At 43.2% G+C, this 68,634-nt stretch overlaps 1 protein-coding gene across 1 annotated transcript; it reads left to right on the top strand.

The window, feature by feature from the left end:
• Positions 1-8,490: 8,490 nt before the first annotated feature.
• TBX19 (T-box transcription factor 19) lies at positions 8,491-38,344 on the top strand. Its single transcript, XM_058540124.1, has 8 exons — positions 8,491-8,693; positions 20,640-20,904; positions 22,354-22,488; positions 25,665-25,726; positions 27,118-27,179; positions 31,455-31,643; positions 33,669-33,804; positions 36,990-38,344. The coding sequence occupies exons 1-8, from the start codon at positions 8,491-8,493 to the stop codon at positions 37,270-37,272; spliced, it is 1,335 nt and encodes a 444-aa protein (XP_058396107.1). The 3' UTR covers positions 37,273-38,344.
• The last annotated feature ends 30,290 nt before the right edge of the window (positions 38,345-68,634 follow it).

The following is a 68,634-nucleotide window of genomic DNA, read 5'->3' as shown; positions in this document are numbered from 1 at the left end:
TAAATATAACCCATTCATAGGATGGAATAAGTTGCAAACATGAAAATAACAATGTAAAAAATTATTTGATGATATGGGAAAATATTCTTTATACACTGTTAAAAATAATCAATCTTATTTGTGTCTTATTTACTCATATGGTTAAAAACTTACAAGAAAAAAACAGCATTGACTTGTCCTTCTCCCCAGAGGCAGTCGCCTTCTTTCTTTTTGCTGTTACTTCTGCCATTTATCTCCAGATTTCTAAACATTATATTTATACTGCTCTTTCTTGATTTTTCAATTTTAGACATTATATACTATCTTCCTATCATAGAAGATGACAATTAGCCCCCTTTTCCCCAAAATACAAGCTTCCCCTTCTCTCCTCATTCTAATATCATGATTTTTGGTTAAATCAATATTTAATATTTACGTTTTTACAACTGTGTTTCCAGTTGAGCTGTCATATACTGTGATTACATTTTCTTTCTTGGAAAACTTGTTTTTATCTCTTTTAGTTCATAGTTGCTTCAGTTTATTTCATTTGTTTTTCTTGCTTATTTGTTTTTAATGTACTTTGGCAGGTGGAATTTGAAGATGGCTCCCAAGATTTCTGTCCCCTGGTGGACATGCCCTGTATAATCCCCTCCTCTTGAGTGTTGGCAGGACCTCAAATATGATGGGATATCACTCCTGTGGTTGTGGTAATTATATGGGAAAAAGGACTTTGCAGATGTAATTAAGATTCCTAATTAGTTGATTTTAAGTTAATATAAGTGAGATCATCTTGGGTGGATCTGACCTAATCGGGGGAGTCCTTAAAAGGGAAAAGAAGCAGTAGCAGATGGTCTCCTGCTGGCCAGGAGGAAGAAAGCAAACAGTCAAGTTCTGAACTGCTAACGGCGAGGGGTGGCCTCTAGGAGCTGAGGGCCTCAGTCCTACAACCAGAAGGAATAGAATTCTGCCAACAAACTGAATGAGGTTGGAAAAAGAACACAAGCCTCAGAAGAAATCACAGCTGACATCTTAATTGCAGACATATGAGAGCCAGAGCAGGGAACGTAGCAATGCTGTAGCTGGACTTCTGACCCATGGAAACTATGAGATAAGAAATGTATGTTGTTTTAAGTTGCTAAATTGGTGGTAATTTGTTAGGCAGCAATAGAAATGTACCTATTACTATTTGACTACGAACTGTCTATCAAAGCTATAAATGTCTCTTGATAAAGTCGTACACATCAGGTAGTTGATCAACTTTCTTTTTAAAAGAGATGCCCCTCCTTCAGCCTTCCAGGCTCACACTTCTATCTGGGCTGGTTGCTCTCCAGGTTGCTGCATAGTTATAGGGTGGGGCCTATAGCTGGTCTTGGGGCCCATTTGTATGATGCTCAGAGACGTCTGGGAGCTGACCCTGGTTCTAGTTCCACAGTGCAGAGTTGAGAAATGTACTTGGACCAGGCTTTGTTAGTATGGAGATGCCAAGGGCATTAAAGGAGGATTCTGTATTCATAGTGAGCGTATGGCACTGGACTATGCCTGGTGACAGTACATTCTATTGTAATATTGCAAAACTTCAAAAGCTTTGAGGTTCCTGGTTCCCCGGAGGTAGTTCCTGACATGTTTTCAGACAGACATGTGTAGTTCTGCTCTAAATTTACATGTATAAGTGGGAGCATTTAGGCTTAGAGCAGATCTGATGGGATCCTCACTCACTCAGACTCATTGCCAACAACTACATCTACTGGTGGGACTTTTTGAGACACAGAAGTTTACACTCTGTTTGCTGTGGGGAATGTTGCTGATCTCTCTGCTCTACGTGCTCACTTCCTTCTGTACTGTTAGGTAAAGAAACCTTCTTTGATTTACCCAAATAGTCTCAGTTTCTGGTCTCTTCATAAATCGTAGCCTACCATGGACATTTGTCTGTACAGTGGTCACACAGTTGTCATTCTAGGGGCTTTCCTTCACTTTTCTCCTGTGCTGGCTCCCCTGTTTCCAAGGTTTTATGTTTTGATCTCTTTTCTCGGTTTATTCTTTTGTTTTGCTTAAGGACATTCTCTAGTAACTTCTGAGAAAGAGTGCATGGTAGGTAAAATTTTTGATTCCTTGTAAGTCTGAAAATGTCTTCATTCTAGTCTCACATTGGATAGTTTGGATGGATATAGAATTCTTGATTAATAATAATTTTCCATCACAATTGTGAGGACATTACTTAATTTTCTTATAGTTTTCCAGTTGTTATTGTGAAGGCTGATGGCATAATTTATGATTTTTTGTGTATGACTTGTTTTTTTCTCTGGGAGGTTTTTATGATTTTTCTCTTCATCACCAGTGTTTAAAATTTCATGATGGTGTATGTATCTTGGAGTAGATCTTTTTTTATTCATTGTACTGGGCCCTCAATAGACTTTTCAATCTGGAAACTTGTGTTCTTCAATTCTGGGAACTTTTCCTGTATTATTTCTTAGAGAATTTATGCCCCTTTATTTTCTCTGTTCTTTCTTTTTGGAACTGTTTGTCATTTTATTTTACTATCTTAGAGATTTCATTAACTCTATCTTCCAAGCTCTTATTGAATTTTAAATTCATGGTTTGATGTTTTTAATTTCCAAGAACTCTATTTTGTCCTCCAATTCTTCCCTCCCTCCCTCCCTTTTTCTCTTTCTTTCTTTCTACGTTTGTTTCTTTCCTTCTTTTCTCTTTCTTTGTTTCTTTCCTTCTTTCTTATAGTGTCCTTGTCTTATTTCATGAATGCATTATTTTCTCTTATGTTTAAATAGATAATAGTTGTAGTTTTCTTTTGTTATCTTCTGCTTCCTGCATGGTGTCTCTTGCCTCAGAATTCCTTTTTTAATTTTTTTTTTTGCTTTGGTCTCTGACTTCCATGTCTGATGTCTGATGATCCCTTACTGTATGATCATATTTAAGGGTGAGGCACATAAATGCCAGTGAAATGCCTTTGTGCGTGAGCAGGGATTTACAAATGTTGGCTTTCCTCATTTGATTGGGGTTAGTGGCAATGGGAAATGGGTCATTTCACTGAGGAATCGTCAAGTCTATTACCTAAGGAGTTTGTCTTAATCCTCTGTTTTCAGTATGGTCTGCACCTCTGCCCCCATCAGTGATTGCGTCTCTGAGTATAAATCCTCTCAGATATCCTCTCTTCAGAAGTCAGTCTCTTGTTTTCTGCTGCAATAGGGGAGGGACAATTGCCTGGCTGAAGGGTGGGGATCTCAAAAGTTAACTGTTTCTTATATAGAATTTCAAGGTATATTCCTATTTGGTCCTCGCCAGAACTACCCACCCCTCTTTCAGAGGTCTAGGATGCATCTAACCCCTGAGACACTTCAGAGTTCTGTGGCACAAATTGGCTTGCTTCTTCCTCTGAAGCTTAGATTTCAACTTGCTCTGATCTGCCCCATCAGTTACTATTCAGCCAACAGATGTGTCAGTTTCCACAATTTTGTTGCTGTCGTTTATCTGCTGCTGTCTCCTCTCCTGTGGTCTTCAACTTTGTGGGTGCATATTTTATATTACCTTAGTGCCATTTTAGAGGGGTTTGGTGGGGGGCAGATACAAAACCATGTGTTCAGTCTGCCATGCCCAATCAGAAGCATTTTCAAATCCCATTTCTTTTTTCCTTTTTACTTTTGGGAGGAAGATCAGCCCTGTGCCAACATCTGCCAATCCTCCTCTTTTTTTTTGCTGAGGAAGACAGGCCCTGGGCTAACATCCGTGCCCATCTTCCTCCACTTTATATGGGACACCGCCACAGCATGGCTTGCCACGTGGTGTGTCACTGCGCACCTGGGATCTGAACTGGCGAACCCCAGGCCGCCGCAGTGAAGCGTGCGCACTTAACCGCTTGTGCCACCAGGCTGGCCCTCAAATCCCATTTCTTTAAAGGAAAAAGTACGCATATATTTTTAAATAAAAAATATCTATGCCAAACTTGTTAGCAGAGGTCATCTCCGGGTGTTGAGGTCATGGATAGTTTTTTTCTTGCTTATATTTTCCACAATTATCTGCAGTAAGATACTTAGTAACTAGAAAACAATTATCCAAGTAACACAATATTATATAGATATATCAGTCAAAGCATTTTATATTATTGATATTAGTTTAGAATCCAACAATTAGGTGAAACATATGAAAATTCTCTTTTTTCAGATAAAACAAAGGTTGAATATCAGTAATTTCATATGGTTCAATCTGAAACATCTAATATATACAGACCTCAGAGGTCACGTAGCCTGGAAAGTGGAGTCATTGTCTAGACAGGCCAGACTCAAAGTAAGAGAGTATAAACCATTTTTTTCTTGCAGGTGACACTCTTTTGGGGTTTGCCACACAGCCATCACTTGTGCTGTTCTCTAAGAGCCGTTCTTTCCTGGGCCAACTGGTGGAAGAGGTTCATGTGCTAACCTAGTTGTCAGGAGCACACTATTTTGGATATAACTGATAAGAAAAACAGTATTATTTCTTTCTTTTCTCTCTTTTGGTGCTTCCAAAACATTTCACCCATCTCTGTATTGGAATTCCCTGGGCATATGCCTTTTTCTGCTCCTAGGTTGTTAAACCATTTGAAGGCAGAGATCGTCATCTCACTGGTATTTATGGACTGTTTGTGGAAACATTGTTCATTGTATCACACAGTGTTTTCCTTATAAAGATTCATGGGAGAAATTTCTCACAGGCAAATGCCTTGTTTTTATCTTTGGGAGACAATGTAATGTATGCCAGATTGTATTCCTCCTCTTTGCATTGGCTGCTAGGAAGCTCAGAGCCACATTTGTGCCATAGTTCTAAGCAGTGCCTTCTTGAAATCTCCTCTTAGATGTCTCGTGGTCTTTGTATTGTCTCATGGTCTTTTTGCTGCTGTAACAAAGTACCACAAACTTAGTGGCTTAAAACAACACAAATTTCTCTTATAGTTCTAGAAGTCTGAAGTTTTAAATCAGTTTCACTGGGCTAAAATCCAGGTATTGGTAGGCATTCCTTCTGGAGGCTCTAGGTGAGAATCCATTTCCTTGCCTTTCCAACTTCTGGAAGGTGCTTGCATTCCTTGGTTTGTGACCCCTTCCTCTGTTTTCAAAGCCAGCAGTGTAGGATCTTCTCTCCTTGTGACCTCTGCATCTGTCTTATATCTTCTCTCTCTGACTTGGATCCCTTTGCCTCCTTCTTATAAAGACCCTTTTGATTACATTGGGCCTGCCCTGATAATCCAGGATAATCTCCCCATCTCATGATCCTTAATTTAGTCACATCTGCGAACTCCGTCCCCCTCCCTTAATAGATTTTAGTTTTCAGAGCAGTTTTAGGTTCATTGCAAAATTAAGCAGAAAGTACAGAGATTTCCCATATACTTTCTACCCCCACGCATGCATAGCCTCCGCCACTATCACATCCTGCACCACAGTAGTGCATTTGTTACAATCGATGAACCTACATTAACACATCAGTACCACTCAAAGTCCCTAGTTCACATTAGGGTTCATTCTGGGTGTTGTACTTTCTGTAGATTTGGACAAATGTATCATGACATGTATCCATCATTATAATATCATATAGAATATTTTCACTGCCCTAAAATTCCTCTGTATTCTGCCTGTTCATCCCTCTTTCTTCCCAACTCCTGGCAACCACTGCTTTTTTTACTGTCTCCATGGTTTTGCCTTTTCCAGAATGTCATATAGTTGGAATCATACATTATGTAACCTTTTCAGATTGGCTTCTTTCACTTAGTAATATGCATTTAGGCTTCCTCCATGTCTTTTCATGGCTTGATAGCTCATTTCCTTTTAGTGCTAAATAATAGTCCATTGTCTGGATGTGCCACAGTTACTTTATCCACTCACCTACTGAAGGACAGCTTGGTTGCTTCCAAGTTTTGGCAATTTTGAATAAAGCTGCTATAAACATCCATGCTCAGGTTTTAGTGTGGACATAAGTTTTCAGCTCCTGTGGCTAAATACCAAGGAATACTATTGCTGGATTGTAATGGTAAGAGTATGTTTAGTTTTGTAAGAAACAGCCAAACTGTCTTTCAAAAGTGGCTCTACCATTTTGCATCCACCAGCAATGAAAGAGAGTTCCCGTTGTTTCGCATCCTCGCCTATGTTTGGTGTTGTCGGTGTTTTGGATTTTGGTCTTTCTCATGGGTGTGTAGTGGTATCTCATTATTGGTTTAATTTGTATTTCCCTGGTGACATATGATGTTGAGCAGCAGAGTCCCTTTTTACCATGTGAGATAACGTATTCATAGGTTCTGGGGATTAGGGCATGGACATCTTTTGGGGGGCCATTATTCCGCCTATCACAATCTTCTCAACATAAAGTCTATAAAAATAGAAATTTTGATTCTTCTAACTAAAGCTGTACCTCTGCAAACCCATCTCCCCGCAGCTTTCCGCATCTCAGTAAATGGCTCTGCAGTCTACTAATTGTTCACCTCAGACACTTGCTTCCTTGCTCCCCCTCACCCCCACATCCAGTCCCTCATGTCATTCTGTCTTATCTACTTCTAGATGGATCTAGAATCCATTAATGTTTCTTTGTGGCCACTGCCACCACCCTAGGCTGAGCCACCACTATCTCGTGCCTGAACCACTGTAACAGCCTCCTAATTTGTCTCTTTACTTTGATTCTTGCCTTTTACTAGTCTATCTCTACAAATCAGCCAGATTTTTTAAAAAAACAAAGCAAATTATACTATTTTCCTGCTTAATACCCTCCAACAGTTTCCTGTCTCACGTTGAATAGAATCCAGTTCCTTACTAGAGCTTACACTGCCCCTCTCAAAGCACATCTCACTCTGCTCTCTCTTTCCCACCACATTCTGGCCACACTGGCCTCCTGTAGTTCCCCAGCTGGTCCACATGCTTTTCACATGTGCTTCCTCTGCCTGGAACTCTTCCCCCTACTCCTCCCCGACTAAATCCTTGTTATCTTTTTGTTCTCAGTCGAAATGTCTCCTCCTTGGAGGAGGCTTTCCGTACAACCCCATCTAATTAGGATCCTCCCCCCCCCACTTTGCACACATTTACCTCTACTGCCTCACCCTTTTACATAGTCTTCATAGACTCATCACTATTGAGAATTACTTAGTTGTTGTTTGCTTTACATTACTCATCTTCTCTATCAGGTTGTTAATTCCGTGAAGGCACAGGCCGTTTCTGTCTCCTTCGTCACTGGATGTGATGCTTCATCAGCATTTGGTACTTAGGCACTGAGTGTGTTTTGTGTATCGTCCTTACTCTGACTTTATCTTATTTATTTGCTTTTATTTTGATCTTCTTACTTTCTGTTGTAGCAAGAGAAAAACTCATAAGTTCCGGGATCTACTCAGGGTTGTGGAGGTCGAGCTACCTCTATCCTTTCCCTCCCCTTTCCCAATTTATACTGTGTGTAAAGGAACGTTTTTACCAGTAGTGTCTTCCCAGGGAATGTGGGGATTCACCCCGAAGTGCCAGATGGGCCGTGGACTGTCTAAAGGGAAAGCCAGAATGCCTTTCTGGACACAGGATCAAAATTGCTCTGTGTAATGATGTAAAAAGCTTATTTTCACTCACTGGGGGCAGAGTGCTTCCTTAGAGAGATTAATATGATGCTAAGTGATTTTTTCTCTCTCTCTGGCTAGGGCTGGAGATAAGAGAAGTTTAAGCTCCGGATTCTAGGGACGCAGGACAAGGTTCAGAGCTCTTCTGTCTGTGGGAGGCGAACAGGTTGTGGGTATGTGTAGGGTCCCTCAGGAGCGAGATGACCACTAGGGGACACCCTGGGAGAAGGAGGTCCTTGGCCCTTTTCTCTCCTGATCTCTGACCCTTGAGTGGGTGGCACACAGAGCATCTTCCTCCATTCTGTGGTATGGTTGTCGTACTCCTTGGCACATTGCCTTTGGCCTTTCATATATGCTATTCTATCCAGCGCTAGCAGATAACCAAGGGCTTTAGGTTCTCAGCTGCGTCAGGAAAGCCTGAGTGGGCATCAAGTTGGTCGATTCTCCCAGGACCTCTTTCCCTATAGGTGCCACATGCCATGATTTATACACAAACATGATTTGCCTGATTGTTGCAGTCTGGGCCTGGAACAATTTTAATTAATGGGAAAATGGTCCTCAATACACCGATTAGACCTCTTCAGGTACAACAAGATAAAAGCCTGATAATTTGGATGGAGTACTCTTCTTAAACGTCTACTCTATGCACAGCAGCCAATGGGAAAGCCAGGCTCTCTCCACCTGATCCAATGAGTAATTAAGAGAGGGCTTTTTCTTTCCCACCTCTCCCCTCTGCCCTCCCCCGCCCAAACTAAAGCTTAACAGGTTGGTGGTATAATTTGGAGACTTTAAGGGGTGTCATGCTCGGAGCTTAGGCAACAGCCAGGGCATGTTCTCTCCAGCTCCTCAGGCACTCTCCAGCTGGGTTTGAAAAGCAGGCAAGGGAGAGGAGGAAGGAGGTGGAAACAGGCAAGTAGGTAACATTTCTCAGTGAAGTTTGAGAGGGGCCTATGGCCATGAGTGAGCTGAGCACTCAGAAGACCAGTGATGGCACTGTTTCTCGCCTGCTCAACGTGGTGGAAAGTGAACTTCAGGCAGGAAGGGAAAAAGGCGACCCTACGGAGAAGCAACTTCAGATCATCCTGGAGGATGCACCGCTCTGGCAGAGATTCAAGGAAGTCACGAATGAAATGATCGTGACCAAGAATGGCAGGTGAGTTTATCTGTGGCCCTGTTGGGCTGGCAGGGCTTGGCAAGGGAGGTGAGACCCCTTGAATATTGAAGAGGCTGCCACTCTTGGCTCAGAGGCAGCGGGGTCTGATTAAACATGCTCATGAGAAGGACAGTCTCACACGGCTTTCCCCCAGCCAACTTAATTAATTTCTCTGAGATCGTCAGAGGAGTGGAGGATGATGCCACCTGTCTTGCATGCATTTTAAATGGAGAAATTCTGGGAAATTACTATAAAGAGGGGCATGCCCCATGAGTTTGGGAAATGTGCTCAAAAGTTAGAACATAATATTCATTTTTGACTAACAGCATATCCTAGAGCAGACCTGAGCCCCATCTCCATTTAAGGTGAAAGGCAACTTTATTTGGAAGCTGGATGGTTTCCTCTTCAGGATGGCAGACTTGCCAGAAATTTCAGACTGGTTGAAGATTGGGTGCAAAAGGGCTAATTTAATCTATTGCCTCTCCCTGAATCTGCTTCCTCGTGTGTTTGCGGTGAGTGCTCATTCGAGATTGTATGTGTGTGATGATGTGAGAGCTGTTGCAGTAATAGTTAGTGAAACCATAATATATGCCTGAGAGAAGAGAGGATGCCTTCTTTTTTCTCATTGCAGCAAATTAGGGATTAATTGAAACTGATCTCTGTTGGTGTTTCTTGGGTTCTGTTAAGTCTAGTCCGCTAAGGAGCTGTCAAGGTAATATTAGAAGCTTTCTCTTAGTAGAGGGGACACAAATATTTTGAAAGAAGATTTTACTGCTCCTTGCTTGGCCAGACTGGCTCCCAGCACTCAGTTATGCTCACTGATCTTTTGGTTCACATGGTCACAAAAGTACAAAACTTTGACAGGCACTTTCATTAGGGTTAGTTTGGGCAGGACTGTAACTGTAGCCCTTGAGAAATTCTGCTCTCTGCTGGGGCAGGTCGAGGCCAGCTGAACTGGTGGCAGGCTTGGGCCCTTGTGCAAAATACTTCCTTTCCTGTTGTTTGTCTCGCCTTCCATTTTTGAATGAAATGCACAGTGTAGAAAATGAACCATTCCTTGCCTATCTGGGAGAATTATGAGCTTGAGTGCTGTTGCATGGCATTAAAGTGCTTTGTAAGTGAAAGCTGTACCAGAAATAAGGGCATTGGAATAAATTCTGATTATTACTAGTAGCAGGAATATCAACCTTGCTTGATATTTGTACTTTCTCTCTCTAAATGGGTCCCATAGTTATTTTATATATAGGATTTATTACTTTTAATATTTGTAATTGTAGTTATACCTGTTCCTACTCTTGATCTGTATTTACACATTGTTTTTGGTAGAAAGAGGTATAAAACATGTTTTTAATTTCATAGAATCACCCCAAATTCCTAATTGGATTTACTTTCTTTCCTTTCAAAGATGAGAGATGATGCAATTGTAAAAATTTTATGATGTCTGATAATAGGTAGAAGTTTCTGTTTATTATTCTTTGTACTTACTGAAAGTAGTTACACTAATGCTGAGCCTCATGCTATCTTTCTGGCTGTCAAAGTGGCCATATATGAAAGCAAAGTAAGTACAGTAACTAAGTAAAAATATAGTTCATCTATTTCGATAAGGAATAAATAAAAGTTTCTGAAACCATAGTAAATTCAGTTTAATAATATGTCATCTTAGCATGTACTTTTACAATTTAAAAAAAGCTTTCTCTTGTCTTTTTGCACCTATATAACTTTTTCTCCATATTTAAAATTTAAAACTCTTCACAATTTTAAAATCATTTAATATTAATTATGTGAAAACTATTCCTGATAGAAAAAGTCTAATTTTGGTCAACTTGGTTCTTCTTATCCGAGGAGGCCTTGCTGCCATTCCCTCCTCTAGTGAACTGCATCCTTTCTCAGATTCTCTTCAAGTCTTTGAATCCCTTATGGTGAAGATTTTGCCAGGAGATAGAAAGTTCCCTTTATACTTCAGATAAAGAAGGGAGGACAAATCTCTAAGAAATTGATGTGGTTCATAATGAATGGGCTTGGTCTGGAATTACTCTCAATCTCTTAGTTTCACAGATTAAATTGTTAGCAACACTCTACTGTTCTGGATATAGACACATCTTTCTTGTTTCGTCATCGTCTTTACTCTCCTCTTCATCTCTCTTTTTCTCCTAACCATCTATTCCTGTAGGTCTCCTTTTCACCCATTTTTCTCTAGCCACAGACCCATCGTGTCTCCTCCAGGTACCCTATCCCTGCTTTTCATACCAACTCCTGAGCCCGACGCAGGAGGGTTTGTGGCCCTTCTCTGTGGAGAGGAACGTTCTGGTATTTGATACCAGTCCTAGCCCTCTTCATCCACATTACATGCCTGCCCCTGTAGGCAGTTCACTTTTAGCCTTTTCTAAAAGCTTCATGGGGTCATCAGATAGCTCTCGTACACTTGAGGTCTCATTGTTCTGTGTAATAGCAAGTTTTGAAATAGCATAGGGTGGGCTGCCGAAAGAGTTAAAAGACTCATTTTCGAAAGGAGACCTACTTTTGTGTGTATAAATAGGAGGCTTGTCTCTGATATTGATCAGAAGTAGTAAAGAGAGAGGATTTTCCCTGAAAAACACTGAATTATCCCCAGAAACTGGGATCCTGGGATGGCCTCATTCCTCCTTCCTTCCATCCCCCACTCCTCTCGCTCTCTCCCCCTACTCTTCCTCCCTGCTTCAATACTTCCTTTCCCCTTCCTCCTCCTTTTCTTCCTCCCCTCTTTTTCATTTAGAACTTTTAGTTATTCATATTCAGTAGTCTTTCAGGCATAACAATAACAATTATAATTCCTAGAGCTCATTTGAGTCATCTCTGGTGCACCAGTTTGGGAGTTTTTCCTTTCATCTCCATCCTTTAAGCTAAGAACTTATATTACAGCTTGCAGAAAAAAATTGATTTCAGGCTTCAGAGGCAAATAAATGAAATCTCTTGCACCTCCTGTTTTCTTTACTGTAACATCTTCACCTTACGGGAAAATGCTATATTCCATGTGTATTTCCATGCAGTTAAATAATTTTGACTTAATTCTGATTAAATTTGCCTTGAGCAGGTTTTAAGAAATTGGAAGCATTTCTGATGTAACTGGTGCATCCGTTTGTTTTCATAAAATAAGTGTCGGGAATCATTAAATTGAATTAGCCAATTATTAAGGGATGCTGGTGCAGTGAGCTGATGCCTGTAATTTCCAGTGAGGGCTATGCGAGAGGGGGAAAATTGTGGTTGCACATCAATCAAATAAATTTCCATGTCCCTGTAGCCCACGGAGTTTTTTCTCTGAACTTTATGATCACAGTTTATTGGGATCTTCTGTATTTGCATAATCTGCCTCTACCCAGGCCACCTTGGTTCCCTGCTGCTATTCTTACGGCTGCTCACCTGCGCACAAGCGTCAACACCCACGTGCCATACACACACACACACACACTCCAAAAGCTCTGATGAGTAGTTGATGAATATCATAGTTCTGTGGGGAGATGGAGGAAGGAGTTCACCAGTGAAACTTCCTGGACTTTGCTTTAACCGTCTCTGCTGTTCCCCCATCTACAAAATCTGCCCGCTTTTTTCCAGCAAACCTCACTCCTCCCCTCCCTCAGCGGCACTGGTCTCAAGATCCCCCGTCAGGGAAATAAAACTGAAAAACTCGCCTTATACCAAAGCAACGTAGAGTTCACGGGCGGAGCCCGACCTCCTCAAGCCTGGTTTTGGGGACTGTACCTTCACCCTGCCGCATTTGCCTCTCTCTCTGAGTTAGGGACTGATTTACATATTTCTCAGCTCTTCTGAGACTCATGAGTGTGGCCCATAGACAGATAACTATCCCTAGATAATGCATCCCGCTGGTCATGGTGAGGTGGGGGGAGCTGACCTTGACTTAAAGGCAGGGTGAGTTCCAGTTCCAGTTACAAGACTTCTGGCAAGTTGACTGACGGACATTTATTCCTCACTGGCAAAATGGAGATTAAAAAGTACATGGCATCTCTTAGTTCATCTGTCTAGTGATAAAAACAAAAATAATTATAAGATTCTTGGCAAGTGAAGTACTAAAGAGAATAGAGTGATAAACTGTTCTACCACTTTTCAGAGGGGTCCTTCTAGGATCCAGGACGTTATGGCTTTCTTACTGTTTTTAACAGCTTTATTGTGATATAATTGGCTTACCATACAATTCATCCATTTAAAGTGTGCAATTCATTGGTTTTTAGTATATTCAGAGTTGTGCATCTATCGCCACAAACAATTTTAGATAATTTTCCTTATCCCCCAAAGAAACCCTGCATCCCTTAGCCATCACCCACTAGTCCCCCATCCTCCCCAGCCCTGGCAATCACTAATCTGCTTACTATCTCTCTAGATTTGCCTACTTTGGAAATTTTTTTTTTTTTTTGTGAGGAAGATCAGCCCTGAGCTAACATCCATGCTGAATCCTCCTCTTTTTTGCTGAGGAAGACCGGCTCTGAGCTAACATCTATTGCCAGTCCTCTTCCTCCTTTTTTTTTTTTCCCCCCAAAGCCCCAGTAGATAGTTGTATGTCATTATTGCACATCCTTCTAGTTGCTGTATGTGGGACGCGGCCTCAGCATGGCTGGAGAAGCGGTGCATCGGTGCGTGCCCGGGATCCGAACCCGGGCCACCAGTAGCAGAGCACGCGCACTTAACCGCTAAGCCACGGGGCCGGCCCTGGAAATTTCATATGAATGGAATCATGCAATATGTGGTCCTTTCTTTCACTTAGCATAATGTATTCAAGGTTCGACCATGTTATAGCATTTTTATTGCCAAATAATATTCCATTGTATATGTATACCCCCTTTTGTTTACCCATTTGTTAGTTGATGGACATGTGGGTTGTTTCCACTTTCTGGCTATTATGAATAATGCCACTGTGAACATTTGTGTTCAACTTTTTGTGTGGATGTGTGTTTTCAATTCTCTTCCATGTGTACTTAGGAATAAAATTGCTGGATCTTATGGTAAAGATCTGTATTTAACTGGTTGAGGAACTGCCAGATTGTTTTCCAGAGTGGCTCCATTATTCTACACTCCCACCAGCAATATATAAGGGTTCCAATTTCTCCACATCCTCACCAACGCTTGTTATTGTCACTTTTTTATTACAGCCTTCCTAGTGAATGTGAAATGGCATCTCACTGAAGTTTTGATTTGCATTTCCCTGATGTTGAGCATCTTTTCAGGTGATTATAGTTTCTTTAGAACATCAAGCATAGTTCCTGAATATTGCATGAGAGAAGAAAAGCCTTAGTTTCTTATTCTGGAGTTAACGGTCATGCTACATTCTTTGTGAGACCTAGCATGAGACAGTTGAGAGAGAGAGGAGCATACTCTAACCTACTAGTGGAAATAAAAATTGGAACTTTTTCTTCATTTGGCCTCAGCCACACTGGCCTTCTTTTTCTTCAGTAGCCCTCGATAGTCCAGGTCTCTCTGAACCTCAGGGCCCTTGTACTTGCTATTACTTTTGTGTGTAGGTGTGTTTACATAACTCACTGCTGGCGTTTGCATGACTCATTTCTTTATATCTTAGCTTAAATGTCACCCCTGGACCTCCCTAAGGTCTGGCGTCACTCCCTCTGTGACGTCACCCATTTTAGTTCCTTTGTGGCACTCTTATAATCTAAATTATCTTATACGTTTAAAAAAAACCTGTTGCCCTTTTTGTTGCCTGACTTCTCTGTTAGAATGCAAGCTTCATGGGTCTGCAATTTTTTGCCACTGAATCCCCACCTACAACAGTTTCTGGCATCGAGTAGGCGCTCAAAAATCATTTGTTAAATGAGTAGATAAATCTCATATTAGGTATTAAGATTTGGGAAAATATTGCAGGGACTTTTCCTTTCATTGTGGCCCAATCATATTTACTTTCTAGAAGAACTGAAAAGGAGAGAGGAGAAATAAAAGGTGTGTAGAATGTAATAAAAGAGAAGGCAGTGGGGCAGAGTAGAAAGAGTGTGGGCTTGTGCTTCCTGAGTCCCACTTTCCTCATCTGTAAAATGGGCATAATAACACTGACCTCCCTGGGGTGAAGTGAGTCTTAAAGGAGATGTATATATGTTAAGTCCTAGTTGCAGAATAATATTCAGTATATGTTTACTATTATCATTTGAAAAACTATGTTGCATTAAATCATCTCTCAAATCTTTTTTTTTTTTGTGAGGAAGATCAGCCCTGAGCTAACATCCATGCTAATCCTCCTCTTTTTGCTGAGGAAGACCGGCTCTGAGCTAACATCTATTGCCAATCCTCCTCCTTTTTTTTCCCCCAAAGCCCTACAAGATAGTTGTATGTCACAGTTGCACATCCTTCTAGTTGCTGTATGTGGGATGCGGCCTCAGCATGGCTGGAGAAGCGGTGTGTCGGTGCGCGCCCAGGATCTGAACCCCGGGCCGCCAGTAGCGGAGTGTGCGCACTTAACCGCTAAGCCACGGGGCCGGCCCCATCTCTTAAATCTTAAGTCAGAATTATATGAAACTTCCTAACATTTCACACCATGAAGGTAACAGCTCTGCTCTTGTGAGTAGTTGTGTCGTTACTCTGGCGGTTTAGTGCAAGGGGAAGATATGTTATATGAGCTTGCTTCCCCCTGCCCCCCCTCTTTTTTTTTACTTTTACATGTACTATGTATTCCTATTGAGAAAACTTTTGGTACTTTTAAACTTTAGTGTGTGAAATGACAATTATACACATTTCATTCCTGTGTTTTCTTTTGAAAAAATAAAATAAACTTTAGCAGTTCAGAAAAAGCCCTGGACCATCTCTCTGTGTACCTCATATAAACAAACCAGGCTCCTGGCTGTCAGGATGATCCTGTCTGACCCCTAAGGTCGTTTCTGATGCCCACTTTTGTGATTCTTTGCAAATGATATTTGTGCTTTCAGGGGGCTTCTGTTTTCTACAGTTGGCCAATACTGTTAAAATAATTGAAAACATTAAGATATATTGTGAAAAGGAATAGTTTAGTCTGATATGAAGAGAGAAGAATAGATAAAAATCCTTCTATTGAAGAAAGAATGAAAGAGTATGCATTTAAAGATGACATAGGCAGCCTCCCAGGGGAGAATCATCATTTTCATTAACATGAAAATATACTCATGTCATTAAGGGAGGGGAGAGAGGAGGTAAGTAATGCAATACTTAGGCAAGACCTGGATTTGGGATGCATCATCTGATGCTTTTTTTCCTCTATAAATTTCATTTAATTCATACCCTTGTCCTAACCTCCTATTTAAATTAATATTCTCTCCTTGAGCCCACCAAGACAGGGGAAGGGAGAGAGAGTTCTACTGCGAGTCAAGGGAAGGAGGAAGCCATCAGGATTAGCCATTTCCCACAGCTAACCCCAAAGCCTAGGATCCCTGAGCAAATGATTGTGATTCAGCTGGAGAATAAAAATTGAAGTGGTATTAAAGTTATTAATTTACTATTTTTTGAGAAATAATTAATGTATCATCAAATTCACCTTTGTAAGTATACAACTCAGTGGCTTTTAGAATATTCACAAAGTTGTGCAACAGTCATGACTATCTAATTCTAGAACATTTTCATCACCCCCATAAAGAAACCCTATAGCCATTAGTGTAGGGGAGGAAGAAGTTTACCTCTACCCTTCTAGGTTCTTCTGGGAGGTCTAAGAATTAAATTGACATGAGACAATAATAGGAGAAAATCAAACAAAGTTTAATAACATGTATACGTGGGAGAAACCTAGGAAAACTGAGTAAGTCACCAAAATGGCCAAAACCACCACCTTAAATACCATCTTTATTTTATTTTATTTTATTTTTTGCAGTTACTCAACAAATGTTTATTGAGCCCCAGCTATACTTGGCATCATAGTAGGCTCTGGAGAATCAAAGATAAAGATACAGCCTCTGACTCCAAAGAGCTTGTAGAAATAATGCAAACAATCACATTAAAACAGATAATTGCAATAGAAAGTTATTAATATTTTAATAGGGACACACGTAGTGGAGGGAGGAAGGTTTTGGCAAAAGATGAGGCTGTATCCACTGTGGAGGGGAATGTCTTGTATGCCACACAACACAGCTTCCACTTCATCCTATAGGCTAGTATTTCACACATTCACAGCCGTTAATTATGTGCCTTGACAGGAGTGTTTCTGGTCCAAAAAGCTTTGGAAATACAGTGTACTATACAACCCTCTTGGAAAATCACTATATATCACATATTAATGAGTTTTATAAACCTTTGCTGTAGAGAAACTTTTTAATTTTAGGAACTTTAAACAGGTAGATGTCTGGGTCCCCCACCCTAGCTATTCTGATGTAATTGGTCTGAGGGTGTGCCTGCCTATCAGTAGCTTAAAAATTTCTCCAGGTGATTCTAATGTGTGTAAGCAAGTTTGAAAACCATCAACCAGTATGCCTAACTAGTGGTTTCCAAAGTGTGTTCACAGAACCATCATCATCATCACTACCTGAAACTTGTTAAAAATGCAAATTCTCAAGGGGCCGGCCCGGTGGCGCAAGCGGTTAAGTGCGCGCGCTCCGCTGCGGCGGCCCGGGGCTCGCTGGTTCGGATCCCGGGCGCGCACCGACGCACTGCTTGGTAAGCCATGCTGTGGCGGCGTCCCATATAAAGTGGAGGAAGATGGGCACGGATGTTAGCCCAGGGCCGTCTTCCTCAGCAAAAAAAATAGGAGGATTGGCGGATGTTAGCTCAGGGCTGATCTCCTCACAAAAAAAAAAAAAAAAAAAAGCAAATTCTCAAACCTTACCAGACCTACTGAATCAGAAACTCTGGCGGGGGGCCCAGCAGTCTGTGTCCTTCAGGTGATTCTATGCATGTAAAGGCCGAGCACCACTGGCCTGAGTGGTGCTCAGCCCTGGTGGCCAATTATAATCATCTGGGGGCTTTAGAAAACAGAACAGTGGCTGGGCCCTATCCTAAACCTATTAAATCTGAATCTCTTGCAGTGGGACCTGGGCATAAGCATTTTTACTAGCTCCCCAGGTGATTCTCATGTGGAGCCAGGATTGAGAAGGGATAGCAGGTACTGCTTACATCAGCTGTATCTAAAGAAATAAAAACTTGAATTTTAAGGCTGATACAATTTTGTCATTCTTCCCCCTAAGGACACATACCTCCAAGAATAAGAAAACATTAGTGGCTCTGCTACTTTTTAGCATGTGACCTGGGGTAAATTGTCTTGAGCCTCAGGCTTCATCTATAAAACAGGCATAATAATACCTTCCCAGAGCTTTTTGCAAAGTTATTGTGCTTTGAGAATCAGGTATGGGTGTAACTAATCAAACCAGTTATTCTCCACTTATTTGTTGGGGTTAAATACCATCTTTAGCTAAAGACAGAAGAGGGTGTTGGGAGTAGTGGTTTGGGATTTTAAAGCGGAGGAAGGTAATTCACATGGAAATGGGAAAGCAACTGTTTACTAAACAAATGTTTGCCCTGCCTTGCAGAGACAATGGGGCATGGAGAGGACTTTGATCAGAGGGGCCTTGCTAGGTTCCTCCCTGTCCACCACACCTAGTTCATAGTATACTATAGTTATCTATGGTGGTAGCTCCTTCCTGAAACGGGCCTTTCATCTTAAATTCTCTTAGGCAGCTAGGGGGAAAGTCAAAGTTTCTTCCTGAGTCTTTTCTTTCTTAAAAATCATAAGCTCCAGGTAATCAAGCCAAAGAGACACATTTTAGGGTGACAAATTCTGCTCTGGTACAGCAGTCACTCCCTATTCTACCTAGACTCCTTATTTCCAGAGGGAAAAGCAGAGGGGTGTGGTTCCTGTCAGCCAGGCAGGAGGGAGGGCGAGTTGATGTCCTTTGTGTTTTCAGCTTCCAGAATCACTGCCCCAAGGTAAGATTCTAGAGCAGAAGGAGAACTGGGCCAGCTGAAGGGCTTGGATATAATGACAATATAGCCAACACGTGCAGAGCACTCACGAGGGGCCAGGCATTTGAAGGAGCACTGTGCATGAATTAGCTCACTGAGTTCTTGCAACAACTTGCTGAGGCTGGGTGGTGAGGTGAGGAAACTGGAGCTCAGAGAGTTTAAGGAAGGCAGCCTATGGCCGTCTATTCAGGAAGAGTGGGCGTGGAAACCAGGCAAACCGAACCAGAACCTACACTCCAAATCAGTCTTCTACATGGCCTCTCAAGGCTGCTATCTATTGAATACTTAACTGAGTGCCATACCAGGGATGTGGATGTTGATAGATGTAATGATAAAATTCCGCAGGCTCTTTGTATTCTGCCATGAGGATATTAGAAGTGGTCTCTAAGGCAGGGCGTTTAGAAAGGGGGTGGAGGCTGACAACAGACCCCCCACTATTCATCCTCAGTTGGACGACTAAGTTGGAAGAGGAGCCAGCAAAGGAGTAGGAAAGGAAATATCAAGGAGGTGGGTGAGCCAAGGGAAAAAAATCCTATCTATGTCCACAGAGCTCAGGAAGCCCATGTGATTTAAACTCAGGAGACTAGGGAGCCTGGATGGCCGAAGTCCAGCTCTAGATCCATCTCTCGTCACCTGTCGGTCAGTTCCTTCACTTTGCATATGAAACAATTCCCGTTCTACCTCACCTCAAGGGTGGGCACCTCTGGACACAGTAGGATGCCCTTGGTGACCCTCCAGGTTCTCATCTGTGCCCATCCTGCCTTTAATATTCCCACTCCTGGCATCCTTGGACCCTCCTCTTAGCTGTGGGCACATTCCAGTTTCCGCTTTTCATTTTCCTCCCAGCCTCATCAGAAGTACCAGTCCTTAGAGTGACTCCTCCCCACTCCCTTGTTTATCTCCTTATTGTCTTAAAAGCTAAAGATACTCTAGTGCTGTACTTCTTAAGCTTTAACGTTCCTATGACTCACCTGGGGATTTTGTAAAAGCACCGATTCTGATTACGTGGGTCTGGAGTGAGGTCTGAGCTTCTGTGTTTCTAATACACTTCTAGCTGATGCTGCTTGTTCGTGGACGACTTTGAGTAGCAAGGGCATAGACTCGAGATTGTTAGCTTTTCAATTTGGGGACTTGGATTTTAAAAGAGGTACTGACAAATAAGACAGCATTTGGGGCAATCAGGTGATGGAGGGTGTGTGTCCGGAAACCAAGTCTTTTGAGGAAATATTGGAGAGACTTAGAAGGTTTGGTGAAGGAAAAATAAACTAAAGGGAAGCAGAAGCCAGGTGAGGTAGCTTCTCCAAATATTTGTGCCAGTTAACTTGCTAGTATTGTTCTCGAGGGTGGAAGAAGGACCAATGAATCCAGACTAGCGTGTCTCAAAGTGTGTTCCTTGAACACAAACTTTCACAAAATGCTCAGTGAAAAGATGGTTCCACTGTTATGCAAGTTCAGAGTGTGCACAACCCCACAGCTGCTCAGAGGTTCATGGTGCACACTGGTGGGTACATCAAGGGCTCTGAGACGTCCTGCAGGAAAGGAACTGCTGTAACTTTGTGTAGTCCAGGGTTCCCCTCACTTATTTTACTATGAAACCATGTTTTCCCTATCAATGCTATTGCTATTATTCAGAACTCATGTTCTTGTGAGAACTGCTTTGTGGCATTCGTGTGAGAATCTGACGTAAGCCAGGAGGAAATCTTTGAAGAAAGCTCTCTGTGAGAAGGTGGCATTTGATTATACACCTGGGGCTTCGGGTTCTTCGTCTGTCAAATGACTAGGTCAGTGGTTTTCAGATTTTAAAACGGAGCACAGCAATTTAAAGTAAAACCCCAATATAAAATGCATTTATAAGAAGTGGCTCTGTGGAATTGGGCTGCAGGCCTGGCCCCTTTTTATTGGGCCTCCCCGCCCTCTGCACGGGCATTCTCTGCACCCCTGAGGCGCTCCATGGAAGGCTCTTCGGAGTGGAAAGATCGCTGGACAAGGGGATGGTCCCTAACATCCCTCCTGTGGCTCAATTTCTGCCTTTTCTTATAGACGGATGTTCCCTGTCCTAAAGATTAGTGTCTCCGGGCTGGACCCCAATGCCATGTACTCCCTCCTGCTGGACTTTGTCCCCACGGACAGTCACCGCTGGAAGTACGTCAATGGAGAATGGGTGCCCGCGGGCAAGCCAGAAGTCTCCAGCCACAGCTGCGTCTACATCCACCCCGACTCCCCCAACTTTGGGGCCCACTGGATGAAAGCGCCCATCTCCTTCAGCAAAGTGAAGCTGACCAACAAGCTCAACGGAGGTGGGCAGGTAAGATGGGTCGCCTGGCCACTCTGCCGTCCCACAACACCAATCAAGAAATATCAAGGGTGCATTTAGGCAATTAGAGGGGTCCTCACTGATCAGTCACATGGCCACCCAGCCGCCCCACAACACCAATCAAGAAATATCAAGGGTGCATTTAGGCAATTAGAGGGGTCCTCACCGCCTCTTCTCGCACAGAAGCCAATTATTCCCCAGAGTCCAAATGTAAACAGGAATAAACAGCTCTTAATTGGTGCTTTCAGTTTTTAATGGACTTCCTGATGTTAAGAGAGAGTGAGAGCCAGTAGTTTACTTAATCATCAGGCCCTTGCAGAGTTTGTCTGGTGTGTGGGGCTTTCTACCCAGCCCGAGAGGGAGACGCTTGTGGGCACTGAGGCTGTGTTAGTCCCTCTCCCCTTTTTTGGTGTAAGTGGCATGTTGGCAATAGACAAATACTTTAATAAAAAGCTGCTTCTAAATGAAATAATTGCTACCTCCACTTGGGCATTATGATAATTATCAATAGAATATTGAATCAGCTTTGGGTTTTCAGAAAAAAAATCCAAACAAACCTTAAATAAGGAAGGTTTTATTTAAGGTCTCCAATTAGAGTAAACAAGATTTGGGGGCTTTTCCTCTTTTGTTTTCTCTGGTAGGATTGTGAATACTAGTGTACCGTGTAAGGTTGTTATTTGCTATACAAAATGTAGACTGTTTTGGGGGATTAGAGACATAGCTTGGAGGAAAAGGTCTCATACCCCCTATCCTCCCATATTTCTCTTTGGTCAGCCTCTTAGCCCTCAGACTTCCCACCCTTCTCTGACCTCTCTGTGCGTAGCCAGCTGGGATGTCGGAGGTCATGTCTTAGGACGGGGACTTAATCCACCCGAGTCTTTGTGATGTTCAGAAGGTTCCAGTTCTTTATTAAAACAGGAAATTGAAAAGTAAACTACTGTTGCCTCCCAGATATCACAACGGTGACTTTTAATAAACCTTTGATGTGAATCACCAAGAGTGGATTATATGTAACCAGTGGATGTCAGATGTCATTGTTTTTCAGGTAGTCACTGTGGAACACAGCCATTGTCAGTATTTTGAGATATTAGGATTCACAATACAAAGAAAAGCAATATGTTTTAAAAAATCCACATTGTTGTGCTGAAAAGAGGGAGAGAAAAAAGGGAAACCAGGATTTTGGCAGAAAACTGAACACTCTTTAGAACAACTCCTCCCTGGCATAAGCTCCGATGTTATGCTCCTGGGAGCTTCTGAAAAAATCCCCCCACCCAGTTCTCAGAGAGGTGGTGGCGACTCAGCTGACCCAGGATTCGAAGTGTGTGGCCCTTACTGGGTGGGTGCTGAGCCGGGGACTAACCAAGGTGCCGGCTCATCTATCACCTGTGACGCACCAGGCTGTGCATGTCTCCTCTTTCTCTTCTTCTTCCGCCTCGGCAGATAATGTTAAATTCTCTGCATAAATATGAACCCAAGGTGCACATAGTGCGTGTTGGAGGTGCCCACCGAATGGTGATGAACTGCTCCTTCCCTGAGACCCAGTTCATAGCTGTGACTGCCTATCAGAACGAGGAGGTGAGTGCGTGTGTGTAAATGCCACTGGGCGAGCGTGGTGGGTGGGGTGGGGGCTTTTATGGCCATGCCCAAGCTTGGGGGAAAGGTAGGTTTTCCAGGATTCAGGTCTACTCAGCAGCGAGGAAGTTGGACAGTAGGGTAGCCGCTTTCTGCTCCCTCTTGCCTGTCTGCCACAGGCCCACCCACGCTTCCTCTCCTGGCGCCAATAAGGAAGGTTGTGCCTTGGAGTAAAACCAACAGAAACCAGTCTGCTTCAGGGCCTGGTGTGCACTTGGCCTGCACAGCGGGGTGTCTCTCCTGCTCTGGAGGCAAGTCTGTGGGACTTGATCCCAATGTGTACCTCTTTTGGGTCTGTGTGATGCTCTCTGTCCTGTTAGTTTTTCTGAGCACACTTGCGCCACTCTGGCAGTTAGAGCTGAGTAGCCGGGGTCTGGCCTCTGTGACCTGGTTGGGAGCGGGACATTTGGGTCCCTTCATGTAGTCTAGGGGTTCCTAGGCCTGTTGGTCATCAGAAGCTCCTGGGGGGAGGGTTGGATTCTTTTGTTTTAGTTTATTTTTTTGTGAGCGAGATCAGCCCTGAGCTAACATCCATGCCAATCCTCCTCTTTTTTTTTTTTTGCTGAGGAAGACTGGCCCTGGGTTAACATCCGTGCCCATCTTCCTCCACTTTACATGGGACGCCGCCACAGCATGGCCTGACAAGTGGTGTATCAGTGCGCGCCCAGGATCTGAACCCGGGCCACCAGCAGTGGAGTGCGTGCACTTAACCGCTACAGGGCCGGCCCTGGATTCTTTTTGATTGAACTTATTTTTAAAATTTAAAGATAATACATGTTTATTAAAAAAACCCACATAATAAACAAATAGTACAGAAGTGTGTACAGTGAAAATGAAAAATAAAGATGTACTCCTTCCCTCCTGCCTTTTGAATTCTACTCCCTGGGAACACTACAAATTACAGCTGCAAGTGTGCTTTTTTCTACATATATATTCTGTGCATATATAAATATATATAAGAATATAGATTTCTTCACATAAATTGGCTCATATTGTGTATATTAGTCTGAAAATTTCCTTTCTTCCTATTTCACGGTGTATTATGGATATCGTTCTATGTAATTAGGTTCAGGCGTCTCTCCTTTTCTGAAATGCCTGCAGAGGATATACTGCATTTCAGACAATCAGCTCCCCACTGATGGACATTTAGGTGGTTTCCAGCTGTTTTATATTCTCTTATAAATAATAGTGCAAAGAATATCCCAGAACATCTACTGTTGTTTCTTGCATGGTAAACATCTAGAAATGGAATTGTTCTGTCCAGGACAGTATGTTTAGAATCGAGACAGATATCGTCAATTGCCTCCCTCCAAAGGGCGTATCCATTTACACCATTCTCAACACTGGCTATTACCAACCTTTTTCAGATTTCATAATCTGATAGGTGAAAAAAAAGATATCTTGTTGTTGCTTTAATCTGCATTTCTTTATTTGGAAGATTTAAAAGATTCTGAGCTCCTACCCAGCCAACTGAGTCAGAATCTCTGGGGACAGTGCCCAGAATCTGTCATTTTTCAAGTCCCCCTAAAGGATTCTGATGAGCATCCAGGTCTGGAACCCACTGCCTTATGCTTCCAGGGGAAATTGAGTTGCAAATTTAACTCACATCGCAGATGTGCAGAGAAATGTAATTTCTTTTCTATAGGTAATCTGGCCTCTTGGCTGAGCCCCTCTAGCAGGCCAGTGGGAACAGAAATTAACTAAATATCTGAACGTTTAAACAGGCCCTCAGATGGTGCTCAGTCTTTGCAGGCTAGAAACACTTCCTTTCTCAGATAGCCCTCCCTCCCCTGCTTCTCTCTCTAGGATGGAGGCTGGGTCTATGAGGGGAGGTTGTGGCTTTTGCAACTCTCGACAGTGGGATGAGTTTGGGACCTTTCCTAGCCTGCCCTGGTCTCCAGGGCAATGCCCTTGTCCACTTACGTGCTGCCTGTTCTCTTAGTCCATGGTCACCAGGACTTGTCATCTAGTTGCCATGCCCAGTGGTGTTCAGAAGCTTTCCCTGGGCGCTTCCCTCTGAACTGCCAGCCTGGCTAAGGCCCCCTCTAGCAAGCTACCCAGCCTGATGCTGTATTTCCAGTCTTGAATATGCCCCAAGGGACTCAAGCTCAGGAAAACCTAACCTCAGAGCCTCCCTTTGCTGGACGCTCCCTGACAAGAGAGTGAGCATGGAGGTGGGTGAGGGAGCCAAAAGCTCCCTCGTGCCCACTGCTAGCTGCACTGTGCACCTTGACCCCTCCAGGTTTAAGCCAAGAGGAAGACCAGGTCGTGTAGATCTGAGTCCACAGCTCTCCTCCCTCTTCCTCTTGATTTCTTCCTATAGTTCCTGGGTTACAAAGGCTTTTATTTTATTTTTCCTCCTTCCACCAGAGAGCAGCAAGTCTCAGGCCTTTGCTGATGTAAACATTCTTTTTTTTTTTTTTTTTTTTTTGGTGAGGAAGATTAGCCCTGAGCTAATATCTGTTGCCAAACCTCCTCTTTTCGCTGAGGAAGATCGGCCCTGAGCTAACATCCATGCCCAAATTCCTCTATTTTATATGTGGGACACCTACCACAGCATGGCTTGATAAGCAGCACATAGGTCTGCGCCCAAGATCCGAACCCGTGAACTCTGGGCTGCCAAAGTGGAGCACGTGAAGTTAACCACTACGCCACTAGGCCGGCCCCATAAACATTCTTTTTGATATTTATTTATTTAGCAAATATTTGTTGCATATTACTACAGGCTGGATGTTGTTCTACACGCTGGGAATACTGCAGTGAATGTATTAGATGTGGGCTCTGTCCTCAAGGCACTTACATGGCAGTGGGGAGAGACGAAAACCAAATATATGTCACATATATATTATACGTATGGGCTCATTTCTAATGCTCTTCCCTTTCTTTGCTCACTTTTCACTGCATTCGTCATTTTCACCACATGCCACAATAAAATGCTCCTTGTCAGAGAGTGCAATAGTGATTTCATGCAGAAGTAAGCAAAGAAACATGGAGCGGGAGAAAAAAAGAGGGAGGGGAGGTATTCTGACTTGACGGAAATTCACAGGTGAAGATAAAGGGTCCCGTCTGTCCGTGTGTGTTCCGCTCTCACTAACACCTCTTGTCTTTGTACACGTAAGATCACAGCTCTCAAGATCAAGTACAACCCTTTTGCCAAAGCCTTCTTAGATGCCAAGGAAAGGTGAGTAGAGAAATTTCGGTAAAATCTCATGAATGCCTTCTGCAAATGTGAAAATGTTGGTCATCTGGAAAGGAAATGGACTAGAGGCTCTTGCATTACCGTTGATAGAAATACATTGTGAATATCCAATTCAATATTCAACAAAATCAGCAAACTCATAAGTGTTTGTCCCTTAAGGATCAAATAGGGATCCAGGAGAACCTCCAACTGGCAATGTTTTGTCAGCTCTGTTTTACTATAGATTCTTGAAAGCAGCCCAGCCACATTAAAAACAATTAAGTGATTTAGATTAATAATAATTTATTCTGTCCTTCCTCGAATTATTTCTGAGTAGTATGGTGTCAATAAATTTGTTTTTTTTTTAAAACTACATTTAGCCTAGGAAAGGTGAGTGATTCATACAAGTAATTCGTAAAGATGGGAGGGTCATACCTTTCAAATCTGAGAGAAGAGAAGTCAGAGACTTCAGGGAGTGTGAATGAGAATTCTACCACTTTGGGCCAGGGACTTTATGTCTCTGTATTTTTCCATTCAATTCTAGAAAAAAGTAAAAGAATAATGAAACTTATCCTTGACTTCTATCAACAAGGCGCAGAGTATAAATATGATTTCCATTGAAGTGTTCAGATTTTTTGCCTGTGTTTCAAATCATTTCAATACCTCCTAAAACTATCTAACCTTTTCTTTTCATCTTAAAGACTCTGGATTAATGGACAGATGTTTATAATAATGTGTCAGAGTGTCTGTCCTGTCAATATCTGACTTAATTTTGATGATGTAGAAGACATACTTAAAACTTTTTCGGATAACTAAAGGCCGAAAGAAAATCTGATGTGTGAGATGACAGGATCCAGATTCAAAATGATAGTAGCGTGGTATAAGAAGAATTTAAGACTTTGAGTAAGAGGTCCTGACTCTGAGTCCCAGCTTTGCCATTTCCTGGCTGTTTGATCTTGCATAAATTGGTTTACTCCCTGAGACCCACTTTGTTAATCTGCAAAATTGGTGTTGTAATCATTGGTGGATCTAGTATATCACAGATGTGACTGTGCCCTGAAGTCCTATGCAAATCTTAGCTGTTGTTATCAGTGCTTGAATTTTGTCAGGCAGGAGCAATGACTACAAATCAGTACGATCAAACTAATAGGGATCGCTGTAAATGTGGTAAATAGGAGTAACCATAAAATTGCAATTCAAAGAGCAATTGCACAAGTAGATCAAGTGCCCCAGAGGAAGGAGAATGGGGCAAAGATAGTAGCTTCAAGAAAAAAGGTGTTTGATTTTCCTATTCCAAGAAACATATTGCTCTCCAAAGAGAATCGTGGCTGTGCTTTATGCTGGACTCATATGGTAAGCTGGACGGCTGTGACATACTTTCGTTATTCTTTCAGGAACCACCTAAAAGACGTTCCGGACGCTGTCGCTGAGAGCCAGCATGTAGCCTATTCTCACTGTGAGTTGGGTGAACCTTGGGTGATGCTGGGGCGTCTAGGAGCAATCTCCCACCACCCTCAGACTTTTTCCCTGTCCTGACTGCTTACGGCCTATTCCAAAGCTCCTATCCAGACTCAGCAGGTTATTTTCTCCCACTCAAAACAAGTTTATGCCCTTTCCAGAATTCCCAGAGAGAACCAGTGTTCCTAAGGGCTTAAACAAATCTTAGGCAGGAGATAAGAGTGGAAAAGATGAATTTCTTAGACTCTAGTTTCATGTCAGTGAGGCTAGGAGCTCTCAAAAGTGCGTCCTGGGTGTATCTCCTGCCTTTACGCTCACCACTCTTGTCTCTGTTCTGGATTTCCCCTGTTCCTAGTATTTGCTAATTTTCCAGTTGGGCACCACGGCAATGCCTCAGGCAGACAGTAGCCTTGCGTGTGAGGAAGAGTCTGCATTTGTTGATTGGAAAGCTGCAGGGAGAGTTGGAGTGACACATCTGGGATTTCCCAGGTAGCACAGGCTGTTCCTGACAGGGTGCCACCCTCCCTATGTCTCAGATCATAGAGGAGGCTGCGTCGTGGAGCAAGTCCCCTAAAGCTGCGGCAGTAAGTAAGCCAGAGTCAGTGACATCAGAGTGGACGAGCTACCCTGGTGTCTGAGACAGTCTTTAATTTGGATTATGTGGTTCGGGAAGATCCCTTCTGCAGTTTTCCAGCTATGGAATTCTTTACTCCCTCCTTCCCCTAAACCTTAATGCATCTTCCATTGCAGAAATGGCAGGATACCCACATGAAGAGAAGCAGCTCTCAGAAAAGCGTTTTTTTTAAGTGACCTGAAATAAAAAGCCTTTTTGTACAGTATAGGACCCCGTGCAGAACCACACCTTTTCAAAGTTCATGCGTGGCAGTCTTCTCAGCAAACTCCTTGAGGTGTGTACATGTATGTGGGTAGAAGCGTGGTTCTGAGGATCACTTGCCTGGCTTTGCCCACTGAAACCTGAATCTTGATTCTATTAGTCAGGTAGGGACCCCTTGGGCCACGTGTCTATGCAACAATGGGAAAATGAAGATGACAGAAGGATTTGTTGAGAATGACTGACCCACAATTTGTACTATGAACTGTGTACAATTTGTTTACTTATGCTCAAAAAGTATTAAGCAAAGACAGTGGTTTCTAATAAAAGCTCCATTTCCTTGTTATTGAAGCCCCAGTGAAAATCCTTAGTCAACGTTCTCAAGGAACAGCTCTGGCCCTGTCTGAATCCTCGTCTGCGGGTTTCTCAGTTGAGATCTGCTCAGTGAGATGTGCTTCTTATTTCAGGGCCTGCGTTACTAAGTCTCAGTCTTTGCCCATGAACACACTTGAAGTAGAGCCTTCTATTCAGAATCTTCACCAATTTTTTTTTTATTGTGGCAAAAAAACACAATATAAAATGCACCCTCACAACAGCGTCCAAGTGTACAGTACAATATTGTCAACTACATGCACATTGTAGTGCAACAAATTCCCAGACCCCCTCCCCACAACCTGCATCCTGCATGACTTAACTACATCCACCAAACGACTCCTTGCCTCTCCCTCCCCCAGCTCCTGGCAACCACCATTCTACTTTCTATCTCTATCTCTGTCTCTGTCTCTACCTCTATCTACTTTGGATACCTAATATAAGAGGAATCATGCAGTGTTTGTCTTTTTGTGACTGGCTTATTTCACTTAGCCTAATGTTTTCCAAGTTCATCCATGTTGTAGCATATGACAGAATTTTCTTCTTTTTTAAGGCTGAGTAATATTCAATTGTATGTATACACCAAATTTATTTATCCGTTCATCAGTTGATGGACATTTAGGTTGTTTCTACCTCTTGGCTATTGTAAAGAATGCTACAGTGAACATGGGTGTGCAAATATCTTCAATTATTTTGGATATATACCCAGAAGTAGGATTGCTGGATCATATCATAGTTTTATTTTTAATTTTTGAGGAACCTCCATACTGTTTTCCATGGTGGCTGCATCATTTTACATTCCCGCCAATAGTGCACAAGGGTTCCAATTTCTCCACATTCTTGCCAACACATATTTTCTGCGTTTTTTTTTTTTTTTTGATAATGGCCATCCTAACAGTATGAGGTGATATCTCTTGGTTTTGATTTGCGCTTCCCTGATGATTAGTGATGTTGAGCAACTTTTCGTATACTTATTGGACATTTGTATATCTTTGAAGAAATGTCTAATTAAGTCCTTTGCCCATTTTTTAGTTGAGTTTTTTTTTCTTGTTGAGTTGTAGGAGTTCTTTATATAGTCTAGATATTAATCCCTTATCAGATATATAGTTTGCAAATATTTTCTTCTATCCCATAGGTTGCCTTTTCACTCTATTGGTTATTTCTTTTGCTGTGCAGAAGTTGTAAAGTTTGATGTAGCCCCATTTGTCCATTTTTGCTTTTGTCGTCTGTGCTTTTGGTGTCATATCCAAGAAATAATGGCCAAATCCAATGTCATGAAGTTTTCCCTTGTTTTTTCTTCTAGGAGTTTTATAGTTTCAGGTCTTACATTTGTCTTGAATTCATTTTGAATTAATTTTTAGATATGCATAAGATAAGAGTCCAGCTTCTTTCTTTGCATGTGAATATCCAGTTTTCCCAGCACCATTTGTTGAAGAGACTATCCTTTCTCCATCATATAGTCTCGGCACTCTGGTTGAAGACCATTTGACCATATAGGTGGATGTTTATTTCTAGGCTCTCCATTCTGTTCCATTGATCCGTATGTCTGTCTTTATGCCAGTACCATACTATTTTGATTACTGTAGCTTTGTAATATGTTTTGAAATCAGGAAGTGTGAGGCCTCCAGTTTTGTTCTTCCTTCTCAGGATTGTTTTGGCTATTTGGGGTCTTTTGAGATTCTGTATGAATTTTAGGATTGCTTTTTTCTACTTCTCCCAAAAATGCCATTGGCATTTTGATAGGGATTGAAGTGAATCTGTAGATTGCTTTGGGTTATCTGAACATTTTAATAATATTAAGTCTTCTAATCCATGAACATGGGATGTCTTTCCATTTATTTCTATCTTCTTTAATTTCTTCCAGCAATGTTTTGTAGTTTTCAGTGTACAAGTCTTTTGCCTCCTTGGCAGAGTTTACTCCTAAGTATTTTATTCTTTTGATGCTACTGTAAATGGAATTGTTTTCTTAATTTACTTTTGGATTGTTTATTGTTAGTGTATAGAAATGCAACTGATTTTTATGTGTTGGTTTTGTATCCTGCAACATTGGTGAATTTGTTCTAACCGTTTATTTTGTGGAATGTTTAGGGATTTCTACATATAAGATCATGTCATCTGCAAACAGAGATAATTTAATTTCTTCCTTTCCAGTTTGGATGCCTTTTCTTTCCCTCCCTCCCTCCCTCCTTGCTTGCTTGCTTGCCTCAGTACTCTGGCTAGGACTCCAATACTGTATTGAATAGAAGTGGTGAGAGTATGCATCCTTATTTTATTCATAATCTCAGAGGAAAAGCTTTCAGTTTTCTGCGCTGAGTATGATGTTAGCTGTGGGCTTGTTATATATGGCTTTTATTATGTTGAGGCAATTTCCTTCTATTTGTTTGTTGACTGTTTTTAATCATGAAAGGATATTAAATTTTGTTAAATGCTTTTTTCTGCATCAATTGAGATGATCATTCAAAAATAAATTTCTCTGAAATATTTTGCAGCCTTCTCAAATGTTCTGCAAGGTTCTTGCTGTAGGTGTGCTAGCCGGCTCCCTTTCTGTTCTCTGGGTCCTCTTTGTGGGGTGGTGATGGAGGCATTGTGTCTCCTCTTGCTTGGAGTGAACTAAGACACCTTCCCACTGGGCAGAAATAGAGAGGCCTTCACTCTTTCTGTGTGACCACATTGAACATTCCCTAGTAGCTGTGGATCAGTGAGTTACATATACATCTAACACTCCTTTCTAGACTGACTTTTAATTTAATTCAATGAAGTCAGAAGCAACTTAACTTTTGCATTTCTATTAACTTATACATTCAAATAGTCTTTTATATAGCTATGATTCCAGGGTTCCTTAAGAGGTTTTCCAGACTTTGCTAGGACCTGTCATCCATCTCCTAAGAAGCCAACTTAGCTGCGAATGTGGAAGGACAGTGGCAGTAGGGGTGGTGGCATTTATCTGCATGCGGGCAGGTGTTCAGTGTCCTTCACACAGAAACATAGCTGTGCACGGTGGCCGGTTACCTGATTTTTTGTGTGAAGTTCACAGTGTCAGTCTTTGTGTCTTCCTCTTGTCTATTTTAGTGGGAGGCTGGATCTTTTCCAATCCGGATGGAGTGTGCACAGCAGGAAACGCCAATTACCAGTATGCTACTCCTTTGCCTCTGTCTGCCCCCCACACCCACCAGGGCTGTGAGCACTATCCTGGCCTCCGAGGACACCGGCAGGCTCCTTACCCTTCTGCCTACATGCATAGAAACCATTCTCCCTCAGGTGTGTGGTTCTGCTAATTAAACCCTTGGGGGTGCAAGTGGGGTGCGTTGGAGAGAAATGGATAAACAGCTTGTAAAAAATATCTGAGATGGAACCCCTTTCATCTAATATACATAATATTATTATTTTAATGTTTTATTTTATATACTAATAGTTGACTATGTAGTTATAACATTATTAGTGTTTTGTAATTATTTCATAAGACACTCAGTCTCCTGGTTCTCATGGGTGTGGAAGGCCTCCTCCCACTGCGCAGGAGTACTGAGCAGTTTCAGGCTGCATCTCTAAAAGCCAAGTTAAGTCGTGGGGGTCTGAGACATTCAGCTCATGGCTTTCACTTGGCTCTTTTCTACAGTTGCGTTGCATGGCTCAGTCCAGGGACTGGAGGGAGAAACGAAGGAAGGAAGGGAGAAATGAAACTGAAGGTTGATTTCTGATTCAATTATTCATGTGACAAATATTTATTAAGGCTGACTCTGTGCCAGTTTCTGTCCATGAACAAAATAGACAAACACCCCCTCAAGGAGATTCTATTCTCATACGGGGAGATCCACACTAAATAAAACAAATACGTACAGTTCATGGCATTGGAGATGGAGGAGAGTGTTAAGATTCCAGCCTCAGGGACACCCTGAGCTCTGAACCTGCAGAGGGCTTTCCTGGTCACCAGCTACCTGTCCCTGTGCCCCCTCGCCTGCTGCTCCTGGCAACCTCTACAGCTGCTGCCAGGAAGGGAGAAAATGTAGCTTAATGATATCAGAAACTGAGCAGTGTTCTCACCCTACTTCCTGTTCTTTCCCATGGTCAGCACACAGAACATGTCTTCTGAGCATCTGCCGTGCGCCAGGCCCTCTAGGCAGTGGGGATAGCAAGGTGGTTAACGTATAGCTTCTTCCCTGGAGGAGCTCAGGGCTACACGAATACGTAAATAATCCATCGTAATACAACGCAGTAAGAGCTCTAATGTGGTCCTCGGACCTGCAACATCACCTGGGAACTTGTTAGAAATGTAGACTCTGAGGTTTTCCTTCTGAAAGATTCTGCAGTTTAACAAGGTCCCCAGGTGCTTCTTATGCCCAGTGAAGTTTGAGAAACGTTCTGTAAAACACACAAGCCAAGGTGCTATGAGAATCAAGGAAAAATAGCAGCTAGATCTGCCCAGAGGGGTTGACAATTAAGTTGAGCTTTGAAAGATGAATAGAAAAGGATGAGGGGGGAGTGGGCAGGGGTGAATGTTGGATGACATGGGACACAGGCAGAGGTGCAGGGCGCGCCAGGTCAGAGAGCAGTATGAGCACAGACACAGAAGAGTGAGAGACCCTGGGTTGGCCGGGGAATGGATTTGGAACAGAGCGTAGAGGCAGTGGGGAGAGGTGGAAGATGCAAGAGCTGAGGCTGAAGAAGTTGCAAGTGGCAGACCATGAAAAGGAGTGACTTGGCCATGTATATATACCGGTGTCGTCTTCCTCTCTCTTCTCTTGCCCCATCCTTCCTCCCCTCTTCTTTTTCCTTCTTTCTCTCTCTTATATATACACTATTTATGCAGATGGAGACTCAAAGACTAGGAAGATACTATTCTTGAGAGGTTTAAGTCTACATGGGGTTGCTGAGAAGAATAAGGTTCTTATCCTCAGAAATCTTATCTGGGGCACTGGTGGCCCTCAGGCTTGTCTTCAGGGGCTGATGATGTGGTCCATTCTTACAAAAGGAGTGAATGTGGTGACATGAGTTAGACAGATCTGTGTCACAAAAGGCAGATCATCCCCCCCTCTGAGCCTCATCTATAAAATGGAGATGCTAAGTCCTTGTTGTAAAGATTAAAATATTAGTGGCATGTGGCATATGATTGACATTCAATAAACCTAAGTTCTTCCCTCTTGTCTGTTTCCCTCAGAAAGTACTAACAAACTAGTGGCACCTGTAGCACCAGCCATGGTTATATTCTGCCCTAGGATCATGTCATTGGTCACCATCTTTATATGTTCTATATGCTCCATCAATTGAACTGTTGTTATTTTCCCAAAGTGAATTTGATAGAAAGCTCCAGCAATAACCTGCAAGTTTTCTCCGGAGCTGACAGCTGGACATCTTTATCTTCCACACCCCATGCCAGCATCCTGTCTGTACCCCACACCAGTGGACCAATGAATCCAGGGCCTAGGTAAGACCAACACCAGCAACTTGCTCGTTGGTGGGCTTGGGGGTTTACTTTAGCACTGGGGATTCAAGTTCATTCTTTTTCCTAGGGTGGCTTGGTCTAAGCTATTGTCCTGACTTCTAAGCCACTAGGGAGTGAAGGTAACAACAGGACGGACCTTTCACTTCTGGAGAAAGAGGAGTGGGAAAGCAGTGCTCAGATACGTACTCTGTCTTTTGTAGTTTTGGTATTTTATTTTATTTTTTTAATATTTATTATTTATTTATTTAGCTGAGGAAGATTGGCCTTGAGCTAACATCTGTGCCAATCTTCCTCTATTTTGTATGTGGGGTCGCCGCTACAGCATGGCCCCTGATGAGTGGTGTAGGTCTGCACCTGGGAACAAAACCCTGGCTGCCAAAGCAGAGTGCGCCAAACTTAACCACTAGGCCACAGGGCTGGCCCCAAGTAGTTTATTTTTAAAAAGGAAAAGACATCATGGCCTGGGATCATTTGTCTCGAGCCGGTCAGAAATACTGTACATTGTGGTAGTAGCACATAGATCCTGAATATCAAGGTAATCGAAGGGGAAAAGTGTAAATACACACTGAGAATTCAAGACCCTTGATTGTCCATATTCTCTTAAGCCAGTCATCCTAACAAGGGGACAGAGTGTGAGTGCCCGGCCCACAACCCAGGTGACAGGGCTAAGTGTAGCATGTGGGACCCATGGCACAACTCTCACACCAGAGACCTGCATTTTGTTCTGACTTCTGGAATCAGTGTGGTGGCGTGAAAAGGAAAGGGGCCTTGGAGTCTGACAAATGTGGGCTTGAGTCCCAGTTCTTCCTCTGATTGACTTTGTGACTTTGGGCAACTTTCTTAGCCTCGCTGAGCTTTAGTTTTCTTATCTGTAATGTGGAAATAATCTGAGCTACTCTGTAGATTATGGGGAGATCAAAATGAGAAACTGCATGAAAATGCTTTGTAAGTATTAACATTCTACCTAAATGTCAGCTGTTAGGTTCAACGTAGATGCAGGATTTTGTAAAGGTCCAACAAGGGATTCAAAATTACAAGATGGTACTTGGGGAGACGTCAGATGACTTGGGGTCTGTAGGTCTAGAAAAGTTAGGAGAATGAGGGCTTTGGTCCCCAGCAGTGCTTCTCATGCTTTACTGTACATTAGGATCACCGGGGATGTTGTTAAAATGCAGAATCTGATTGGTAGGTCTGGGTTGGGGCCTTAGAGTCTGCATTTTTAACAAGCCTCCAGGTGTTGCTGATGTTGCCGTAAACTGTGGTCTTGATGGTCTTGGTGTTGATGTTGCTGTGGCCCACAGGGTCGAGTGCTGTGCTGCCAGTGCAGCCGCCACCAGCCACCTGTGGCTGTTGAACCCTTGAGTTGCAACCAGTCCAAATTGAGATGTGCTGTAAGTGTAACATACACAGAATTTTGAAGACAGTACAGAACAAAGAATAAAAAACTCAATAATTTTTTTACATCAAGTGCGTGTTGAGATGATATTTTGAATATTTTCAGTTACATAAAATATTATTAACAATAAGTTCATTTTTCTTTCTTTTTATTCTTTTTATTTTTAAAAATGTGGCTACTAGAAAATTTAGCCTTGTGTTTGTGGCTCACATGTTATTTTTACTGGATAGTGCTTGACTGGAGGGTCTAAGGGAAATGCACTGATCTGGGCTGTGGTGGGAAGTGAGCAAGAGTGTCCTTGAAGATATTTAACAATCTGTGCCAAGTTCTGTACTAGATACTCTATGTAAGTCATTTATAGTATTCAAAGACATCAACAAGGCTGCTATTACAATTCCTGTTTTACTGATGGAGAATCTAAAGCTCACAGACATTGAAAGTAATATAACTCAGAGCCCTGGTTTTCCCATTGGTGCTGAAGGCATCAGAAGGGGGCTCTGAGCGACACTGTAGAGGAGTCTCTTTTGGAGGTCAGGGCCAGAATCACAGCAAGCTGAGCTGGCTCACAAAAGAAGCCCAAGGCATGGGCTTCTGCAGGTTTCATATGGTCCAATGAGGTCTATAGTATCTGAAATATGGCACAGAGTGCAGGGTGGTGTGGCTACCTCTGGTTCCCTCGTTGGTGTGTTTAACCCATTCCTGACTTTATAAAGATTTTGCTAGAGAAAACCAGGTATGTTCAGTACTATCTTAGATTAATGAACCTATTGTCAAGCAATGCAGTATCCGGCAATGCAGAGACTCTAAAAAGTCAAAACAGTGATGACTGAAGGCTTGAAGCATTGCAGGTTGTTCTACCTGTTCCAACTGCGACCATTTTCATTTAGGTTCTATATTAAGGTGCAAAGTTTGCTGCACATTACAATCAACTGGAAAGCTTTAAAAAATCCTGATGCCCAGGCAGCATGCCAGACTGGTTAAATCAGAATCTCTGGGGGAAGGACCCAGGCATCAGTATTTTTTTTAAAACTTACTAAGTGAAGCCACATTTGTAAAAGTCTATAGAACAAGAGAAGTTCAAGAAGGTGGTCCAGCTCCCTGGCTTTTCTGCTAAGAACCAGAGCCGACAGGTAGAGACTAGGAATGGGAGAATTAATTATAACAGCCACTGTTTACTGAGAGCCACGTGCTAGGCATCATCTCCTCATCTTCTTATTTAATCCTCAAAACAATATCTGTAAGGCATATGTAATTATCACTCCAAATCTTGAAGATGAGGAGACTGAGGCTTAGAGAAATTAAATAATTTGACCAAAGTCACGGAGCTAATTAAGTGGTAGAGCTGGGATTCCAGCCCAGGTTTTCTGACACAATATGTCCTGGTTATTATACCACATCGTCTCTCGGCCAGGGAGAGATCTTACTTACAGATCATACCGTCCAAATGTCCTCCTTTCCCTCCTGTCCGTTTAAACAGGCTGCAAGGGAGCCCAGAGAAATAAAATGCTGTGCAAAATTAACAACTTGCCTGGAGCAGGGCCAGTGTCAAAATTTAGGCCTCAGGACACCTGATTGTATGCTTATTCTACTACATCTCGCTGCTTCTCTTGGCTTCTCTGCAGAAGCAGGGCCAGTCTGTGTCAGAGCTAGAAATAAAGCCGTGGCCAGATGCCCTCTTCCTGGACCCGGCCCCTCTCGGCATGTGCTTGTCAGGTGGCAGTCCTTCCTGAGAGTGTCCCCAGGCATCCTCTCTCTCTCTCTGTCTCTGCAGCCCCTACCCGTGCCTGTGGACCATCAGCAACAGTAGCGGGGTCCCTGCCGGGCCGGGCCCAGAGGTGCACGCCGGCTCCCCGGGAGCGTTTCTTCTGGGTAACCCCGCTGTGACTTCGCCACTCTCCACCCAGGCGCCCACTTCTGGTGTGGAGGTTCTAGGGGAGCCCTCGCTGACCAGCATCGCCGTGTCCACTTGGACGGCAGTGGCCTCGCATCCCTTCTCGGGCTGGGGTGGCCCAGGTGGGGGCGGGCGCCCTTCTCCCTCCTCATTGGACAGTTAGGCAGGATTCTGGGGAAGGGGTCAGCAGAGAACCTTCTGTATGTAGAGCTCTAGAAACCCCATCTACCGATTCCAGTGAGTCAGACTGCAGGGTGTCCCCACCCAGTGAGCTGGACTGTGTGTGGGTTATACCGGCAGCCGAGTAGGGGATGGATTAGTCGGGAAGATACTTATTATGTCACTCGCCTCTCTCCACTGTTTTCCTTTTAGGTTCCCCTCTTCTTTGCAGCTTCTCCATGCCATGCTTAGGCAACAAAAGTTCGTTGAGCACCTTCCTTGTGCTCTGCCCCTTACTCTCAGATGATTCGAGAAGCCTGCACTTCTGTGGAGATGGTGCAAAGCTGTTAGTGAGCTCAGGGTTTACCTAGCCTAAGGCCACGGCCTCCTAGCTTTGTGCAGCCCTGGGAAGTAAGCCTGGCCGCAGGGCTTCTGCTTTGAGAGCAAAAGAGGGTATATGTTTACAGAGTGAAGTTAACAAAGATGGAGCTAATCACGTCATGCTCACAGCAGTGTGCCTGGAATTGAGGAAATGAGAAGATGTCACTCCGTTGCTCAGAAACCTTCGATGCCTCACCATTGCCTGCAGAATGAAGTCACATCTCCTTAGTAGAGGGAAACTCCACCGTCTAGGTCAAACACTTCTCTGGCTTTAGCTCCCTCTGTTACCCCTTTGGCATCCTATATTTCCGTGAGGGCAGACATTCTGCCTCTGTTCGTTGGACATGCAGTGTCCCTTCCCACCTCTTTACCTCCTCCCACCCTCTCTGTCCGGTCCCACCTGTGTGCAGCCTACCCATCTCCCGGGCACTGGCCGAAGCTCCCCTCCCTGCAGCTAACCTCTGATCAGCCAGGGTGCATTTGACCTGTGCCGGCTCCTGCTCTCGCAGTGGTTTTGCGTCTGTGGTAGAGCTCACCTCATTCTGCCTGTGTTTTTGTGATCTGTGAGTGTGTCTCTCTCACTAGACTGTAAGCCCCTACCTTGGGGTGAGGCCTGGCCTTCTTGTCTCTGTACCCACAGTACCTGGCACTGTGCTTTGCCTGTAGTCAGTGCCCAATAAACACGGGCTGAGTTGAATCGGTGTGAAGTGCATGTGTGCTGAAAGACACGTGTCCCGGGACAGGGCAGTGTGTCAGTGTGGGGGCCAGGAACATGCTGGGTGCATACTCCCAAACACTGCTCCTCTGCTCCCCGATGCCAGATCACCTGGAGTACCTGTTAGAAATGCAGAGTCCTGGGCACGGGCCACACCTATTGGATCAGAATCTTTGGGGCTGGAGTCCAGGAAGCTGCATTTCAAACAAGAGCTCCAGGTGAGAATCCAGAGCCACGTTTGGATATGACTTGCCTGGAATAGAGAAAAAGAATGATGAATACTCCACAAACCTCATTTCAGATAAGAGTTTCAACCTCCACCCCAGCCAAGGTCATTGCTGTAGCCATGAGCAATGTAGCTCATTGTAACAAGGAGCAAAATCACTGTTTCACTGGTTTTCCTTTTCCTTTCCTACCCACCGCTGGTGTGCCAATGACCAGGGAGGGAGGGTTCCAGACTCAGGTGATGAGCAGTTCCCGTCGTGGACATCAGACTGCACTGACCAGCAGCCTTCTCGGGCATCACTCAGGGAGTCTAAGGATCTGCTTGGAACCTGGCGGTGACTCAGCTGCTCCACCGCTGTTCCGTCAGCCAAGCCCAAGCAAACCCACCCCCGCCAAGCCTTTGTATGGGGTATCCAAACATGGCACTGTTGAGTCCTTGGCTCTTTCTACAGAGAAGAGTCCTTTAACACGCTGTGGTTAGCACGCCTGATATTTCTGTGCGCTTCCATTTTTGCACTCAGATCTCTGGAAACAATGCCACTCCAGCCACATGGAGTCCTGGGAAGCCACTTGACTGCACTCAGGATTGCCTGGCCAAAGCTCCGGGTTCCTAATTGACCCGAGGGAGTCAGAGGGGGGAGTCACTGAGGCACAATGTACCCACATTGTTCTTTGAAGAGCTGCCTGCTCAGCATGGCTCTGAGGCAGGACTGTTTTTGTTTCCCCAGTTCTTCTGTGATGCCTTTAGAGGCCATTAAGATATTAATGTATTAGCATCTCTGCAGGATGGTAGTTTGGTAAGTTTTGAAAAGTGGCCATTTCTCATTCTGTTAGAAGTTTAGGCTTCTACAGCCTCTGACTGCCCTAGCAGGTCTGGCCCAGGTCTCTTCACCTTCACGGCAGCCACTAGTCACGCACCAAGCATTAGCAAGGGCAAGTAGGTCTCGGAAAGCCTGTCTGTAGTCTCACCCTTCCTGCACCTCCCAGCCTAGAGCAGAAGACGTGGCCCAGAGGCAGAGAGTAGAGAAAAGCCGATGACTTCCTTCTTTTTTCATTTAGCTTGCTCAGGTGAATCGGACCCTCTGCAGAGCCATAATGGAATCAGTAGTAAGTCTGGGGTGATTCCGTCTCATCAGTCTTACAGGATGCCCAGCTTGGAACCTGCCATGATTCTTAAACACACAACATGATAGCTGGTTCTGTGCAGAGGGTCTCTATTTGATGTTAGCCATGCAGCCAGAGCCATATACTTTCTGATGTTTTCTCCAGATGGTCCAGGGCTAATAATACTTGATTGCTTAAGTCAGTTTAATAAAGGACAGAGTCTCTGATGGAGGTTTTATACTGTTTCCTTGTTCATGCATCTTCTTTACCTGGTTCGTTATAAAACAAAAATGGTGCCACTTCAGGGTTTTAGGCCTGTCACATGAAATTTAAGAGAAACTGAAATCCCACCTGAATGGAAAGAGTTAACTCAATTCTTTTAGCCGGATGGTAGAATTTTTAACTCTCCCTAAAGCCTGGTCTATTTGAAAGTGTCTCCCTTTGTGAGGCCTTTATTTGGGTCTGTGTGGCCACAGCAGCTCCCCCGTCTCTGGATGAGCCAGCCTTGTCCCCAAACTCCTCTGCCCATGATACCTCAGCTGGGTGCTTCCAGGAGACTGCTCATTCCCTTCAGTCATGCAGTGGGTACCTCCCAGAACTGGGAGGAAGGGATGGGGAGCTGGTAATAGGAGGAGAGCAAAAACACTAAGTTGTTGAGAAAAAAAATCTCAATAAAAGATATTAGAATTAGAAGCCTAGTAGATGTTGGCCCTTTCCCCCCAAGACTGAAATAAATTTGGGTAAATATCAGCAAGTTAAAATCTCCCATTTGGGGAGAATATGAATTTTGTTTTGTGAACTGTGGGTCAGTCAAAGTTGGGGAATGGTAACTGGGTGTTTCAGTGGTACTTGTGTCAACCCCCTCCCTTTTATTTTCTCCACCCATCCCCACCTCACTGAGCCTCTTGTCAGCTCCTGGCCAGGTTGGTAGACTGAGAGAGTATGGGCATCCTGGAGCAGAGGTTAGGGTGGGGATATGCAGGGCCGAAGAAGGGGAGAGCCTCTGTGGTCAGAAGACACCAGGACTTTTCCATCATCGTCATTGTAGAGACGCCTATGACGTCTGCCCAGCACTCCCACTTTCTGGGAATAGAATCCTACACCCTGCTCCCCACACTCTTGGGGGACTGCCTCCCCTCCTCCAACTCTACACAGCTATAGTATGCTATGCTCTTACTCCATCCTGCCCAATTGGTGGGTTCAGGGGTTTCTGTCACTTGCACCCGGAGTCCTGTCTACTACAGGAAGAACAGGCAGCCCAAATTGGCAAACACACACAGAATTCCAAGTTTCACTATGTTACAGGCTATGTTAGGCCTGTAAAAATGCACTAAAGATGCCTTAAAAATGGAGGACATGGAGCTGAAACTTGAAACTTGCAGGTCTATACCGGCTGGCTTCTGTGCTAAACACAAGCCACACTGTGAGTTGGACGAATACCATTCTCTCTCTGGTTGCTTGGTGGAGACTATTTCCATGATGTGGCTGGGTTCTGATTGTCTCCACAGTTGACCTCGTCTGCCTGGCAATACCGCAGACATCTTGGTTCTCAGGCTGAGGTTAGGATCTTGGATCATGTGTCCCCAAGTACGGAAGGGGCTGCAAGGGAAACCACCCTTACCATTAGCAAAATCAAACCCAGATCCTCTTTAGTTGGCAATGGAGGGAGACTGTTCTGTGAGGAGGGGCAGGTAGATTTTGCAAATTCTAGATTCCTGGGGAATCTCTTGAAATCACCACAGCCTCCACCGTGCTGTGTTCTATCTGTGGTTCAGGTGTGGACACATAGTCACTCCACAGTCATGCACAAACCCAGCTGTAGTGTCTTTTTTTCTGGAGGCTTAGTGCTTAGAGAGGGAAACTAAACATAAAGAGTTACATACAACTACAAAACTAGGTAGAATTTCATCCTCTTCAACTTGTTGGTGTCTATTTTTAAAATTTTTATTTGTATTAAGATGTTATATTCAGTGAGAACACAAATCTTAAATGTACAGCTTGATGAATGGTTACAAATGTGTCTACTTATAAAACCCCAACAAGATCAAGATAAAGAACACTTCCAGCACCCCAGAGGCTCCCTTGTGCCCTTTCCCAGGCAATACTCACCCCCAAGATAAACACAACTCTGGCCACTATCACCACATACTAGTTTAGCCTGTTCTTGACCTTCCTATATATGGAATCAAGTAGTAGAGACTCTTCTGTATCTGAACGTTGTCTGTGCCACTCTAACTAGCTCCCATCTAGCTCTCCATTCAGGAAGATCATCATTTCATTCCTTAGTTGAAATACACTCATAGATAATTAAATTCTTTGATATCCATACCAAGAGACTGATGCCCAGAAAAAAGCAGGAGTTTCTCCTCCAAGGTTTTCCATCTTTTCTCGGGATGACTGGCAGGGAATGTCTACTTTCTCTTTGTAGATCCTTTGTAGAACCTCCAAATGACAAACGACGCCAGAGTGCAGCCTATTAAGTTCAACCTCTGCACACTTTTAGTAGTTGAAGGATTGTTTTCTTACGAGGACATCAGAAAGCATTTATTGTAGTCTATCTGTAAAGATGAGAAGACATTGTTTTAATGTTACCCATGAATGGAGTAGGTCACAGCATATGTGAGGGGATTTGAAAGCCATTGGCAAAGGATCCCCTAAATCTCTATCTCCTGGTGCCTGACCTACTCCAATTTATTATTATTACTTTTTTGTAAGTTTATGTTTCTTTTGGGTTGAGACAAGAAAACCTCTTTTATTATGTGACTATTATCTGTAAAGAGTATTTAGCCCATTTTTTATTGCCTATCATACTGCAGGCAATTCAAATTATCATATTATTTAGCTAGTAATTAAGAGAGTTCTGGAGAGGACATCAGACAGGTGAGTCTTATTGAGGTGAAGAGATTATTGATGACTGCGTGAACCTTGGTTAATGGTTGGCAGCCAAGAGACAATGAGAAAGCATAGACTTAATGTGGCAGGGCAGCATGAGGAGGAAATCAACAGATATGGAAGGCTTTTTATAGCAATTACTTTTTTGAAAGGCCCACTGTTTCCCATCCCTCTGCAGTTGTTGCGATGGCAGAGAGGGGCAGGGACAGAAGTGGTAAATGATCAGGTAGCCAAGTCCTAATTTCTAAATCACTGTGAGGACCCACCAAGTATCTGGAACTGGACTGGGGGCAATGCAGTTGGCCACCTTTGTCGCTGAAGCTCAGTAAGGCTTTGGTATTGACAGGTAGGTGTTTGCACCTGTGCAGAAGATTTTTAAATTTAATGCTATAAAAAGTAAGGATTATCTGTACTGAAGATCTTGAAGACCAATACAGTGTTATCTCTGGTGAACGCTAGTCTAAACGCTACAGGGGAAAGAGCACTGAGAGCAATGGGCACGGAGTAAGAAACCTGAGTGTACACCTCAGCTCTGTCCCTGGCATCGAGTGGTTACCTCACCTGGCTGGACTTCAGTCTCCTCATCTGTAAAACAATGTTCTACAGTAGCAGGTTTTACAAAGAGTAAGATGGCATCTGTACCAGTCAGGGTTCTATCAGAAAAACAGAACCTGTAGATTATAAGTTATATATACATATATATAACACAGGTTATATATGTGTTCGTTTGTTCATTCATTCATTCATTCATTCACTTATCTATTTATTGCAAGGAACTGGTTTATGCAATTGTTGAGGCTGGCTAGGGAAGTCTGGCATCTGTAGGGGAAGCTCAAGCGGCTAACACTGCAGTCCAGAGGTGGAGTTTCTTCTTCCTCATGGAAACTTCAGTTTTGCTCTTAAGGACTTTCAACTGATGCATGAGGTCCATCCCCTTTACTGAGGATAATCTCCTTTATTTAAAGTCAACTGATGGTAGATGATGCTAATCTCATCTACAAAAATACCTTCAGCCTAGCCAAGTTACACATAAAACTAACCATCACACTACCCAAACTTACTGTTCCTTGCCCTTGCCCCAGCCTCTAAGAGCTGGGGAACATCCCTGGGGCACTATTTATGTGGGACAAACAAAATATTCTAAAGATGCCAGCCCTCTTCCAAAACTGGATCAAGAAGAAGTAGAGAATTTGAATAGACCAATCACCAGTAAGGAGATCGAAACAGTAATCACAAACCTCCCCAAAAATAAAAGTCCAGGACCAGACGGCTTCCCTGGGGAATTCTACCAAACATTCAAAGAAGACTTAATACCTATCCTTCTCACTCTTCCAAAAAATTGAGGAGGGGGGGAAGCTCCCTAACTCATTCTATGAAGCTGACATTACCCTGATACCAAAACCAGACAAGGACAACACAAAAAAAGAAAATTACAGGCCAATATCACTGATGAACATTGATGCAAAAATCCTCAACAAAATACTAGCAAATCACATACAACAATACATTAAAAAGATTATACACCATGATGAAGTGGGATTTATTCCAGGGATGCAGGGATGGTTTAACATTCGCAAATCAATCAACGTAACACACCACATTAATAAAATGAAGAATAAAAATCACATGATCATCTCAATAGATGCAGAGAAAGCATTTGACAAGATACAGCATCCATTTATGATAAAAACTCTGAATAAAATGGGTATAGAAGGAAAGTATCTCAACATAATAAAGACCATATACGAGAAACCCACAGCTAATATCATCCTCAATGGTGAAAAACTGAAAGCCATCCCTCTAAGAACAGGAACCAGACAAGGATGCCCACTGTCACCACTCCTATTTAACATAGTACTGGAAGTCCTAGCCAGAGCACTCAGGCAAGAATAAGAAATAAAAGGGATCCAAATTGGAAAGGAAGAAGTGAAACTGTCACTATTTGCAGATGACATGATTTTATATATAGAAAACCCTAAAGAATCCACCAGAAAACTTTTAGAAGTAATAAACAAATATGGTAAAGTTGCAGGATACAAAATCAACATACAAAAATCAGTTGCATTTCTGTACGCTAATAACGAAGTAGCAGAAAGAGAAATTAAGAATACCATCCCATTTACAATTGCAACAAAAAGAATAAAATACCTAGGAATAAACTTAACCAAAGAGGTGAAAGATCTGTACACCGAAAACTATAAAACATTTCTGAAAGAAATCGAAGAAGACACAAAGAAATGGAAAGATATTCCGTGCTCTTGGATTGGAAGAATTAACATAGTTAAGATGTCCATACTTCCTAAAGCCATCTATAGATTCAATGCAATCCCTATCAAAGTTCCAACAACATTTTTCACAGAAATAGAACAAAGAATCCTAAAATTTATATGGAACAACAAAAGACCCCGAATAGCTAAAGGAATCCTGAGAAAAAAGAACAAAGCTGGAGGTATCACACTCCCTGATTTCAAAATATACTACAAAGCTATAGTAACTAAAACAGCATGGTACTGGCACAAAAACAGACACACAGATCAATGGAATAGAATCAAAAGCCCAGAAATAAACCCACACATCTATGGACAGCTAATCTTTGACAAAGGAGCCAAGAACATACAATGGGGAAAAGAAAGTCTCTTCAACAAATGGTGTTGGGAAAACTGGATAGCCACATGCAAAAAAGTGAAAGTAGACCCTTACCTTACACCATACACAAAAATTAACTCCAAATGGATTAAAGACTTGAATGTAAGACCTGAAACTGTGAAACTTCTAGAAGAAAACATAGGCAGTACGCTCTTTGACATCGGTCTTAGCAACATCTTTTCAAACACCACGTCTGACCGGGCAAGAGAAACAATAGAAAAAATAAACAAATGGGACTACATCAAACTAAAAAGCTTCTGCACAGCAAAGGAAACCATCAACAAAACGAAAAGACAACCTAACAATTGGGAGAAGATATTTGCAAACCATACTTCTGAGAAGGGCTTAATCTCCAAAATATATAAAGAACTCATGCATTTCAACAACAAAAAAACTACCAACCCAATTAAAAAATGGGCAAAAGACCAGGGCCGTCTTCCTCAGCGAAAAAAAGAGGAGGATTGGCGGATGTTAGCTCAGGGCTGATCTCCTCACAAAAAAAAAAAAAAAAAAAAAAAAATGGGCAAAAGACCTGAACAGACATTTCTCCAAAGAAGATATACAGATGGCCAACAGACACATGAAAAGATGTTCAAAATCACTAACTATCAGGGAAATGCAAATCAAAACTACAATGAGATATCACCTCACGCCCGTCAGAATGGCTATAATTAACAAGACAGGAAACAACATGTGTTGGAGAGGATGTGGAGAGAAGGGAACTCTCATACACTGCTGGTGGGAGTGCAAACTGGTGCAGCCACTATGGAAAACAGTATGGAGATTCCTCAAAAAATCAAGGATAGAACTACCATATGATCCAGCTATTCCACTGTTGGGTATTTATCCAAAGAACTTGAAAACACCAATTTGTAAAGGTACATGCACCCCTGTGTTCATTGCAGCGTTATTCACAATAGCCAAGACTTGGAAGCAACCTAAGTGCCCATCAAGGGATGAATGGATAAAGAAGCTGTGGTATATATACACAATGGAATACTACTCAGCCATAAGAAACGATGAAATCCAGCCATTTGTGACAACATGGATGGACATTGAGGGTATAATGCAAAGTGAAATAAGTCAGAGGGAGAAGGTCAAATACCGTATGATTTCCTTCATTAAGTAGTAGATGATAACAACAATAAACAAACACATAGGGACAGAGATTGGATTGGTGGTTACCAGAGGGGAAGAGGGGAGGGAGGAGGGTGAAAGGGATAATTCGGTACATGTGTGTGGTGATGGGTTGTAATTAGTATTTGGGTGGTGAACATGATGTAATCTATGCAGAAATAGAAGTACAATGATGTACACCTGAAATTTTTACAATGTCATAAACCAATGTTATTGCAATAAACAAAAAAAAAAAAAAAAAAAAAAGATGCCAGCCCTCTGTGGCGAAAACCCTGCCCTCATGTCCTCTGAGAGTCAGTCTAGGAATCGTTAGCAAGGGAACTGCTTTCAGTCCCAGGAGTGAAGACACAGAGGGCCCTCCCTCCTCTACTGTTCTCACAGGCACCAGAGTACAGGAAGGGCAGTGGTGGGGACCCCAGGCTACCGGGAGAAAATTGGAATCTGGGAAACCTGGAGGTCAGTGCAACTTGTCAGGCTTATGTTAGGACTCGGGTAGAATTAAACTGGGACAGGAATGAGAAATTGGTCAAATTCTTGTTTTCAATATGGGAAAATATGAAATTCACTTTTTCTGATCTTGACCACTCTGATTTGGAGTGCTTTGTGGGAGTAACTGTGTGTGAGTTATATGCATGTATACGCACATGTGTATTTATTTAGTGGGGAGTTTCCTATCTCTAGAGGAGAAGTCAATAAACCTTTGCGGCAGACTCACTATGTTCTGGAAGAGCACTTTCTGGGGGATGGGATTGTGGGGCATAGCATAACAGGGAGTTTTGGGTGAACCACGGGTCTGGAGGAGGAGCTGTGGAATCCCTCCCAAATACCTATTAGATGACTTGGAGCTTGGAGGTTGCTAAGCAGGGATTGGACAAATTTTATTCAGGAACGTAGTGATCTATCTCTTAGAAGGAAAGGGATTCAGATCTTGACCTTTTCTCTGTGTGGATCAAATTTAGTGAAATACATTGGATGGCCTGGGATAGCCCAGACCAGAGTTGGGCAGCAGGAAAAATATAATATGACCTCTAAGACGAAATTCGCCAAAATGTGAGGGGTAGTTCGAATGGATGATTGGTTTCCACAAAAGAGCGATTGAAGGTAAGAGATGTTTCTGGACCCAGTGTGGACTCCTACAGCCATCAGACACTGGACACCTTGAGAAAACTGCCTGGTGTGTGAGTTGAAAGATTGGTTCTCAAAAGCTTCAACAGTTGGGGCCTGGGCTAAAATTACTGAGTGGGAGACTTGGGGAAGGAGTGTCCCGGGCCAACAGCAGTGAGCCACAAGAGGGAGGGAGGACACCCCATCAATCTCTATTAACTAGAGTTGGTAGGTGTTGGCAGTCACTATAGTTAGAAATTTTAAATAAGAGGAATAATTTATTTTGATGTTCTAGGGTGTGTGAATTGTGTTGGTTATACTTGAGGGCAAAGATGGTCTTCCATTGCTGTATCTCTAATACCTTGCACATGTGCCCGGTACACAGTAGGTATTCCATAGATATCAATCCAGAATTTGTAGAAATAGTCCATAGCAGTGCTTGGAAATTTTAGATGGGGAAGCAATGTGTTTGGTTTGGTAAAACATTCTGTGTATATTTGTGTTAAGGTTGTGTCTTTGTAAAATCATATCTCTTTGGGAGAAATTTTTTGTTTGTCTGTTTTGGTCCACATATTGTTGGACTCCACTCTCCCAGAGTTACGTCATACTTCCTTGGAGATCATCTTATTTCCCTCCTTCTCTCCTTCCCTTCTCCCTTCCTCCATTCCTTTCCTCTTTTTTTTAAAAAAAAGAGCACCTCATGGTGGATGTGGAGAGCCCCTCATAAAGCCATGACCCCCACCTTACCTGGGGGAAGAGGTGGGCGGTAAAAACAAAACAAAAAGAAACTGGGCTGGCTTGTTGCAGCTCAACATGTAGCAGGTGCCCATGTTTGTTTCTACTCGGTGTTTTCTAAGAATGACTCACTGAGAGGTCTTGAGGTTGGGCTACTGCGTGCTAATCACAAGTGCTAACAGTTACTGAGCACTATGTATGTGCCAGGCACTGTGCAAGCACTCTACACGCATTGACTAATTTAATCCTTACAATAAGCCCACGAGGTAGATTCCATTATTTTTTAAATAGCTTTATTGATATAAAATTACATACCGTAAAATTCACCTGTTTAAGGGGTACAATTCATTGGTTTTTAAAGTATATTTACAGTATTGTGCAAACATCGCTATAATCTAATTTTAGAACATTTTCATCATCCCACAGAAAAGCCTTGTACCAATTAGTAGTCACTCCCCATTTCCTTCCTGCTCCCCTCCACCCCCCAGCCGTGGGCAGTCACTAATCTACTTTCTTTCTCTATAGATTTCCCGTTCTAGACAATTCATTTAAATGGACTCATGTAATATATGGTCTGTGGTGACTGGCTTCCTTCACTTAGCATCTTGTTTTGGAGGTTCACCAATGTTGTAGCATGTATCAGTACTTCATACCTTTTTGTTCCAAATAACATCTCATTGTGTAAAGTAACTACATTTTGTTTACCCATTCACCAGTTGATGGACATTCGGGTTGTTTCTACTTTTTGGCTATTGTGAATAATGATGCTATGAACATTCATGTACAAGTTTTTGTGTGAGATGCATACTATCATCATCCCCTCTTTACAGATGAGAAACAGGCTCAGAGAGCTTAGAGGAGTTTTCCAGTATCACAAAACTACGAAGGGGTGGAATTCAGGGCTGGTGAGTATCTGATGATAGGTCTCCCTACCATGTCCCCCCACAATGCAATATTGCCCTGTACTGAGAGCGGACCCAAGTAGGAGCAGTCCTGTTACTGTTTGTGCTTCCCTGGGTTTCTTGTCAAATTTATACCAGGTCTCTAGGATTGCTGTGGCAACTAAGGCAGGGGTCTGTGCTCATGCTTGGGAGGAGGCTGGGTGTAGGGAGTGGGAAGCAGGAGACAGGGAGGCTGTGGTATGTGCAGGGCCTTATGGGCAAGCGACTACCAGGGGCCTGCTGGCAGCTTGGTGTCCTCCAGGGAGGAGTGGGTGAAAGGGAAGCATTTCTAGGGGGTTCTCAGAAACCTATTGGGACAGATTCTGGTAAGAGACTGAATTTCCTGTAGTAATTAGAATGTGGGTGTGAGTCTATTGTAATTTGGATTATTAATGGAAGTGTGACCTCAGGGTCTAGTGAAGTCTGGAAAATCTGATGGTCATTAGAGAAGCGGTGATTGATTTTAGGGTAGATATCAACATGTAAACAAAAATGTTAATGATCGATTTTAGGATAGATATTGACACCTAAACAAAGCATTGACAAAAGTAGTTCAGAAATCTAAAAATTACATTTTGAAATTCACAAACATGATGAAATGAATGAAGAGGATTTTGTAATCATTTATAATGATTGGACTTCCAACGGGGGGCCCATAGGTATAAGTTACGCCACTGTTTAGTGAGCCTGCTGCCGGGATGGTGACCAGCAGGATGAGGCCGTAAATTTCTTGCCCAGCAAGAAGGGTGAGATATCGGGCACCACTGATACCTTCTTGCCCTGGAGGGAAGCCTGTGAATCCTCAGGAACTAGAAGTGGCAAGCATGTAAAGTGACCACTCTGGCTTGCCTGGGACTGAAGGGCTTCCTGGATTGTGGGATTTTCACTTTGAAACTGGACAGTGTGGGTTTGCCCAGGACGGGTTGGTCAACCTATAACATGAACACATGCTTGTGGGCTGACCAGTTGGAGGCAAGAATCCTGCTGTTTTGACCACATCAGGGAAGGAATATTTGCGTGAAAAGGAATAGGGCAGAGATGGGCAGAGAAGGAGTAACAGAAAAGTTAACAGATGAGGCACTCCTTGTGGCTTTCAATTCCTCCTGCTGCACTCTTCTCAGCATCCTGTAGGTGGGTCTCTTGCTTAGCACAATTATTTACAGAAGGAGAACTGCTGCTCAGAGCAGCCACAGTGTTGGACGCAGTAAAGCAGCTGCTTGTTCCACGACAGACAGCTCTGTTCATCTGTCTCCGCTCTATCCAGTGTCTCCCTGCCAAAGGCTTGATATGGTCAGAGGCATAGAAACACTGCATGCTATCTCAAGGTCTTCTCTCAAAGTTCTTGCAGAACTCCAGACTCGGAGCATGGCCCAGGGCTGGTGCGATTTCACGTAAAGGATCAAGAATCGGAGTTGGTGAGTCGTGCAGGCTCACAGCCCTCTGAAGCACAGGCATAGGATTTATTCACCGGTACAGACCCCATGTGTTCCAACAGATGCCTTGGGCTGTGATAATGAAATTGCCCAGGATCAATTATTAGACTGTGGTTTAAGAGGTGGGAACCCTATTAGTGGGTTTACATAAGGGAGGGGAAGGGAAGTAGAACAAGCATAACCTTTTTCTAACCCCCTGGTCTCTTGCCATGTAGGGGTAGTGCCATATGAGTCCTGAGAAGTTATGCTGCGGGTGGGATAAGGGCTTGTGGGGCACTTTCTCGAATGTCCTTAGAGTTGTAGAGAAACCTGGGGTACCAGTAACTCCAGAAGCAGGGGCTCTTTCCTTCCAGTGCCATATCAGACAATACTCTGCTGCTGTTCAGGGGGTTCTCATGGCCAATTTTTTGGAAGTGGGTGGCCAGGTCCTTCCTCCTAGTCTGTCTTAGTCTGGAACCTCCGCTGAAACCTGTCCATCGTGGGTGACCCTGCTGGTATTTGAAATACTGGTGGCATGGCTTTCAGCATCACAGCAACACGCAGCCGCCACAGTACGACAGCCGACAGATGGGTGGTGTGGTTCCCTGACTGGGAAACGAACTCCGGCTGTGGCGGTGAGAGCACTGAATCTTAACCACTAGACCACCATTATGTGTAAGTACATAGGGTGATTTGGGGGACAGTAGGGGGACAGGGTAAGAGTAAGGGCTCCGTAGCTTTTATTAGATTTCCAGTGGGATCCATCACCCTCCGAAGTTAAGATCTACTGCTCTACATGCTTGTTGAGTGATATGGTCAATCCATGGCTTCAACTTCCAAGGTATGTGCTAATGACATCTAAAATTTCTCCAGAATAGCCCTCTTCTTTTGGTTCTAGACCCATATATACTGCTGCCTACTGGACATTTCCACTTCTGTGTCCCATGGGTGCCTCATTGTCAACATATGTAAAACTCAAGTTAAAAATTGCTTCTCTTTCTATATTCCCCGTTTAGACGAATGACATCACCATTTCCTCAGGTACTAGAGTCGGAAACCTGTGACTTATCAGAGAATCTCTGTCTTTCTTCTGCCATGTCAGGTTAGCCAATAAACCTGGTCTGTGCTACATCACAAATACTTTATGATGCAACCCTACCACCTCCTTCTCACAGTCCCAACTGCCATTACTCTCGTTTAGAGAGAAGTGAAAGCCACAGTAATAATCCCTGTGCTCTCTTACTCTCACTGAGGAAAATACCTCAGATAGCTGTTTGCTTTTCCAAGGAAGGCTGAATCAGAATTTCTTTTGAAATATAACAAATCTTTTGTGTATCCAGAGACCAACTGTAGACTCCTTTGTGAGTTTTGGAGTCAAAGAAAGGAAGCCTGGAATGGAGGCTCCATTGGCAAAAGGAGAGAAAAGCATTGTGGATGCTGCTGTGTAAGGGCTTGGGTGAGTAGAGACGGGATGCAGAGTCAAGAGCAGCTAGAAAGCACCTGACTCCACTTAACTTCATCCTTAAAAGTTTTTTACTTTCTTTTAAGGAATAGTTTAAATTTTTAAATATTTTAAGCATTCAGAAAAGTACAGATAATAAGATAGCAGACATATATATCCCCACCATCAGTATTAAATAGATGTTAGCATTTTGCCGTATCTACTTCAAATCATTCTTTCAATTTTTAAATTTTTTTCTCTGCTGCTAAAAAAATAAAAACAAATAGACACAGCTAAAGCTTCACACTACAATACATTTCCCTACCTCTCCTTCTCTGAGGTAATCATTGGGAGACATTGCTGACATTTGTGCATATCTTGAGCAGAGGCACTGACAGCTTTTGTTCTGGACTGTCTTTTCAAGGGTGTTTGTAGAGTGAACAATCTTAAAGGATGAAGATAGTGTCTCCCTATGAGCAGAGGGCAGAGTTGTTTACTGTTTGTTAAAATAAGGACAGTGTCTTCCTCTAGGGCAAGGGAAAGGGCAAGGGAAAGTTTTTTTTATAGCCTGTTATAAAAGCTTATGTTTCTTAACTGTGATAGAAACCCATTGTGTGCATAGCATCCACTTGGGCCACTCAGCATTACCCGCCCTGGGGCTTGGGAGGCAAGGCGAACTGATGTGAACATGAAGAGCATGTTCTGCCTGCTTTGCTGTGAGTAATGAAGTCCTTTGTCTCTGACCCAGGAATCGCATGTCTTTTTGCCGGCATCCATAAAACAGTCAGGCTGACTTGTTAGCTTGGAAGGAGGGCAAAATCTTAGATCCTTCACAGTTCTTGACAGTAACCACAATCCTGAAGTTGGTGTATATCATTCCCATGTATGTTCTTGTAAATTTCGTAGTGTAGATGAATCCATAGCCAATATAAACAATTGTTTTATGTATCTTAAATTATAGGTAAATGATATCAACCTCTACAAGTCAGATTGAAACGTTTTTTTAACTCAACAAATGCTTTAAAAATATATCCATGTTTATAAACCTAGATACAGTTAATTCAATTTAATTGTTCTATCATCATTTATTTGATAGTTTTCCATTTTATGACGAAACCTTAGTTTATTAGTCATTCCTTTACCTAGGACAGTTAGTTAATTTCCACTTGTTTTCTGTTATAAACAGTGTTGCAGTGAACATCCTTGTACATGTCTGTTGTGAGCATATGGGTGTTTGTCTGCAGGATATATACCCAAAAGTAGACTCTGTGAGGCTCAAGTTTGGTGGGTATTGTTAAATTGTTCTCTGTATTGGTTATATCAATTTATAATCCCAGTAATAACACATGTTTCCAACCTCGCTAATACCTTGTATTACTGAGCTATTAATTGGTATTCTATGGCCATTTGGGCTTCCTCTTTCATAAAAACCCTCTTTATTTCTTGTGTCCATAGTTCTTATGACTAGTTTGTCTTTCTTTACAGGTTCTGGATGATACTTCTTTTTGGCAGAGGTGGATCTACTATAAAGCTAATGAAACTTAGCTTTAGGACCCCTTGCTTGTAGGCCTCTTCCAACACCCTGGGAGGGGGCACAGCAATATGTTCATATGATCATATATTTTTGTAAAATCTGCAAAAGTAAGGTATTTTAATGCCGTTTGGCTAAGACCAATTTTTCTTTCCACTCCTACTCATCTTCTATAATGCTTCTCTTTGTGTTGGGTGGTATTGGGCATTTTGGGAATCTTTCCAAGGGGAAATTTAGTTGGGAATACATTTAGTTCGGATTTACTGAAATATATTTATGGGGTTCTCAGTGATTTCCATGTTATTGCTGGCCCTCCCATTGCAGAAACGGTGTTCAGGGATACTCCTACTGCCCATGACATGAAAATACAGTGCCAGAGATTGCACTGCAGTACAAACATGTCCTACGGCATATGGCACCAGAAGAGTCTGGGTAATGGAAGAGAAACAAGAGTGAAATGTACAGAGCCAGAAGCTGCTGTGCAGAAATCTCATCCAGTTATTGGATGTGTATACCTGTAAGTGGAGACCTCCGTGATCATTGACACCCAGCCAAAATGGAAATTGTCCTCTGCCAGGAATACAGTCAAGAAAGCAGCAAATATAACCATAAAAGCACCACACTATTTCTCTTTTGACGGGAGTTATGTAATGCGGAATGTGTTAGAATTCCATGTTTTTGTAAGGCACAACCTGAAGCAGTCCTATAAATATGTGTAATGGCTCAGATGTAAAAGAAACTTGATATAAATTTTCCAAAATTTCACAATTCTAGAAATTTAGATGAAATTACCAATGCCTAGTTGTGAAGATGAAAGAAACTGCTCTAAGATATTAGTACCAAGAAAAAAAAAACCCACTACACCAAATTTTGATCAGTTATGTTGAAGAGGTGATCAGAGTACATAGCTAAAAAAAAAAATGGCGGCTAATTAACATAAATATTTTGTCATTTCTGGCAGCCTAGGATCAAGGTACTTCCCAGCCTCTCTTGCAGCTATGTGTGCCTGTGTAACTAAATTCTGACCAACGGTGTGGATCAGCTTCCTAGGGCTGCTGTAACAAAGTACCACAAACTGGGTGGCTTAAAACAGCAGAAATTTATTCTCTCACAGTTTTGGAGATTAGAAGTCTGAAATCAAGTTGTTGGCAGGACCATGCTGTCTCTGAAGGCTCTAGGCAAGCATCCTTCTTTGTCTCTTCCTAGCTTGTAGTGGTTGCCAGCAATTGTTGTTCCTGGCTCATAGACGCCTCACTCCAATCTCTGCCTCTGTTATCACATGGTGTTCTTTCTGTGTGTCTGTCTGTGTCTGTTTTCTCTTCTTACAAGGACTCTGGTCATTGGATTAAAGCCCACCCTAATTCAGTACAATCTCATTTTAACTTAACTAATTACATCTGCAAAGGCCCTATTTCCAAATAAGGTCACATTCTGAAGTTCTATGTGGACATGAATTTTGGGGGGACTCTATTCAACCCAGTACAAGGTGCAAGCAAACTGCCACGTGTGACTTCAGGAAGTGTTCTAAAAGGGAGAGGGTGAGAACTTCTTAGCCCTTTCCTTTACTCGTTGGCTGGAATGCAGATGTAATAACTGGAGTTTGAGTGGTTATCTCGAACCACAAGGTGGAAGCTACAATTTGAGAATGAGGGAAGAACAAGACAGAAGGAGTCTGATTCACCATCCTCTCCGAACCATCATATCGGCCCTAGACCACTTTCTCCTGGGCTTGTTTACATATGAAAAAACAATATTCTACCTTGACTAAGTCAGTTATTTTAGGTTTTGTATTAATTGCAGCAGCTAAATCTATTGCTAATTTTTGCAATGGCTCGTTATTTTTTAAAGAATTTAAATCACTTTAAATATGCTTATTTTCTGTGCTCTTCCTGATTGTCATATCATTATCTCAAGTTCTTGGGGTCTAATTCTCCAGCTTACTGAGTCTGTTGATTTGCACCCATGATAGATTTCTTACTTGTGTATGTGTCCTTTTGATTAGTTTAAGTCGTGGGAGTGTCCTTTCAAGAAGTTTACATTTGCTTCTGTTCTGTTCTTCTGGCTTATCATCAGCTGTTCTAGTTACTACCGGTGCATAACTAACCATCTCAATCTAAGTGGCACAAAACAACAACCATTTATAATGCTCATGGCTTCTGTTGGACAGGAATTCAAAAAAGGGCAGAGTAAAGATGGCCAGTCTCTGCTCCACGATGCCTGGGACCTCAGCTGAGAAGAACCAAAGGCTGGGTGCTCAATCATCTGAAGGCTTCTTGATCACATGTCTGGTGGTTGACTCTGGCTGTGGCTGGGACCTCAGCTGGAACTGTTGGCTGGAATGCCCACATGTGGCCTCTTCAAGTGGCTGCCTGGGCTCATGACATGGTGGCTGGATTCTAAGAGCAAACGTCCTGAAGAAAACCAGGAAAAAGCTGTGTTACAGTAAAAAGAGCAGTGGTGGCTAGGGATTGGGGGGAGAGAGGGATGAATAGGTGGAGCACAGAGGATTTTTAGGGCAGTGAAAACACTCTGTGTGATACTATAATGGTGGATACATGTCATTATACATTTGTCTAAATCCATAGAATGTACACCACCAAGAGTGAACCCTAACGTATACTATGGACTCTGGATGATAATGATTGTATGTAGGCGCACCGATTGTAACAACTGTACCACTCTGGTGGGGATGTAGATAATGGGGAGGCTGTGCATGTGTAGGGGCAGGGGGGATATGGGAAATCTCTGTACCTTCCTCCCAATTTTGCTGTGAACTTAAAACTGCTTTAAAAGAAATCTCTTAAACAACAAAACAAGCTGTCTTGCCTTTTGTGACCTAGCCTTTGAAGTCATGTAGCATCACTTCTGTCATAGTCACAACCCACCCAGATTCAAGGGGCAGGGTATGTGGACTTTACCTTTTGATAGTAGGTGTGCCAAAGTCACATTGTAAGAAGAGCATGTGGCGTGGGAAATGTTCTCGTAGCTATTCAAAAAAAAAATCTGCTATCCCAGTCCAGGAACAATTTTAATGTTAATTTCTCCACTTGGGGTTTTCTTGTCCCCAAATTTTGAACCAACACTAAATCAAGTCTCAGGTCTGAGGTTTTAAACTAACCAACCCTAAATCCAGCCTCTCAGGTCAAAGTTTTAAACTATCAAGAGAGAATTTTTCTCCCGCCCAGAGCCTAGGCCAAGATGGATAACCTTCTACGTAATTCTTCCTGTGCCAGTTGGTGGACTTTCCCAAGTTCACTCTTTTATTGACAATGCAACCTTTTGAAGGTCGTGATTTCTATAATTGCCTCAGTTTTATTTTTTTAGGCATCTTTCTTCCTCACTGGGTGAAGCTCCCCAAGAACAGTAGCTGTGTCTCCTTCATTTTTGTATTTCTAGCAACTAATACAAATACGAGTTATGTAGTAGAGGCTCAATGACTGTTTCTGAACTGAACTTTCTTTCCTCTATTTGGACCTCATGCTTCTGTCCTTTATTAAGTATTCATTCATTCCTGCTGACTTCATTATTTTATTTTGGTATTTTTAAAAAAAAAATCATTTGTTGTTGAAAGATTCCCTGGGATTCCTGGAGACAGAGGCCATAGATGGAGATAAATTAATAATGTTATGAGTTTAGCATTTGTATGATTCTGTATATTTGCAGTGCAGCCAGCATAAATATTTCAGTACAGTGCACTTAAAAGGCAGCAGCATGGAAAAACATCTCCCTGGTCCTGTGTCCCCATGGGTGATGCTTCCATTCTTGTTTCTATGCAAATACAAAGAAAAGTACAAATTCCATCCTCCCTCCCTCCAATTCATCCTGTATGGACCCTGAAAGTCCTTTAAAAAGTCTGTGGCCTCCAATCATGTGCTAGGTTTAGGGGTTTAGCGCTGTTCCCCTCAATCCTGGCTGAGCACTACCAGTAATCATTTCAGCAAAGCTGCCAGTCACAGCGTCTTTTATGATGCAACTTGTGGATCTAAAAAGTGAAGAGAGAAGGATGAATGAAGTTAGGAGAAATAGGCAACATAGAAAGTGTATTTAAAATAAAATTTCATGATCACTAAAAGATATACTCACCATTATTTATGAGAGAGTCCTCGCCTTTTCAATAATTCCCAGCATATGTCTTTCTGTGTATCTCTTCAACCCCTCATAAAATGTTTCCCATTGGTTCTTATGGGATGACTCTGAATTTTCCATGCTAATGGGGAGAATGGGAGTTTAAAAAATTAATTCCCAAACCTCACTTTAGTCATTAGTCAGCAACCTTTTGCTCCCTCCCCCACATCCAACTTTTTTGTGGGTTGCTTGATTAAGCAGCAAACTTTGACTTATTGGAATTTCATCCTCTTCCTTTTCATTTAACAATGTTAATAGTAATAAGAATAATAACTGACATTTGTATTGGGCTTTGGAGTTTCCAGCACATTTTCACATTATCTCAAAAACTAAGATGTGAGAGACACATGGAGAATTGTCTCGCAACACTGCTCTGTTTCAGAAGCTTATTACCATGTTCTTGGATTGTGGCTATGGATTCCCGTCTGTCTCAGGCCATCCTGCAATTGCTGTCAGCACCATCTTTCTAAAGTCCTGTTTGGATTGTGTCACCCCTCTGCTCAGAAAACTTCAACGACTCGCTGTTGCCAATGTTAAGTATACAGGCCAAATTCCTTAGCCTGCCATTTAACACATTCCAAAATTGTGCTCAACACACGAGTCCAGTCTGATCTCCTATTATTCTTTTACATAAAGTTTATGCTCCAACCAATCCACCATTGTCCTTTCCACGTCTTAGTTTTGGCTCTTACTCTTCTCTCCGTGTGGAACTATCTCCTTTCATCTTTTCCTGTTCAAACTCTATTTAACTTTTAATGTCCAACAAGAGTCCATCTTCTCCATTGAACCTTGTCTGATGACCAAACAGATCTTTCCCTCGTTAGCGCCCTATCCCACGTTGTTCCTATGACCCCTATGTCTGATTTAAAAAAAAAAGCTAGTTAATTTTAAATGTATCTAATTTTCCTTACTACCTATCTAGGTATGCGTCTTTGTTAAGGACCCTAGATTCTGCGACAGGTAAAACCCTGAATCCCAGTGGTTTATACAATAAGACTTTAGATTTCATTCATGTAACATTCTGATATGGCTTCCTGGTTGGAAGAAGCCATTTGGTGGCTCTGCTATTTTTAACATAGACTCCCAAGTTTCCCTTGATGGTGGTGGGAGTCTTCTCTCTCTCCTATCAGCCAGAAGGGGAGAATGCATGAACAATTGTATAAGGATGGTTCTTTTCAGTGAGAGCTGGAGATAGTACATGCTACCTCCTCTCATATTCCATTAGAAATCTGTCACATGCCACAGGAGAGGATGGGAAATGTCTAGATCTGTGCCCATGATGAAGAGGAAATGAGCTTGGTGAGCAAACTCATTTGGTGGCTGGTTTCCTCACAGATGGCTATAATTTCCCTTCTTTCTCAGTGTTCCGTTATCAGCTCTTAAAGAAGGAAATTCCAGGAATGTTTCTTTCCCCCAGGAGACGTTCTGGGGAGAGAAATTCTGCCACCTCTCCGCTCTTCACTTGCTTTTCCCCATGAGAGGAGAATAAACTTATCTTATTAGGGAGATCAGTGACAATCAGATACCTACTGGGCCAGGTTAACTAGAGGGCAGGTTGAAGGACAGGCTTGAGTTGTGTGGAGCCTGAAGCTGAACAATTTTGGGAATACAAAATTATGAGTACAAAATTGATAGTGCCCCCCAGGGCCTTGGAAAGGCCTTTGCAAGGGAGGGCTCTGAAGCTGAAACTTCACTAGCTTCCTGACAAACCTAGGGGCAGGCCACCACATTGGAAAAGCAGCCTGAGTCCCCCTGTCTGGAGCTCTCCATTTTGCCCTCCAATAGCATATAAGGTAGGCCATGCCCCGTCACTGTTATTCTCTAGACCCGGCTGCCCAGGCCTGCACGAAGGTCTCAGTTGAGACAAGACCCCCCTTCTGGCTTCAAGTCTAAGCCTCATTCTCCAACCCAATGTGGTGGCTTTGTAATGTCTGAATTTGGGTAGACCGAACTGCATTTCCCAGAATATTTTTTCCTATATGTTTCCAGTTAGGATAGGCCACAAGAGAGATTCTTATGGGCAGAAGTAAAGAGCAGCCACTTTGTAGCTCAGACATGTTTTTGCTTATCCACTGGCTCACCTTGTTGGAGTGAGGCAGGGGCAGGTCCTGCAATCCTCCACCCCACCTGGCTCCTCCTTCAGCTTCTCTGCTTCCTGGGCCAGGTGTTTGGTTTAGTTCCGTGACAAAGGACACTGACTTCTGCAGGACGCCCATGCCACCAATGTCAGGAGTACAAGGACTGACAGCCGACACTGGTCTCAGTCCCTCTTCACGGGCTCTGACTCACGATTGTGGTTTCAGCTTGTTCTGGTTCCCCACTTTCCTCTCTTAGCTTCCTAGCTGCCTGTCCTGAGGACTGAAGCTCTAGCATCAGACATGAAGATGACAGCCTTGCAGAGACTACGTAACCCCCTCCCACAATTGCTACAAGTCAAATCCCCGTAACAAATATCTCTCCGCCCCCACCCATCTAACTATCTTTGTCATGGTGTGTCTGCTTCTATTTTTAAACCTGATTGATACACCCAACTTTACTTAATCCTTCCGTCTCTATCTGGTTATCTGCTCTTTGTATATATACTCCTCTGGATGAGTACCTAGAGGAATGTGTGGTGAGGGACCATCACCCCCAAATTCTTGTATTTTGTCAGCTCATTATGGGAAAGAATCAAGTGTTAGTAGATGCTCAGTAAATAAACCATATGAGAAAGAAAAAACAAAGCAAACAGGCAGAAACACACGTATCATGGGTGTCATGAAGAAAGCCCATGACGGAAAGCAAGGAAGCCAACTCTGCACTAGTTTTGTATGACACCTTGTTTCTAAATGGGGCAACGCTGGCATTTTGGGAAAGACAGTGCTTCTTTGCATGAGACTGTTTGGACCTTGTGGCTTGTACAGCATCCCTGCTCAGTAGTGGATCCAGGCACTGAGATAACTAAAAGCTCCCATAGCACCCATGGGTAGAGTGGTATTGTGCCACTTGAGAACCATGTTGCCTCACTGAGTTCCTCTAGAAACCCTTCCCTGTCCCCCTGAATAGGTCAGGTCAGTATATTGTCTCACACTCATGTACCAGAGTTTACATTAAGTGTGTGTGAGTTTGTGATTAATATTTGTCTCCTCAAATGGATTTTAAGTTCTGTGAGGGTGGATGTCCTTTCCAGGTCCCGGTTCCAGTCACTTGCTGAAGACTGGCCACGTTCAGGAGAGCCCCTTGAATCCTTGCAGTACATTCCCTCTCTTAGCTTAAAACAGCTTAAGTTGGTTTCTTTTGCTTGTCACCACAGGTTCCTAACTAATGCAGTGGGTCAAACCACTTTAGGTAGTACTTACACATACTAGGCACTCTGCTAAGCATTTTACATATATTAACTCATTTAATCCTCACAACAAGGCTATGAAGTAAGGACTATTATGATACCCATTTTACAGATGAGGAAGAAGAGAAGCAGAGAAGTTCAACTATGTAAGTAGTAGAGCTGGGCTTGTAATCCAGGCCACCTGGCCTCTGAGTCTATGATTGTGTTATAGTTACCTCTTCATAACTGAGGAGGGAATGCAGATCACTAACTCTCAGAGTTGGTGTAAGAGCTCATCTACTGAACACTTGCTAATGTACCAAGCATTAGATGCTGGACATGTGTTATCTCATTTAGTTCTCACAATCATTCTATGACATGGGTTCCATTATTTTTTTATAGGAAAAAAAACTGAGGTTTAGGGAGGTTAAGAAATTTGCTTAAGTAAGCTGCTACTTACAGCTGGTAAGTAGCTGAGTCAGGAAGAGATTTTAGTGTGCGCGTCTGTGTGTGTGTGTGTGTGTGTGTTAGGCTAAGCCCTACCCAGGACAGGAATTATTTCTATGACATCTCTCACAGTGGTTAGACTCTATGAACTATATGATGGCACCCCCAGTTTCTCACAATACAGTTTACTTGATGTACTTTTTTTTTTTGCAGGGAAAGATTCACCCTGAGCTAACATCTGTTGCCAATCTTCCTCTTTTTTTATTTTCCCCTCCCCAAAGCCCCAGTGCATGGTTGTATATCCTAGTTGTAAGTCCTTCTAGTTCTTCTCTGTGAGCCACTGCCACAGCGTGGCAGCTGACAGAGGGGTGGTGTGATTCCACGACCAGGAAATAAACCCAGGCCCCCGAAGCAGTAAGAGTGCAGAACTTTAGCCACTAGGCCATCAGGACTGGCTTTACTTGATATTTTTGAACAACTCTGTTAGCAAGTTCTAATTCTATTCCCTGTTCCCCATGACAACCCTTCACATGTTTGAACACGTCTTCAGTTTTCCCCTGGGTCTTTCCTTCTAAACATCCTCAGCAGCTTCAGATTTTCCTCCTGTGACACGATTTCCAGAACTTTCATCATCCTGTTCACCTTTCCATTTTGTGCTGTAGCAGGCAGAATGGATGTAGCATTGTAGGCATGACCCTACCATTGCAGTATTCAGTAGAACTACCACCTACCCTGCTCCGAGAACACTCTACCTCTGACCAGAATTCTCTTCTTGACCAAAGTCTAGCCAGGCTCCTCTGAGCGCCTTCTCAATGAGGCCTCAACCTCAGCCTATAAAGGCTTAAACCAAATACTAATGTGATGTCTAACAGCTCAAGGCCACATCTCAAGAATGACTCCAGCCTCCCTTAAAGTGCCTGCCTGAGAAAACTCAAGGCTGCCGCAAGAACTGACTGTTGGTTCAGGTGTTGGTTGCCACAGCCTGAAGATGGAGTCTGTCTCCCAGCCTAGTGCGAGGGCAGGAGCCTGACTTCAATAAGCGCCGCTTAGCAAACCCAGATGAGTTTCACAGGGACCAACCCCTCCCTCCTGCTCTTGGTAATTTTTCACCCCCTGACTCTACTGAGCCCTGCTTACCCCTCCCTGCTCCCTCATTCCGCCTTTAAAACACCCAGTCACTGTACAAATTCAAGTTGACTTCAGGTCACTCTGGATTCTTTTCCTACTGCAATAGTATACTACTGATTAAAATCTGTTCTCATCACTTTAACTAGCGCCCGGTTTTGTTTATCTTTGATGTCTCTCTTCATCAGGGCTGCCTAAGATAGTTTTGGCATTTTTGGCAGCTGCACCAGGTGACCAAAACACCTAGGTTTCCCCACATCAACTACTATTAAAGCAAATTTGCACATCCTGTATCTGTGTGGTCAACTTAAAAAAAAATCTACTTTAGTCTTGTCTCTTATAAGAGAAGTCTGTTGAATTTTAGCCTATTGAATTACTTTTGAAAGAAATTCTGCCATATAATGCATGTCAATCCTCCTCAGCCTATGCCCTGTAAAATTTGATCAGCATGTGTCAAAGTCTTCTTCCTGCATATTAACAGAAATATTCAAAGGGCACAAGTGTGCACTGAGAGTTGTAACCACCAGAATCCACTTTCCTGGATAAAAGAGACAATTTCTTCATGAGTTCTCAGTTAACCAGAAAATCGAATTAAACATTTCAGTGCCTGACCCTTCTGATTAACTGAAGTTCATAGCACTATTAATAAAGGTTTGAAGAAATCTTGTGAGTGTTCCCAGTTTGGGGCAGGCCTAACGCACACCACGTGCTACTGGGGCTTTGAACTTGCAGGCGGGCCACAGCCAACCATCAGACATATTCAATTAGCTTTAAGCCGTTTTTTCCTGAGTGTTTCTTTTTAGTTGACTCACAGAGTCCTCTCCAGCCCTTCTTTATGGGAAGCCGAGCACATCGCCCTGATAGTTTGCATCTCCTGGAGATTCCAGTGTGTGGATTTAAGATCGCTTTCTCAACAGTCTTGGTTTTAGTGCTCAGAGCTCTCTGTAGAGGATTCAAGAACCCAGAGAAAATCATACTGCTTATGCTCCTCTGCCTCCTCCTGCCTCTCTCCTCTCATTCACCAGGTAGGCTACGGGGGGAGGGGTGTGGGATTCAGGTAGGAGGAAGAAATCACCGGAGGGCAACTGGAAAGTTCTGCTGGTCACACTGGCTTTGCCCTGGTGATGGGGTGGGAGGGCAGGTGCCAGCCTCAGTTTTCTATCTGTGGGGGTGTGTGGTCAGCCTCCCTAAATCAGAGCCCAGTAGCAGAATGGGTCAGAGCCAACCATGTGACCCAGAACTCTGCACCCTGCGCCCCGCCCCCCCAGCCATGCAGGATTAGGCCAGGAGCCTGCAAGTCTTCGTCTAGGGACCGTGAACTGTGACTGTTCTGTCTCTTTACCACCTCGACCTTGAAGGCGCAGCACTAGGTGGCAGCAAAGTGCCTTTTCACCACTGGTCCCCACTGCCTCCTGGCATTCTGACGCAGAACTTAAAAAAGAAGTGATACTGCAGATTTTCCTTTTAGAGAAAGAGCTACCCATGCAAAACTAGCGGCTTTAAAGAGAGCGTAGCGAGGGCTGCAACACCGTCAGGATGAAAGCTGCCTTCTGAACAGGAGAGGCAAACAAAGAAACAAGCGACAAACCCCTGAACCAAGCCATCGCTTAGGAAACTCCTCGGAGGAGAACACAATGAAATTTTGGTCGTGATCTTCGGAGCTGACAATTCAATATCAGAGGCGTGCAAGGAGATAGAACTTGTGGTTTTCTGAGGCCCTTTCTCCTGGCAGTTTGGCTGTTGAAACGTGAGGGTTTCATGGAAGGTCATTGGTTCTAGAGGAGGTGGTTCTACACGCCTTAGTGATGTCCATCTTCTGATCCATGACTGCAGGGCCTGCAGTATAATGAGCATCTCGTAGATAATATATGGACCCCAGGCAGGTGTCAAGATACAGCTTTCTAATTGACAAGGATTAGCTCGGGAGAAGAATCCATCTGCTTCAAAGGCTGAGCCTTCAGAGAGGAGATGATTGAGCACATGGCATGACACAGCCCTGTTGCAAGCTGCATCCCAGAGGAGGGCAAAAGACAAACGGGGGACGGAGGAGGCGGTGAAAACAAGAGCACTCTGCTAGGGTCCAGAACACCTGAGTCCTGTCTCCCAAAGACCAAGTGGTTCTTAGAATTTAGTAAACCCAGCCCCATCACCCCTGCTCCCCACTCCCACCCGCATACACAGCTGCTCCAACAGCATGTTTTGTTAGAGGACTGTCAAAGTCCTTTAAGAAGCCAGCCTGTTTCAGCTGAGGCTGTTACACTTGCAAAAGCCATCTTCCTGCTGAAGACATGCTTTTCAGCCTTCTTGAAAGCTATTTATGGGCTCTAGAGATGGCGTGGAGACTACTAAAGGCCTCAGAGCCAGGGGGATAGACCCTGTCAGATGCCTTTTCTTTTTCTCTTTCTCCATCCTGTAAGTAGCCCTGACTTCCAAGGGCAGTTGAGAGCTGTAAGTTTACAGAGGATAAGAAACCTGATTTTGCCATCTGTGTGGCCATGTTGACGTCCTCATCTTTCAGAGTCTCTCTGTGACTTCAGTGAGATGGGGAACATGCCACACGTGCCCTATGTCTTCTCTTAAGAGCCTGGGTGATGGGGTATGAGATAAATCTACCTTCTGCCCTGAGTCAGTGGAATGTGTACCCCACACAAGTGCATTTTAGGCTCATCTTTCTGATGTTTATGTATTGCCTGAAATCCTTCCTTCTTCAGAAAGCCTTCCTTGATCAATGAATGAGAGTTGGTTAGTAACAAATTCCTACATTCAAATTTGACAATTTTATTTTCACATATTACCTCAACAAAATTAATGAATTTCTTTGCTTACAATGTAAAGGATTTCCTGGCAAATTTGTGTACTTATGCCAAGTTTGCTTATAGTTTGCGTTTTCCCTATGTTTCTGGAATCACTGTGCTGTGTCTTAGATTTCTGTCTGCCAGAAAGTATGCAAATGAGGAGCTGGACAGGAAGAATATTAAGTAAATCAATGTTTAAAATATAACATCCAGAATGATGCACATGGTGCTTTATAACCTACAGAGAGATTTCATGCATTTTATCTAGCTTGACCTATGCAAAGACTATTATCCACACGTTACAAGCCGGAAACTGAGGCTCACAATGGTGTAGTAGGGCATTGGTGTAGGACACTCATCTGTTCAAATCCGTGGCAACCCTGAACTGTGCAGCACAGCCTGCTGAAGGGGTGCGAATTGCACAAGCATGTGCACAGCAGTTCGGGGAAGACAGAGAGCTGAAACATGGCAAGGGTCTGGAGAGGCAGGGTCACAGGAGCGGGGTCTTGGGGGACAAGGCATTTGCTTAATTCCAAGTCTTAACCTTTCCCAGTGACGCTTATTCCTTCTAAAGGCAGAGTGGAGGTTATTCACCTGCCTTGCCAGGGCAGGGCTAGGTGGGCTGGCTGGGGTATCCTCCAGTAAGAGACTCCTGGGAGCCCTAGTTGCTGGAGAAGCCTGGGCCCCATCAGGCAGTGAGTCCAAATGGGGACAGACGGTCTCCCACTCACAGCCGCCACCTCAGAGTGCTGTGCACAGGGTGGGCTCTCTCCTCCCTGGAGGCTGTGCAAGTGGTTGGGGTCAGTCCTAGTTCCACAGACTTGGAGGGCCCCAGTTGCCCAAGGCCAGCTGGAGGGGTGTGCACTGCACATATGTGCATAGCACAGTTTAGGAGAGGAAGGGATGGGGGACAGGGCAAGTGTCCAGAGAGGCCTGGTTACAGGAGTGGGCTATTGGGGGTACAAGGCATCTACCTAATTCCAAACCCTCACCAAATCAAATATGCATTTTCCCCCTGAAGGCAGAGCTGTAGGAAACTGCCCTGCCTTGACAGGGCAGGGCCAGGCTGGCTGACAAGGGTATCCTCCAGTAAGAAACACCTGGGAGCCCTGGTTGCAGGAGAAGCCCCCTGTCCCCATCAGACAGCAAGTCCAGGTGGGGACTGTGTCACCCATTTGCAGCTGCTGCCTCAGAGCAATTTGTGGGGGGTGGGCTCCCTCCACAGTTTAGGCCCTGCAGGCGTTTGGGGCTAGGCCTTGGCTCCACAGGCCTGGTGGGCCCTGCTGCCCCAGGTCAGCTGGAGGGCTGCACACTGAGCAAGACCGAGCAGTGCAGTTCAGGAGAGCCAGGGGTTGGGGAGGAAAAGTTTCTCCAGTACCCTTCTAAATTCTTCTGGCTGGTCCAAGAATTAAACTGACATGAGACAGATTAACAGGAGAAAGTCAAATATGATTTTGCATGTACGGGAACCCAAAAGATATGAGGTTCTCAGGCAATTGAGGCTTATATGTAGTCTAGAGCTAAGGAGGAGGGTGGTAGTTCTGGGACTTCAAAGGGGAGGAAGACAATTTACAGGAAGATGGGAAAGCAAATGTTTGTCATGCTATGCAGAGACAATGGGACACAGAGAGGACTTTGATCAAACTGGCCTTGCTAAGTTTTCCCTAGACTACCACATCTAGCTCATTTTCTTCGTAGATGTCTCTAACAATACTTTCTTCCTGGAACTCGCCCTTTAACTAAATTCTTTTAGGCAGTTAAGGAGGAGGTAAAAAGCAAAACTTCCTGAGTCTTTCTGTTTCTTAAAAATAATCAGCTTAAAATAATCCTCATGCCAAAGAGACACATTTTGGGGTGGCAGATTTTGCTCCCCTACAATCCCACTTTTGAAACTTCCCCAAGAAGTTTTACAGTACAGAAGTTGAGTTGGTAGATTTCTCTATCACATTAAACCAGTCTCTTAGTCCTGAGAATATGTCAGTTCAGTTAAACAGTGTGTCTCATTTCAGGAGGCAGTGATGCAGGCAGATTTCCAAAGTTAGGCCTATGGTGCAAGCAACCAGGTATTTATTAAGAGGCATTTTAATGGAAACAAAAGAAAAATAATGTTTAATGATTGGAGCAGATTATAATCCCAGGCTCTGAGTTCTGAAGGCAGCCAGTCAAGAAGATTTCTAGATGTCAGGACTGAAGCATTTTTTGTAGTTTGAATGTCTCTGATGATGTCATTGGGTGTTCAGGTAAGCTTTCTGAGTGCCTCATACAGCAACAGGCATGAAGAAGACTGTCTAAACACAGGCTATTGTGGCGATTTCTCTCAAGTCATCTAGTCAACTTCTACCTCACGTGCATATTAACCCACAGCTGTGTTTGTCTAAACAGACACCAGTCTGGTGAGAACCGTCTGTGAGGCCAGCTCAAGCAGCAGGCTTATTGGGGCCTATGCCTGCATTCTTACCCTGTGTTTTTTCCTCCTTATGACAAATGATACAACAGGAAGAGACAAAGAAAAACAGTGACTATCTCTTGGAGGAAAAGGATCAATAAAAACTGAGAGTACTCTTTACCAAAATACCAGAGTTGCTAGGCCTAAGAAACCAATTTCACAAATATTTTCTCCTGCTAATCTAAATTTAGAAAGAGAGTAAAAGGACTCGCACCACTTGTGCTTCCATTGGACCTTACAGGCAGAGATCTGGGAGGCTGACGTGGTAAGAAATCTTACCTTCTGCTGGCTGTATCAGACGTTCCAGAATTTCTCAGCTGCTGTTGCCTCAGGGGAAATATGGGGCTCCAACCAGTAAATTTGATCCTTTCACTTACTCCAACTGTTGAGGAGGAAAAGTTTCTCCTCTACCCTTCTAAGTTCTTCTGGCTGATCTAAGAATTAAATTGACATGAGACAGATTAACAGGAGAAAATAAAATTTAATTTCATATGTACAGGAACCCCGAAGATAGGAGGTTCCCAGACATTCAGGCATTTGAGGCTTATGTGTAGTCCAGAGCTGAGGAGAAGGTGGTGGGTCTGGGACATCAAGGAGGAGGAAGATAATTTACAGAAAGATGGGAAAAGCAAATGTTTGGTAAACAATTGTTTGTCATGCTATGCAGAGACAATGAGACACAGAGAGGAATATGAACAAGTAGATCAAATATCTCTGGTGATAGCTCTTCCTCCTGGAACAGGCCCTTTATCTAAATTCTTTTTGCAGTTAAGGAAGAGGTAAAAAGTAAAACTTGCTGAGTCTTTCTGTTTCTTAAAAATAATCAGCTTAAAATAATCCTCATGCCAAAGAGACACATT

The sequence above is a fragment of the Diceros bicornis genome, chromosome 4 (assembly GCF_020826845.1).
Source record: "Diceros bicornis minor isolate mBicDic1 chromosome 4, mDicBic1.mat.cur, whole genome shotgun sequence".
Classification (NCBI taxonomy): domain Eukaryota; kingdom Metazoa; phylum Chordata; class Mammalia; order Perissodactyla; family Rhinocerotidae; genus Diceros; species Diceros bicornis.
Note: the sequence above shows the minus strand (reverse complement) of the source record. Positions and strands in the feature narration are given on the sequence as shown.

What these genes read in the sequence shown, in the direction of transcription:
- TBX19 (XM_058540124.1), top strand. Translation starts at nt 8,491, where the DNA reads ATGGCCATGAGTGAGCTGAGCACTCAGAAGACCAGTGATGGCACTGTT. An exon ending in CTGCCTATCAGAACGAGGAG is followed by an intron (nt 22,489 to 25,664) that starts GTGAGTGCGTGT and finishes TGTACACGTAAG; the next exon opens with ATCACAGCTCTCAAGATCAA. An exon ending in GCATGTAGCCTATTCTCACT is followed by an intron (nt 27,180 to 31,454) that starts GTGAGTTGGGTG and finishes TGTCTATTTTAG; the next exon opens with TGGGAGGCTGGATCTTTTCC.